Here is a 63,490-nt window from a genome sequence, read left to right on the forward strand (position 1 = left end):
TGCCGGAGCAGTATCTGGAATAGAATTGGGGCACTGGGCATTGACATTATGGCAATGGACTACTCATCCTATGCACTCGAGTAAATTATCATACTCGTGCAGTATCATACAGTGAGAATCGAAATAATTGGGAATGGGGCTAAGACGTCCAGAATTTCCCCCTCTGGGTTAGGGGGAAAAGATACAACAGACCTTACCAGGAGAGGAAACCCTAACCTCCTAGCGAGATTCCCATCCCGCTTCCCCAGGCCACGATACCGTACTTGTATCATACTGTACTGGTACTCTAACGTGAGACCAGGGCTTGGGGTGTTGATAGAATGTTGGGAAACTTCTGTGCGTTGTAAATAATACCGCCGCATCGACATCGCCGGGGCGAAGTTGTTGCGGTACTGTACTGTACTCGAATCGAGCACAGTGCTCCATGGGCAAAAGCGCCGGAGACCACGCATAGTACGAGTACTTTACGATACCGTATCCCCATCACTGGGGTAACATTAAATTGTTACCGTAAGGGCTGGAATAATTGGGCCTCAGGCTAGGACGTTAGAGCAAACAGTTTTTTTCGCCTGATCCAGAGGAGGGAGGGAGCCCCGGCGCATGTCTTAGCGTGAGGTCCAATTTTCTCGAGTAAATTTAGATTATTGCGGCACAGGATTGAAACTTAGCAACCAACCACTCCGCTGGCGAAGAAGGATGAATTCTAGCCTAGCCTTTACTATCACATAAGAAAGCGAATTGAAAGAGCTCTTAATACTGTATCTGGTCTAGTACGGTACCGTAGCACGTTTGCAGCAATAGGGAGCATGAGCCCGGGCAAGCGCAGCCCGCACCTCCACAAACCGCGAGAAAAAAAATTGCTAGGGACCGTCTCAATTTAGCGTACAAGTAAAAACGCTTGAAACCTACCATCACCGGCGGCCCTGTTAATCTCCGGTTTCTGAGCCAAAGACTCCCGGGGAGGATCAGCGCTTCCCTGAAACGGTATAAGATTGACCCACGGACATATTGCATCTCGTAAACTTGCTATTCGCAAATCCGCTAACTTGTCAAACTAGTCCTATTCTGGCCCAATGGAGATAGCAAATTATAAGGGTTTTTTTTTTTTTTTTTTTTTCCTTTTAATAGAAAACTTTTGCTTTAGGCTAGACTATCCCATACCGTATCGGCTGTCTGTCACTGCGTCCGAGAGATCGGTGGAATGAAATCTCAGCTTGAAACGCTTGGTGACTTAACACGAATTAGGAATGATGCTCTCCAGATCTCGTTATTCCCCAAAGCAAGACCCTTTGGACGTACGAGTAGAACACGACGGACCACCAGTAAATTAGACTAAGTTATAGTACCAGCTGTATCCCGCCGGACTGCAGACACTAGAATTGGTCACTGCGTTGGTTATACAAATGGTTTCAGAGAGGGTACCGTAGTCTATCCTCTGTTGCATGAAAACTAAAGAAAGCACCACCTTCAGGCTCATATTCTCCAATCTCACATAAATTATGATCTCCCCCGTCGTACCGGTATCCGTGAACCGATGATCCGGAGCCCTCTCTCTCTCCTCTGGTCTGGGCAACGGGAGTGTGATATCGAAGGCACAATGTTGTTGACAAAAGTGGAGAAGAAATGTGTCAAGTTTCGGTTGCTAGCGAGATGACATTTATTTTTCGTGTGAACCCAACCTATGTTTCCCAAGACCTTCACAGGCAAGTTCAGCTCTGGGACTTCGCTTCCAAAGAGAGAGAAAAAAAAGGGTCAACAAGGCAAAAGAGCTCCCGCACCGAAAAATCCCAAGTATCATACTCGTACAATATTGTGATCGAAACCATGTGCTTATGACGTTCGAGTTAACTCCTCCTGTATGATACTTTTTTTTTTTTACCCCTCCCCGACAGGCTTAACGAGACACCATTTACTCCGCCCTTCACCCCTTTTCTGGAGAAGGAGATTTCGTACCGCTGCCGGCACGGTACCAACTCAATTATTTGAGATCCTGCTTGCACAATACCCATACCATAGATATCCATAGACCAAACCCTCCCAGACACCCTTTCCATTCCATTCCAAACTTTTCACCAACTACTCACCCCCATCACAGCACCACCCTCACAATCACGGGACAATGCTCAAGTCAACGCTCCTCCTCCTCCTCCCCCTAATCCTCGCCCACTCTACCACCACCACCGCCCACCAAAGCCAGACGGCGGACCCGCCAAAGTCATGGGCAGAACAGCACCTGGAGCAGGAACACCACATCAACAACTTCGACCCAGGCGCCTTCTTCACCCTCCACGACTTCGACTCCTCCGGCACCTGGACGCGCGCAGAGGTCCTGCGCTTCTACGGCTTGAGTCAGCCGGACAGCACGTTCAGCGAGGATACGAGGTCGCACGTCTGGCGCACCATCCTCGACTCCATGGACTTCAACCACGACGGCGAGGTCTCCAGGGAGGAATTTCAGTCGTTTTGTGATGGTGGGAACACGTTGCCAGATTTCGGGGTTTGTATGCTTCTTTCGGGATCGTGGATGGAGGGAAACAGGGGGCTAATTGTGCTTGGAATGGATGGATAGTTGGGACCTGGTCATCACGGTGATGATGAGTATGAGTATGAGATTCATCACTTTGAACAATATCATAATGAGGATACTACTGAGGATGAGTTGACACATCCTGAGGATATTGAGCATGTATCATCTCCGTTCAGGTCTTTGGATTGATTGATTGATTCTGAGCTGATTCGCGTTCTAGTTCCGGAAGCACGATCAGGAGCGTGAGGCGGAGGAGAGACAGGTTGCTCTCGAGATGAAGCCCATCGTTGAGCAGAACATTCCGAGAAAGTTTTTGGTGGACGGAGCCTAGTATGGTAGGTGTGTTGGACGGGCATGATGGGGGCTGTGTGTATGTATAAAGGATGCATTTGAAAACGGGAGTCTGAGGTTATGTTTGCTTAGTTAGTTGATCAGCTAGTTACCTCTAGCCTGGTGGTAATATATAATACCTATGCTGTACAAAAAAAACACCCCTGCATACACCATCTACAATCCCTCCCCACCGATGCGAATATCGAAAACGCAATGCATGACCCCAGGAGCAAACGTCTTGACCCTTTCAACATGCTCACAAACAACCCCCCTCCTACCCCCCCTTTCCTTCTCGAGCCCTTCAAAAGCCCTGACCACTTCCCCCGTCATCACATCAATCTCCCCAATCCCCACATTCTCATGAACATGCACCCACCCACCCCGCTCCGCCAACACCCGAAGAGCTCCCCCCCAGGAACCCCGACTGGTGGGTAGCAAGCCAAGATTCACCCTCTCGATACCCTCCCCAACACCCTCCCCCATCTTTGCGACCCTGGCCGGCGCATTCTCGTTATCCTCCAGAAACACCAGCACCCCCTCCCGCTCCACCGCAATCTGCGCATCCTGCTGCGGTGAAACGACCTTAGCCAAAATGCCATTCTCCCCAGCACCCCTCAACAGCCCCTCCACGCTCCAGTGATTAATCTCCCAGGCGAGGACTCGATATCCGAGCTTTGCGTAGGGAAAGGCAAAGTATCCGATGCCGGCGTACATATCCACCACCCACTTCGTGCCCGTGCCCGTGCCCGCCCCCGCCCCGGTCGTGGGAGGAGGGAAACACAGAATACGAGCTTTCTCTTTAACGTTCCCCCGCGAGAACATGGTGTACCCCGGCGCCCAGATCTGGACGATACCAGACTGTCGCGTACTCGTCCACAGTGCCTTGTCCAAGTCGCTGCGCGTGGGCTGTTGCAGCGGTGGCAGGAGGCGCGGAAAAGTGCCAAAGAGGGGGGTTAGCTTCGGGGCTCGTATTGCGTTATTCTGCGTGGGGATGGGGCGGAGGAGCGCGAGGTGGGTTGCGTTTTTGCAGACGGCGGTGGTGAGGGTGGAGTGGAATTTTTGCCCGAGTTCGTGGGGCAGGGAGCGAAGATAGGTTTGCCAAGCGGGAGTGGAGAAGGCGGTTGATGGCAGGAGGAGGAGAGGAGGGGTATAAGTGTAGCGTTTTGGGATTGTGGAGAGGAGGGCTGACAGGATTGTGGGGTCTCCTGGAGGGTTGGTTGTGAGGAACGCGGTTATTGCGGCTTGGAGGGGGTTTTCGGGTGGGTCTGTCTTTCTGTCGCTGTGTGTGTCTGCGCAGGTGGCGGTGACGGTAGTGATTGCGATTCCGTGCCCGTCTTGAATCCCCAATCTTTGGAATATCCGTTCCTTCTCATCATCGAAATTGGCATCCCCATCCCCATCATCCTCATCATCTCCATAGTTGCCATTGCCCGACGTTGAAGCGGTGGTGGAGGTGGATGTGGGGCTACCACCAACCAACGACGTCGGAATACAACAACTCCCACTCCCACTAACCCTCCTAATTTTCCCCGCCAAAAACCCCCCATCCTCCAGCAACACCTTGACCTCTCGAGCCCGTGCCGCCGGTACTACCAAAGCAATGGACGTCATCCACAAACTTGTTCAGCGTTTAAACGTGGCCGGTAATGCTGCCACTGTCTCCGAAGGTGCCAATGATAAGAGCAGAGATGGAGTAGAAACGACGATAGATCTGTCCGTTACCCCCCCCCCCTTCCTGATCAGCCCCACTAACAAACCTGCCAAACAGAACCCACCACCTACCAAAGACAACCTCATACCTGACAACTCACCCCCGAACCCTTCTCCCCCCCTTCTCAGAAGCCACCTGTGCCAAAGCCGCACATGCAAAAACCCTCCTAACGCAAATATCCACACGCCTCTCGGACACACAAACAGAGTTGAGCGCACTCCCACCGCTGCCAACGCTGGAGTCCCACCTCGCCGACGCGACCGCCCGCGCGACAGCCATACACGCGCAATTGCTGGATCTGGAGAAGATGGTGGCCGAGGAAGTGCGCCGTGCGCGAGAGGAGGAGGTGGCGAGGCTAGAGGCGCGGGTAGACAGCGAGTTCGAGAGGTATGCGCGCGAGAGGAGGATTGAGGCTGATCGCTACAAGGAGGGGCTCGAAAGGCGGTTGAGGGAGTTTGGTGTTGAGAGGTTGGGGGTCGTGCAGGGGGAGGAGATGGAGGTGCGGGCCGGGAGGAAGAAGGAGAAGAGGAGTGAGGTGGGGTTGGAGGCGGTTATGATTGATGAAGGGGGGAGTGCGGAGGAGTTGGAAGATTTCTTTGGGGATGGAGCTGGAGAGGGGAGTTCTACGGAGGGGGTAAGGGAGGCGAAGGGACCGACATTGACACGGGTGGAGAAGACAGAGAAGACGAACGTCAAGAAGAACGTAGTATTCATACAAGACGAAGACATAGCAGACGAGGGCGACCTGGACAGATTCTATCGATAACCGTCTCTTTCTTCGCTCTGGAGCTAAACCTATTAATGTATATATATACCGGTATCATAATAAAAATCTAATTACCACCTAGAAAATTCCCATCCTCATCAACACCATCAACATCACTACGATCACACATCCTCACTCGTCCATCCAAATCAAAGAGTCGATCTCATGGGATTTCAATGAGTCTGATATAAATATAACAAAAAAAAAAAAAAAAAAAACCTACCCTAGCCCCTACCCCACCTACATCCCTCATATCTCATCCGTCCGTCCATCCACCCCATATCAACCAACCAACCAACCAACCCATCCACCCATCCAATTTTTGAGAGATCTCCGATGATATCAAAACATATCACCAGTAAACTTCGCTATGATACCTATCATACTTCAAATCACCACGAACGGGGGGAAAAGCAAAAACAAGACATCAAAAGCAAGCAGGTAAGCGAGCAGGCGACGCTCCCTCCTACTAAAGAGCGTGGATATATAAATAGACATGAAAGAAGGTATACCAATCCGCAGCAACTACGCCATGAGGGCAGAAACGAGGTGGCTTTTTTTTTTTTGGTGGCCAAGTAGAATAGTAGAATGAAGTGAAGCGGAGTTTTTCGACTCCCACTTAACAAGAAACGAGATGAATGAGGAAAACGAATAATAATTGTGAAAGCCGTAATACACCCGTTCCCAACATATGAAAAATTGGAAATTGAAAATTGAAAATGGAAAAGAAAAAGAGAATGCGCAAGCTATCTGTGTGTGCGCGGATGGGTAATTAGAGCGTTAAAATTCAATGTATTGGGTTTGTGAAGCAAAAAAGGCAAAACACAGTTTACGTGCTGTTTCTTCTGTCACCCTTTTTCCGCACCTCTAGCCCTACCTCTGCGCAGACTTGATATGTACGGCGTCTTCGGACGAGTTGTCTTCAGACATTTGATGGTGATGGTCGTGGTCGCCGTCATGATGCAAAGTCACTGTATACCGTCAGCTAATGGCCCCACAACTTAGAAGGCAATGGTGAAAAATACCAGAATTGAACTCTTCGAACGGGTCAGGATCTTTGTCCCCCGGAGTGTCTAGATTACTGTTCAATGGAACACCCTGGACTCTAGCTGCCCCGATATCGACACTCTCACTCTCCTTAACGCTTCGGAAGTTGACCGCATCAATACCCTTACCTGCATTAGGAACCATTGGAGGCCTCATATGGCGTAATAATGCCCACTGTGTTGAGCGAAAGAATGGATGTGTCTTGACATCAGAAGCACCAGCACGAGACCCAAGCCGACGGTTCTCATCCTTTACCAGGAGTTTACGAATCAGCGATTTGCAGACACTACAAGTGAGTCAGCACACACCCATCCAAACAGATATCCAAGCAAACCTACTTCGAAATTGATGGTGACCCCGGGTGCTCAGGGAACCCAACATCATCTCTCAGAATATTCGCAAACGTGCTATTCCGGCTCTTTCCCTTGAAAGGCGTGGTTCCGTACAACATCTCATACACTAGAATACCCAGAGTCCACCAATCCACAGCACTTGTATGCCCACAACCCTTTATCACTTCCGGTGCAATATACTCCTCTGTTCCGACAAACGAGTTTGTTCGAAAGTTAGCGATACAAGATTTAGTATCGATTGTGGGCAACGAGTTTTGCGAAGCTCCTCCCCTGGACACAATCATCGTGGGGACACCACCGGGATCCGACTGCTTTGAGAGGTCAAAGTCCGACAACATGATATGACCAGATTGATGTAGCAGAATGTCTTCGCAACCATCAGCAACAAACAAACCAGAACTAGGAAATGTAAAACCCACTCTCTGGCTTCAAATCTCTATAGATAAAACCCATCAAATGGAGGTACTCCAACGCCGCCGTAACCTCGGCAGCGTAAAACCTTGCATCATCCTCCAATACGCACTTCCCTGGTCGTGTTTGCAAAGCTACAAAATTTCAGATAACTACTCATGCTACCAAGTACCAAGGATATATCATACCTCTAAAGAATTCGCCGCCACTGCAATACTCCATGCAAAGGTAAAGATGATCCTCTGATTGAAACGAATGATACAGCGTAACAATAAAAGGATGATTGCTAGTGGCAAGAATCTCTTGCTCAGCCAAAGCCCTCTTGATCTTGTTACGCTTGATCATTTCCTTCTTGCTCAGTACTACTTAGAGTCAGCCAATAATCTGCGTAGTAAAATCCAGCAGATCTACTGACCTTTCATGGCATACAGCCTACTACTCTTTTTCTCCCGTACCAAGTACACCTTTCCAACATCCCCCTTACCCAGTAGCTTGATCTTGTCAAAGCTCTGGGGACCAACCTCCACATTCCTAACCTTGATCGAATTCGAACTATAAGTCCGCCGGAAAGCTCCGGTGCGAAGTCTCTCAGGAATGGCCTCATTATTACTAGGCACAGGCAATAAATTCGCCGTAGAAGTGCTTCTCAGTTCCCCAGTCGACCCATTACTCTGCGTTGAGGGAGCAAGTGAGTTAGATGACATGTACTTTTCACTATCCGCCGCGGTAACGGGTCTACCGTCCTGACCACCCGACGAAAATAGCCCCTGAGCATTGGGTGCCGAAGCAACCCTTCTCAATTTTCTTGCCAACTCCTCCTTGTTCGCTTGGGCCGCCTTATCATTGGCACCAGTGGCTCCCGTAATGGGGGACGGGGAAAGGGAAATCCCATCGGGGGTCACTGGCGGGGAGGGAGGAGCACTCCCATCATTATGATGTCTCAGTGCAGGAGGCCCCTGGTGAGCGAAATAAGGATTTGCATTAGCCGTGGGGGAAACGTCAGCGGTATCGAGCTGGCTTGCAGAGGAGGTCGATCGACCTCTTAGGAAGCGCGATTTGGGCCGTAAGCTACTCCCTAGGTGCGACGATGAGGTTTGTAGCTCGCCAGTGGTCGATACGTTCGTGCTGCTGCTATTTATTCGAAAGAAATTTTTCAGTTTTGTAGGGAAATGGGACGTGGACGAGGAGCGAGTATTATTTGGCGATGACGGGCTCTTCTTCTCGTTCTGATGCGAGGCCGAGCCCGACGATGAGCCGAAGAATTGGGTCATCAGTGCGGGGGGCCGAAAGGTGTACCGGGCCGAGTCGATGGTCGCCAGCGTAGGAAGAATTGGTGTAGTTGAAATCCGCGGGGAGAATTGTGAGCTTGCTACTCCAGCTTGCAAGGGGTAATTATCCTAGTGGAGGAATGTGGTTGTGATTGTGCTATTCGAAGGGAGGCTGAAGGGATTTTGAGGTGTTGTGTGTCGTGACAACGCTGTGTTGAGAATGAGAGGGGGCACACAAAGGTAGGTAGGTAGGTAGAGAGGGACGACGTGGAGGTATGATGAGAATAGTGAGAGGCAGAGGACGCAGGGGGTAGGTAGGGGGGAGGTGGTTTCTTCTTCCCTGTCTCTTTTTGTGTGATCACCGTGTGTGGCTCCAAAGCCAGCTGCAATACCAGGTAAAAGAGGGAAGACACACAAAACGAAAGGCTACAGCACTGCAATGGATGCAGCGTCGATATGCCCCGGCAACAAGCGGGCGAAGCGTGCGGGCGGATTATCAAGCAAGCAACAAAAAAGTCCGATAGTGAGGCGGAGCACCGAAGAGAGGGATGAGGAGAACGCCCATGCACAGCACGAGAAAGTCTGGAACGAACGAGAGAGAGAGAACAAGCAGGAACAACGGAAAGGCAGAAGACACTGATCGACGGGACGCAAGATAAAAATATATATTTTTCCGTTGTAAGCAAAGAAGGAAAGATCTACCGGAGTTGTTACTGTATTGCAGTCCGAAAAAAAAAAGGATCAGAAATCAAGAATCAGTAAAAAGGATTGGGCCGCTCGGTTTGGCCACTTGGTTGGCTGGATTGAGGGGAATCGATCTCTAGTCAAGGAGGACGCGAGCAACAGCGGCAAACTGATTGGCGATCGATAGGAATGGGAATGGGAAGGGGTAGCGGCAGGATGGGTGCCAAGTGCGAGAGGAAGAAATGGTTTTTGCCCTGATGTGAGCGGCACTCCTGACCTATGATAACTTAAGGAGAACTCACAGGGACGATAAAACTACCCAGACAAAACATCAAGCCTCTGAAGAATAAGAATAAAGACGCGACATCGCCGTCGAGCATTGAAAGAAAGAAAATTAAAATAAAATAAAAAATATAGACCCTGTTTGGCAAGCTACTTGCTTGACATTGCACCTTTTTAGGTTGGAGCTCGTGCCACGGGAGTCTTTGCTGGATTTTTGTTCTCAGCAGAATTCCCAGTAGGGCGGGTGCTACCGGTATGTGGATACGATACATGTTCTTTGGTCAAAGGGACTCGAACCTTAGCAAGAACTGAATCCGCACTCCGACTCAGGAGTAAATCAATCTCCTCCCATATGATAATATTATGATACCATACCTGCAGACTTCCCTCCCCCCCGGCGAATATTATACAGCAGAGCCCTCATCTGGCAGGTCCCTTCCCCTCAGGAGCACTCTCTCCAAAACCCAACCCAAGCCAGCGACAGCCCCACGACGCAATCGGGCATCGCTGCAGAGTAACCATGATAGCGCAACATTAGTAACAGCGCCGTCAACCCCACAAATGACCCCCACCAATCGACGACCATGAGAGCACTTGACAGGACCAAGAGCAACCAACTCCCCCCAGAGAGATTACCCGGCCCGAGCTCCGATTGTTTCTCTTTTCCTTTTGGAGTGGGTCGCTGGCCCACCAGCCAGTTTCGCCATCGGGGCTCGAAAGCGAGAAGAGCCTTTCGGACATAAAAAACCCTGGCACTCGTGCGGCCTCACGTGGCAGACTATTAATCCTACCGTATTTCTAAGGCCCAGTACAGTAAATTTATGGGGATACTCGGGGGGAATGGAAAATCCGCGAACAGCATGGATTTGGCTTTATAAAACTAACTAAATACAGGTAAGAATAATTTTACATGCTAGCTGAAAGAGGAAATAAAGCTAAAACTTGGTGTGACCCCCATTTGCCACAATAACAGCCCCAATCCTCTCCGGCATGCTCTCCACCAATCTACCCAGCTCATCACCTGAGGCAATATCATCCCAAACCTCTTTGATAACGTCCTTTGTAGCTTCAACAGTCCTCGGTACCCCCTCTTTATTGGCTTGAAATAGACGATCTTTCATTCTTCGCCAAAGCTCCTCTATCGGATTTAGATCAGGAGAGTTCGCGGGCTATATAATCTTATATGGCCAGAATCCATAGAGGGTGCGAACAGTAGTCGTGTATTGGGCACGGTGGGCAGAGGCACCATCCTCCATAAAGGCTGCTGGTGCGAAAAGGCCTATTGAGGAAACCAAATTCCGATACCAGAAATCAAACAGGATAGGGAGAATATAATGAGAGTAAGAGGCAGCCGTGATTTTCCCCTATTCATCTTTATCCCAAAATACTAACGGACCTAGTCTAGGTCCTATAAAACATCCCCAAATCATCAAACCTTTCAGTTTCTTGAACTTTGGAACAAGACATGCATCATCATAGTCTTCACCAGCCTTCCGGGTCACCCAAATTCGTCCTCTAGCCCCTCCAACCGCAAAAGATGCCTCATCAGTCCATATTACTGGCATCCAAGCTCCCACAGTCCAGCTGGCATGCTGCAAACACCATTGCAAACGTGTAGCTTTAGCCTTCTCATTGAGAAATAGCTTTCTCTGGGCTACCCTACGATAGTATCCCTCTTGCGCAAAGGCTTTACACAATACCAGTTCGGACACATGTATACCGCACATTAGGGCAATTTCCCAAAATGGCTTGCGACGGTTTTCAGCTGACTGGGTAGCAAGCTCAACCAGCCATTTTCGATCCTCAGCTGACAAGAGTTCCGGGCATCCCCTTTTGGACCTTTCTGGAGTAATTGGCTGATGAGCGATTTTGTAGGCAGTAGAAGGTGTACAGGTAACAGTTTGTGCAACCTTTCAATATGGCCATCCGGCATCATATATTAGTGTATGGATGCGAACCCGATCTCGATGGGAGAGTGGTACTCCGGCCTGGTGTGGGATTCCGCTTTGCTCTTTGTTAGAGCTGTTGTCCAAAGATTGATCTGCCTCAATATGATTTTGAACACAATTGCCAGTGTCCAAATCATGATTTGAGGCAGTCAATCGCGGTAAAGCCTGAGGTTCCAATTGGCGCAATGGTGGCATAGTTGAGGATCAGGCTCTCTCGGTCTCTCGTTTTGGTTTTGGCTGCCGGGCCTGCGATATGACAATGTTGCAGAAAGACTCTGAATGTGAGGTGAATATGGCTTTAGGGTGGATGGTGGCAATTGATTTTGCCACTACATTCTTGAAGAGGCGAGAATTCATGTATATAGATAGGGTATACACTCTAACCAATCAAAAAATAAGAAGCGTTTGCGGAATTTCTTTCAAAATCAACTTCAACCCCTCCCCCTTGTCATATAACTATGCCTTACGTAGTAAGATTCTCTGCCCCCTGCTGTTCGCGGTCTAACCCTGGCACCCGAGTACGATAAAAGGTGCGGTGCGATGCTAAGCCCTGCATTGCAAGATCGTACCTGCACTGGTATATGGTAGTACCGGTATGGTAGCGATCGCCTTATTTTGAAGGGGGTGTAATGACTAACCCATGGAAAAATACTGCGGTTCACCGGGTAGCACTCGGTTTTGGTGCCTTTTCCCGGCTGGCGCAGGGTGGCTATCTGTGAGGGGATAAGATACTTGTACGAGCACTGTATCCTACTGCACTGTACAAGTGATGGTAGTGCCGTATGTACTGTACTCGAGTATGATACTGTATATAGTCAGAAAGTTCGAAATGGGGGTTGGAGATAAATTTATCAGTGAGGAGTTCTTTGTTTCTTGGGGCTGGGCTACCGTTTACAGTACAGCACGGTAATTAGTAGGATAGGGTGACTCTGTTTTCTAGCTGACTGCCCTAAGGGAGGACCCGTCTGCACGGTCGCATGATAGAACGCTCTACTTCACACTCATGCTGATATTCACACTTTACAACAAAACATGATCAAACAATTATAAAGAGGGGCGTTGCCGCCCACTATCACAAATCTGCTCTATCACACCCGAAATGCAAACCCAAAACACAACAAGAAAAAAAAAACATAGCCCCCCCAAAAAGTACCGTAGTGATATATTCGCCGAACAGACCGTATTTAGATTGAGAAAATGAAGTAGAGAAGTAGCACATGAAGTAAGCGTGAACGGTCCGACAGGAAGTAATAAGCTAACTGGTACAAAATAAAAGTAGAGATAGCGCAGTGCCACTCACTGTAGGAATAATGGAAAACGGTAAGATGACAACCCCTATAATACAAGTGCCCGGAAAGCCCTTTAAACATGATGGAAATGGTAGAGTAGAAGAGAAAGAAAGAAAAAAAATTAAAAGCAAAACGCCTTAGTCTTATTCAAACGCCTTTTGCCAGCCTTGCCGTTCCGTTTGTGTGTTCGATAACTCGTTATATGCAGCTGAGTGGGTGTGAGGGTACGAACTACGTGGTAGCGACGATAGGAATTGCAGAGGCTTCCGTAGGAGGAATAGAAGTGGCTGGATTATCCGAAGGTGGCGATGTCACGGCCCTTGGCTCTTGATCTTCGTTAGCAAGATGCTCAATTATTCCCACAAGGGGTTTGGCGTCCGCTGCTAATAGTTCCTCTGCAGTTTCTTCCTGGATAGCGCTGCTACTCGGTCCCACCTCGGCCACCCCTGCGGCTTCTCCCTTTGTTTTGTCCTCGCCATTGCCGTCTTCTCTCTCCTCGTCGTGAATACTCTTTGTACTCGGTTTCCGGCTTTCTTCGTCGGAACCGTTGGCTACTGCACGGATCGGCGAGTCCGTCTTCACGGCTTCTACGGTGGCGCCCCCATTGTCTCCTGAGCCCACTTCTCCCAACTCTTTCTCTACAGCCCTTTCTCTCCTCAGCTCGACTTCTTTCCTCTTCACGTGGTGCTTCATCCCATCGCTTTCTCTGATCAATCCATCTATACTAATCCCTTGGTGTGTCATCTCCCCATTCAAGTAACTGTAGACTGCTGCCGCACTTTTGCAGGAGATGAGAGCCTTCTCGTTCAAGCGGAGCAGGGCCAAAGCCACCTGAAACAGGAACGGACTTCCAACAAGACATAGTATAACATCCCAGATACGGAAGAGTGCTTCTGCTGCAAGACAATCGGTGAATATACTCAGGAACCATTGGAAAGTTAGGGCTTCCAATTCAACCCCAAGTTTCTGAAGGTGCATGTGCAATGACGGGAGCACTTCTTGAACGTATTGCTTGAGAACCTGAAAATAGGTTAAAACGTTTGTGACCATAAACAAACTAGAGTATCACGAACCTGTTGATCGGCCCTAGAAGCTAATAAGTTTGATTCGAAATATGTCTTCGGTAATATTTTCTCAACGATACTGCAAAGCACCCAGAAAGCATCCTCCTCGCTTGGCATAATCAAAAGCAAACTTGCAGCAATCATGTTCATTCCCTGACAATACCCAACAGCTGAGTTTCGGCGGCTGTATGCAACAAGAACTTGCTTCAGTTTGCTAACACCGGGTCCCTGGCGATAGAAAACGTTATCCGTCAAAGTGCGATTGATATCCATTTCAATTTGACTGATAACTAGTGGGTCGTCCAAACCATTCTCAAGAATGTCTTCATAATATCCAGGAACCCGCATCGCGGTAGCACCACTGCACTCGGTCCAAACTTTCCAACGGTATGCCACCGGAATGCCACCTAGAACAAGACCCTTAAACTCTTTCCATCGTTGCTTGCCTCCTCTGCCTTCGTTCCCCAATGTTGCAATGCCGATGAGCTCCCCATCCCCCATCAAGACCTCTGGCATACCCTTTTCTTCCTCCTCGCCCCGACGCCTTTCCTGCCGGATTTTCTTCAGGAATTCATTCCACTTAGCCCCCCTATCTCTCTGCAATGAATCGTGAAGGTCGCTAAGTTGCCCAAGAAGCAATTGAACAGTGCTTGCTTCCGCAATAGAGGACATTTCAGAGTGTAGTGGAGATCGGAGGGCCAACGGCGCTTCAGAAAACGTTGTAGTTGTCGGAGAAGCCATTGCGGATGTGGATTTTGCAATCCTGTCAATTAGCGACTTGGTCGGTTGACCATGCTGAGAATTCTCTGGAGCGCTCGCTGGCGCTTCCTTGCTAGTCTTAGGTTGATGTAAACTTATCGAAGGCGTTTCTGGGGGGGGCTCCTGCCATCGTGTTGGCGTCCTGGCATCTCCAGCATCCAAGAGTCCGTAATTAGCTCCACTAGATGCGTTTGGTGGATCCCCTCCACCCGGTGTCGATCTAGGCTTCACATCCTCGTACCGTGGCTGCTTGGCGTCGTCGCCCCCAACGGACGATTTGCTTTTGGCCGACAGGGCCTTGTTTTTTTTATCATAGATAAACCCAAATCGATCCGTCAAGTAATCTGTGGGGTAATAGTCATTCCAACTTTGCAGTAGGGTTGGTGGCTGAATCGCATGCGGCACGATTCTATCCATTTCGACAGGGCCGGAGCTTGGATCCGCATTAGACGCATTTTGTGAACTATTACCGAGGGGCACCATACGTTCTGCATGATCTATGATATCCTGAAAGAATTTGCTTGGCCCCGGAGGTGCCCCATTAGATACAGTAGAAGCAGTTCGCCTCCTAGGACTAGTCTGGGTTCTTGCTGCATTTTTCGCCATTATCCTCTGCAAATTCTCACGATCAATTGACCCCGAACTTGCCCGCCTGTCTGCCGGTAGCCCAGATCCCTCAGTTCCGCCAGCGCTTCTTGGTTGCACGGGACTCTTTGGATTAAAGTTTTCCTGCTCATGCAGCGGTGGGGCGTGAGAAGCCAACCTCATTGCCCAAGCAGCAACCTTTGATGTCCCGCTCTGAGCAAGAGCATCGGGGTGGGATCCCGGCTGAATCATCGAAACAGCAGCTCCAACTGCCTTAAAATGCGGGGGTGTCGGGTGTGACTGATCCGAGGCAAAATGTGGGAAAGTGTAAAGAGAGGAAGGAGAGGCTGTGCGGCGAACAGTAGAGGTTATCTGGAGGCTTGCCGAGCGGGCAGAATTTGGGGGGGCCAGTGATGAACGGGAGGAGGCTCGTGACAGAATTCTTGGTTTCCCCTCTGGGGGGGGAGAAAATGTTTCGTCTGTGATTCCTCTCCTTTTACTATGGGGGGGGTTCTGCAATACCAGTCGCTCGTTCCCGGTGTTATTCTCACCCCCCTCCCCTATCTTTTGTCCCCAAAAGAAATTCTTCCATCTACGGACAGTAGACCCCCTTCTCGACGATGCATTGGATATAATGGACATACTATCCATATCCCGTTCAAACAGGATTGATCTAGAATCCGATCGCGCCCTAATGGTTGCCTTTGGCGTGACCATGTCATCCCTTGTGCTATGTCGGTCGTCATCCCCAAGATCAGTAGTGGCTTCCATCATGCTCAAACTGTCATCCACAACACTGAAAACATCCTCTTCACTCATAGCCTGTTGCATCATATCATCAATACTCTCAGTATAGCTCGTATCCCCGGCTGCGGAACGCATAGTCTCCCTCGAAGGTTTCCGTTGCAGGATGGCTGCCGCCAACCGTTTCTCAATATCCGCATTTGATACCTCAACCTCCACCAACATCTTCTTTAGAGCTCTCTCCCTCTCCTCCGCCCGCCGCCGTATGGATACCAGCTCTTTGTCGCGATGGGCGAGATCCGAAGCTAACTGGCGAATCAAGGAAATAACGCCTTGACGCTCCACCAGCTTTTCAATGGCGCTGTCCGGGGCCAGGTGTAGACTACCGGGAACATGGGCAGAGGCAACATGATCATCGAACAGGGCAGATCTCGGATCCGAGTTCTGTTCCCCTGGCCGAGCAATTGGAGAAGCAAGCGATTTGTGTAGTGGTGATGTGGCGGAGGGCGTCATGGACTGTTGAGCGGATGTCCGGTCGGATGGTGGACGAAATATATATCTCTGAGAAACAGGACTTGTAGACTTGGTAGTAGTATTAGCTACCGAGGCTGTTAGGGATGATTCGGGGCCGTCGTCATCAGAACCGGTATTCGACAGTGGATGGCTTTCGTCGACGGTCTCAAGGAGGTCAACAGTCGATGACGCCTGGGAGGGAATTGACCGGTGCAGGTCTGTGGGAGTACTCTCTGACGACTCGTCCGCGGGTGGGGTTTCCGATACCGAACCCGAAGGCGATCCATCCCCACATGGCCCAGGGTTGAGTTCCATACCGTAGTAACAAGTAGATCAAAGATAAACGCCCGCGCAAGAAAAGGAGCGCACGAAACGGTGCCTCTGCTGCGGGGTTTTTGTTCAGTAGAAAAAGAAGGTCGTCCAAAAGATGGAGTTTTGTCTAAAAGGAGCAAAGAAGCCGATAAAGGGGGGCTGTTGGGAGCTCTGTCTGTTGGGAGCTCTGTTCAAGAAGATGTCTATGGTTTGGTCCGGCTTGGGTTGCTATCGGACCCTGGCAATTTAGTCGGTGGTTCTAACCCAGACTGACACTGCGGGGGTGGGTCAGTAAATGCATATCGCAGCGAATGAGAGGAGTAGACGAACCGTAGCTAAAGAAAGGAGATGAAGGGCTGGAGTGAACACAGGAGGGTGATGGGTGTACTTGTACAGTACTCGAGTATGTGTGGTGTGCTATTAGTCCGGGTTCGGGTGAGAGCTCTTCGACACCTGTTTGCCCAATAAATTTAATGGTGATGGCGAAATTCGATGAAATATACCGGTACTTTCACGGTAAGGGACGGTCTGATAACAGCTTTTTTCGTATCCCATCACCCCCTTTCTGTTCCTTCCCGGTGTGTTGTCTCACATGTCTCTGTTTACTGTCCCTGTCGGTCTCTTCTCTATGATTTTCTGGAGTTGCCAATGCTGGGCCGGCTATTCCCTCTCTACGGACCATTTCTCTCCCAAGATTGCCGACAGAAAAGCCCATACAAACCAAAGGCATGAAATCTGACGCATCGGTGACGGAGAGCTGTTCATCCTGGCATTGGATCATAATTTACAGCAGGCCAGCAACTCTGTCCCACAAAAGTTGCCCTTGCCCTTGATCGTGGATTCCCCACACTTCACGTGATCTAGCAACACCGTAATCTTGCCCTTCCCACCACATCCAAAAATCCCTATCGCCTTGCCATGCTTACTATCCAGAAGAATACGATGCCACACAGCAACAGGAAGGATCGCATCTCAAGGAAGATATATTAAATTTCATGCTGAACTGTATCACTATTTGTCCGGGGCACCCATCTCATCCCACCGCAACATTCCCTCCTTATTTCCAAATATTCTGCCACCATGGGCATTTGATGGCCCTGACTCCAAGTGCCTTGGTATCCCTATATCAAGCCATGTTCAGGCCGTTGGCACTGATGCGAGGGGTCCCCGTTTCATTGATACCCTGATTCACCCCGCCCCATCGCAGGACTAGGCAGTGGAAAGCTATCGACACTAGAGCAGGCCACAATAGCTACCGGTAGAGACAGAGGGCCAACTGAGATTTTGAGCTCAGCTGAGAGGGCTTGGATACCCCTGTATGACATTCGAGGGATGCTGGCACTTTTGTGTAGATCCGGATGGGTAGTCCTCTCCTCGCAACAGGCGGAAGGCGAGTCATGGTGCTCACGAGACTAGTTGTCAGCGACTCAGGAACACGTATCGTCTATTGATAAACCCGGGAGATGGGAGTCGGAAGGCTGCGCTCTCTTTTATCAACAGATGGTTGAGAAGTCAGGATAGGTTGGAACTCGGTCACGTGGGATATCCGATGATTGACAGCTGTCTCCTCGAGCACCACGACTTTTTAGCAAACTCTAACCTGCCGAACCGAGGGGCCACCAGTAAACAAGCGAATGCCTACTGGTATGATTATACCGATGTATTCGGTACCTTTACTTAATACAACACACCTGGCAATGACAAGTACCAGTTACAAGAGCTTGAGCTAAACCCATTGTACAAAATCGCAAAAGCTTTTGGGCCGTGGCCATTCAACGAGAAGCGCTCCACCACACCCGTGTTCGAAAGGTGCACGCCGGAAGGTGCTGTGAGGGAAGCGTCCGATAGTGTTACCGAATGGATAATGAGTATGATAGAAAAAAACAAGCGAAAGACAGTATAAAAGGGCAGGTATAATATCCAAAATCGTGTTATTCATCTTACCACCTACATCTGTAAATCTTCCGCTACATATAACCCGTGAGCGGATAGATCACCAAAACAAACCCCCAAGCTAGAAAAAAACAGATGCCGAGTGATTAACTATGATAACTTCCATCCCACCTCAATGCCCACTAACTTACCCCTCAAACATCTCATCACCATATAGCTGATGCCATCTCTACTGTAGCCACACGACCTCGCAATCCCCAAAGCATACATACGTACACCCCCACGTACACCTACTCCACACAAACAAACACAACCCTCCTCCCCTCCACCCTCCTTGTCATCCCCCATCCCCCCAACGAACCCCAAAAGATATCCCAAAGGCTCACCCGGCGATCACAAAACACAATCAAAATGAAGTGCTGCCTCTTCCTCTTCCCGCACAAACGCCGCATCAGCTCCGATTCCCCGGCCTACTCCGTGACCAACTACGCAAGTGACAATACCGAGGAGTACAGACGTCTTCAATTGGTCGCTGAAGTCCAACCTGCTTACGGGGTTGCTCAAGGAGGAGGGGAACGAGAGGGAAGTGATGGGGGTGATCTTAGTCCCCGGATGGGAGGGTTGAGTCTGAGTGGTGAGCAGCAGGGAGAAGAGGGTGAGACAGTCGTTAGGAAACCGGTTCCTGCGTTGGGTAGAGCTTCCCGAGAGTAGTTGGAGATTCATGAGGCTGTTTGGGTGAACGGGGATGAAAGTTGAGTCGGTGAAGTTTGCTATGCTTTGCTGGTGAGCGCTTGTGATGGGGCATCAGGAAGGAGACCGGAATGATGGGACGTTAAGAAAACAAACAGACCACTGTGAGACCAAATTTGGGAGGGGTACATGGCTTTCAGCTATCATTAACAGCAGAAATCAATGAAATATTTCTGCGCCTAAAGCTTGAAACCGAGTGATGAACTGTGAGTGATGAACCAAGCTAAAGCTCTGGGGAAATATATAATCTCGGACACCCGAAAGCCGTGGAATGAATCGATGAATCTAGTATCATATGATAACCCGATATCTATCATAGACCCGTAGGCTATACCAAGAACAATATTCAATGTTTTCAACCAGAGCCAGACCCAAGTGGTCAAGCCACTACCACACGCAGCTCATCAAAATATCGGGAGAAAAAACATCACCAACTTGAGTTCTACAAAAAGCCAGCCTCAAAGCCTAGGTGAATATCCTAATCAGCAATCAAGGCGCCGACCTAGAATAGCGGTATGATATGATACCAACCACCTTTTCTTCCTCCCTCGTCTCCTTCATTAGTAACAGCTTGCCAAGCATCCCATCTCCGGACCCGAACCCAACCGCCCGCGTTACCGAGGTTCGGCGATACAAGGATAAATAAATTATATTGAATCGAGGTTCGGCAATAGGCCCTTCCCACGTTCGCTGAACCTTATTTAAGCTTCACCGCAGACCAGCCAGGCTTAACCCAACTTAACCAACTCTACTCGTACAGCTACAACACCATACCACGTCTATCTAACGAACGAGGATACCCCCTCGAAAAACTGCCGATCCAGCAGCAAGTAAAAACAGTAGGTAATGTCATCATCGGCACAGTCTCGATTATTGCAGGTTGCGGGGCATGTTGGCGGCGGTGGCGGGGAGGGAGGATTACCTCCTGTGCCGATGGTCGCAGGGGATTCGGTTGGGCCGTGGGAATACCTCCCTGCTATCTATCTCTAACGAGAATTGAGAATGCAAGAAGCTGACGAGGGATTGCAGAAGGCTAACCGGCAAAGTCGCCATAGTTACCGGTTGTAATTCCGCCGTGGGTCCCCTTCTCCCCATAACTCTTCAATCACCACGACTAAACCCTCAAAAAAGATCGGCATTGGCCGCGCCACGGCCCTGCAATACGCACGCAACAACCTCAAAGCCCTCTTCATCTGCGACTTCTCGAATACCAACCTCCCAGCCCTAGAATCCGAACTGCGCGCCCTCGCGCCAAACACCAAAATCCACGCGCGCACCTTCGACGCCGCGGACGAAGCCTCGGTCGCCGCGGTGGTCCAGGAAGCATTAGACAAGTACGCCCGCCTGGACATATTCTTCGCGAACGCGGGTGTGCTCGGCGGTATGAAGCTCGTTGGCGACATCACGGCGGAGGAATTTATGGAGACCTTGAGGGTTAATACGCTGAGTGTATTCCTAGCAGTGAAGTATGCCGGGAAGGCAATGCAGGTTGTTGGCAAGGAAAAGAAGGTTCCTGGAGGATCGATTATTGCCACTGCTTCAACTGCCGGGGTTAGGTCTGGCGCCGGGACTAGTATTTATCCCTTCATTCTGCCGCACAGCGGGGGCTAATGGGAGATACGGCAGCCGACTACTCTGCTTCCAAAGCCGCAGTAATAAACGTGATGCAGACTTCAGCATTCCAACTGGCGGGCACGAACGTCCGCTGTAACGCTATATGTCCCGGTCTCACCGAGACCGGAATGACGAGTGGAGTCTGGGACGCGGCCAGGAAGCGCGGAACCGAGGGGAAGATCGGGCAGATAAATCCACTCAAACGGGGCGCTGTCAGTGATGAGATTGCGAGGGTTGCGTTGTTTTTGGGGAGCGACGAGTATGCACTGATTATAACTCCCTTCTGGGGTGAGGGAGAGAGGAAGGCTAATGGAGGTGGATGGATAACAGGAGCTCATACGTAAACGCCCAATTCTGGCTCGTAGACGGAGGACTGAGCGGTAGTCATCCCACTGCTCCGGGAAAGTTCTTTTAAATACCGGTAAAAGCTCGTCACCATCCGTCCACCACATTACACCTTAGCCTTAGCAGACAGCCGGGCAGCGCATTCATTCAGAATAATAACACCGGTATTATAATATCATAAACACAAACAAACAAATTCACCCGCCCCTCCCGCAATCACACTGGCTCACTCGAAAACGACCGCCCCCCAAAGCCAAGCTATAGCAACCATAACTTGGGCTTCGGTAAACCACACTAAAGTACCCCATACTCGAGTACTTGTATGGGAACACCCGAACCCCAAAATTAAATTTGTCAAGAAAAAGAAAATCAAATCAACCCAACCCAACCACACCCAAAAATCTTGAAACAGACCCCGAAGCCATCCAGCATCGTGAGAAGTCTTGCAAGCTGATTGGTGGAGACCTGTTCCCGGTACCTGGTGCCTAACATACGGTATTCTCTGTGCCGGGACTCTACTCGTAAGTATCAGATTTTTAGCGACGCCGGAATACTCCTTTGACAATAGTTTTTCTTTTCTTTTTCTTTTTCATTACTTTTTCCTAGGGGGTGCATTTCATCCCGTTTTTTTTTTGGAGGGGTGTGGTGATGGTACTGTACCTGTCTGTACTCGTACTCGTACTCGTAATTATTTACTTTATTAATTTGAATACCGTAGTAACTTAAGTTGGAGCGAGTTCTTCCCGCCTATTGCTTTCGAATTGGGATTGGAAATCGCGATTAACTTGTTGTTATTGAATGTTTACGAATACAGTACAGTACCCGAGTACTTGTGGGATATGCGAGGATTACTACCCGCACCATATATCGCTCGGCAGGGGAACAGTGGGTGTGATATGGTGGATTTGGACGAGCGATAGGTACGAGTATTCGGGGCAGGGGCGAAGTACGAGTAGAGTACTGAGTACAGGTATTGGGACAAGCTGTTGTCTGAGCGTAATTACGGTACTTTATTTGGGTACTCGAGTACCTCCATGAGCTTTTTAACTCAGATCCTACACACTGTAGGGATGTCGAGTGAGGAATTGGTGCCCCTTCTGGTAGGTTTGCGTGATTCCGCCACTGATTATTGAGGCCACTGATTCACTCCCACACAAAACCCCCTGCTCGTCCCGATATTCGAGTACGGTAATCGTACTTTACCCTTACCCCGAGCACCGGAACTCTACAATGCCGTACCGGTACTCTACGGGAGTTGGGTTATATTGTGAGCATTTGACGGACAGTTGTGCCGGCACGAGCACTGCCGTAGTTGTAAGCTTGATACGATAAAAGAGAACACAGTACGAGTACTCGGATGATAGCGATGGGGCAGACTTCCCTCCTCGTATCACTGTTTCCTTTGTTTTTCGCGGCACACAGCACTTTGTTGTACTTTGTACCTCCTGAGGTGACATGACTTCTCCATCCGCAATGTATCTATACTGTACCAATGCGGTACGGTACCCGAGTAGTATTCCCCTGACTGGTGAGCCGGCCTACCAATGCAGTCAACTATGGGCTCGAGTTAACTTAGCGGTGATTCACCAACACAGCTCGAGTGGGGAGGATTGCTTTTTGTGTGCCCCGGCGTACATACAAGAGTACCAGTACCGTACTCGAGTACCGGTAATAGGGTCCTGAGGTTTCGGTGCGGTAATGTGCAAGTTGACTTGATCTTCGCTGATGCGAGTTCAGTTGATACCGGTACTCGTACCGTGCCTGCACCAATACCGATACCCGACTCGAACACCAGTAAGGAGATTCGAAGCTCTCGGTACGCCGCAAAATGAGAACACAACATACCGCACAAATACAAGTGTACTGCTTTGAACGTTGCCTGTATATACTATCACCATGACAGGTGTATTAGCTTGCTTTTTTATACTTTGTGGGTGCTCTGATCTTGAGTAAAAATATGACAGTGGATGCCACGAACAGTAGGGTGAAAATTTTCAAAGAAACCTTGCACAACAACCCATGATCACCAGAATCATATTATCTGTCCGGCTTCTTTCTCTCCATTATAGGAATTAATTTTCCTCTCCTTCAGTGGTTTGTTTTCTCATCTCTAACCTTTTTTTATTCTTAGCAGCTAATCACATTTTTTTAGCATTGTCAAAATACCTTTGGCAGCTATCTCAAGGATGTCGGTTAACTGCTTTGCAACTTTGACCGTAACCAGATCTTGAACAATTTGTGTGCGATAGGATTTGCATGGCATTGTTGGAATTGCGGTACTCTGATCATAAAGTATGTCTTTCTCTCCAACTCAGAACTTGAGGCTCTTGTTACTCTACTTACCATCTCTATCTGGTTCTTTTTTTTCTTTCTTTTTCTACCTAGCATTACAGACTATGCAAAGTAAAGGTTAGTTTAGACAAGCGATCGGAGATCAAATGACTGTACTGCTCTACCTGGTCTGCTGCATACCTCCTCACCAAAAGGTTCACCATGTACCGTTTTTCACAAGAAATACACCTGTACCGAAACACCTGTACCTTCCACGTACCGAGAGCTTCGAACCTCCTTAGTGCCAGTGCCGTACAGTACTAGCAGTAGCACAAGTACAAGTAAAAACTCCTAGAATCCGCCCATCACCTTCAAAACCATTTAACTGTAATCTCCGAATTCAGGGACAAGCCCCCCCTCCCCCTTCCCCTCCGAGAAGGATTAGCCTTTTCCCGACGCAGCAAAAGATCAGCCCAATGAATACCGGTAATACAAGTAGGTTATGTCGGATCTCCTTAACTGGCTATTCGCGCAATTCCGTTAACCTGTCAATACAAATTCACTAAACCCATCATGGGAATGACGAGCTGACTGAGATCTCTTCTCCCTCCCCCCCTTTTTTTCCTGGGATCTTTTTTAAGGTACGGTTCGTTCCCGCGGGGTTTCAGCTTTGGTCGCGGTATGGCCGTTTTTACCGGTATTTGTCACCGGTGCTTTGGAGAATCACTGATTGTAGGGGTGGGTCTGTCCATTCTTGACGTGCATCGCGTACCGATACTGTACAAACTTGGGCAATTGCCCGCTCGCACCGAGACGTTGGCTTCGCTACGTTGAAACGAGTTGAACACTGCAATAGGGTGGGGTGGGAGGTGGTGAGCGATGGGATGGGATGGGATGGACAGGGGGGTTTTGGAGTCCGGGCGCTGGATACTGTCAGAGTGATCTTTTACGATGAGGGTCCGAAAGCGGTGCCCTGGATGCCTCTTTGGGGCCCGTTAGGATCCTTTTTTTAATCCTCCTGAGCAAACAACAAGTTCCTCCAGGGGCTGCGTACCAAGAGCCGGCGCAAAGCTGTCGCCCAGATTCCACAGATTTGCCATCTGGATGATTACTAGATCCATTTGTTTATCTCACGAAAAAAACTCCATAGACTATTTCTTGATTACAATACCGTACCATATCATCAAATTGAGTATTTCTGTGCAGACTATCCTGATTTATTCATTTTACTCAAGCAATCGCACTGCTCTGATTGATAGTGCAACGTGCAACTTTTTGATCTTGCTCTCCAGACTTGATGCCATTCTTGTTGAGGCGGTCTAAGTGTTCCTCACCATACAAGTACTTAGGATGTGCGCATAAGTCTGTGGAAGTCGGGTATGGTTGTGACAAATATTAATAACTTTTAAGAAAACCGAAGATCTGCTGCTGGATCAGAACCAGGAGGTTAATACTTACTTGTACCTACTACAAGTAGGACAAATAGGTTGCAGTCGCTACGTGTTCTGTGGATGGCGCAATATAAGGGTTATGGGTCAAGTCTTTGCACACACTAAATTTAGAAGCGTCGCTCAATACACGAGCCAGAAACCTTGCTACCCACACCCGGAGAATGTATCCACAAAACATACATCCATAATGTGACCCGGACTGACAGCATAGCTCTTGCCACGGCCGTGTGATACCAAGTAACAAAATTATGGCAAATATGTTACCCGATTCCATCACATTACCCCGAGCACATCCCCCCCTAACCCCCTACCCCCAGACCCTACTTACTAGGAGATTATAATACCCGCTTCACATAACCCGAGACCGCTACTCAAAAATCGAAACCGTCCGATGGGGGGGGAGAGGAGCGGGCGAGATGCTCCCTGCACATATCCGGTGACTCCACCGCCCCATTCCGATCCGTGCTCACCCACAGAGTCCCGCCCGTTTGACGAGTGATATCTCGTGAATGTGGATTTCTATTCGTTCCGATGCTCTCGAGACCGGAACTGACATTCGACATTCTTGCGCCAGGGTTTTTTTGCCCTTTCGGGGCGGTCGCTTGCTGGTCATTGTGGGTTGTAGAGAGTTCAATGGAGGTGTGTGTTAAGTCTGTTGGTTAAGCTCTGCATGCAGAAAGGAAAAATGTGGGATAAAATTTCGGGTGGTGGGGTTACCCTGCTAGCCGGTCACATGATTTACAAAATTGACTCACCCCGAAAGGTGTGGCTTGGCAATACCTATTATCAATATCCTATCCGACAAGGCAGTGTCCTTCTCTCGGAATATTGGTGCCTGGAGCCTCCATAAACTATATTTCGCACAGATCCCCCTTACCAGTTCTCACAAAAAAACAAAATAAACTCCCGAGTGACGCAACATGATCACCCAATGAGCGACATGAATCTCTAAAGTACAACCCACCAACGAACTCCCGCTATCCCCTGACCATCCCGAACATTGAAAGTCTAGCCGAATGTAAACTTAAAAATGTACAAAAATCAAACCAAATGCAACAAGAGGCAAACTTCTGATTCCACAAAGGATATAGCGGCAAGAGAAAGGTAGGAGTTGGTAACAATGGGTGTAATAGTGAACGAGCGCACAGTATCAAGTGATATAGACTACCTTGCGAAGAGGTAAGAGTTGATACTCCCTTTCCCAGTCCCGGGTCCCGCGCTTTTCTTTTTACCCTTTGGCGTAGGCTTGGGCTTTGGCTTGGGCTTTGGTGCAGGCTCCTCTTCCGAAAAGGATTCATATGCAGGCTCAAGCTTTGTGACTGTAAAGAAATGTCAGTCTGTGTGGGGGAGCGGGTAATAGGACAAATGCTCACCAAGATACCCATCCTCATCCTTAACCTGTACCTTTTTATTGACCTTTCTCCTCCCACGTCTTCTACCGCCTTTGGTGACAGCGCTCACAACACTACCGGTAGGGAGTTCGACAGGCTCATCTTCTGGCGACTTTTGAACTTCTGGAACTTGTTCTTCCAACTCTTCTTCCTCCTCATCGCTCACATATTCCCTTACTCTCCTTTTAGGCTTAGCTTTGATATCTGACAACTGTTAGCACCCGGAAAACAATCAAGTGTGTAAGCACAAAACATTCCTTCATCATCACTCATCTCTATCATTTTAGTAAGTTCATCATCCCTCTCCCTTCTCTTTTTGACATCTTCAGCGGTATCTCTAAGGAGAGTAGGTTCAAAATCTTAGTCTTCCTCGCTACCAAGTTCTATTTTAACCGAGACTGAAATCACAAATGAGTATCCATCATGGTAATCGTAAGATGTGAGTATAACCAACCTTCTTCAGTTTTAGGACTATGCGTAGTTGAAGAAAGATTGGATTCCGCCTTCTTATTAGCAGCATTGCCCCATGAAGTGAACAGATTAGAAGATCCCTGTTTCATCAGTGCAGCTTATGTTGCCGATTGAGAATGCTTCATCTGAGTAGAAGTGGGCTTATTCTCTACCTTGGTCTCAGGTTCACGTTTCGCCTTAATCTTTGTATCCGTTTGACTTGGCACAACTCTTTCCTTTGTCTCAGCCTTCTCACTCGCCTTCGACACGGCCGCGGTAGCCACAGCATGCGGTATGGCTGGTGGCTTGTTCGGCCTCGGGGCTTTCTGTCACTCGGTTAGCACAAATTCAGCGCCAGTAATAAGGAGAAGGGACCCACAATCGCGGCACGATTAACTATCATGCCCTAGATGCTTCCCGCAGCATGTTCATCCTCGTAAATGAATTCCGCGTGAACCCTCTCCGAGCAAGCCGACAACACACTCAAATCCTTAATCCTGCTCGGTCTAAGACTATGAATATGAACTGTCTTGATGTTTTCGATTTCCGCTTTAACTTCTGAAACCCCCCCACATTAGCCACCCATCCACTCCCCCAAACCATCTTCGAGAAAAACAAGATGAAAAAATAGGAGAAAACAAACCTTCAAGTCTCTCCTCACCAATCAATTTGACAACCTTCTGATACTTAAACCCCTCCTTCTGTGGAATATGGGATAGTACGGTGCGGTGCTGTACACCTACTGAACAAATCTGAGCCAGTACGGATCCTGCGGGACATTGGGTTAAATATACTAGTCGAGTGGATCGAATGATTCATGGACAGCCCTTCGCGTGCGCTTCTTGGACAATACATCTGATTGTGCCAAGATAGAATTCCCGAGGACATCCCGCTCAGAGAGAAATATGAGTAACAGAATTGGGAAGTGAGTAACCTTTCAATTCAGCTGGACAAACTGATGGAACAGCATAACCTGGTGTAAAGGGTGAAGGACCCAGCCAAGAGGGTTCAGAGGCTCTGTATATGAAAACAAACTATCGGATTTCACCAGTGATAATGTGTTTATGGAAACAAGAAACTGATTCTCTGCCTCAAGATTAGATTTGTGGAGATAAGGCATGTCGCTGTTATCCTTATCGCCTTTGCCCATGCATCCTGCCTGTAGGGGTTAAGGTTATTGGAGAGCTGCAGCAGTCGCTACCTGGTAACATGTCCTGCAGTGAGATCTATATAAACCACGCAAGCACTGTCAACCTTTTTTCCCATTACTTCAACCGCTAGAGCGACCCCACCTCACCATGGCTGCACAAATCCTCGCACAAATCCACAAGGCGTTTGAAACTCGCACCTGTGAGTTTCTTACATTCTCAAAGCTTGATCCAACCGTGTCCACTGAAATTCTCTATAACCTTCTCCATCAGAAAGATCTCAGTGCTCTTGGCTTGAGGTGAGTACAAGTTCCAGGGGTAAAGGTTTCGTACAGAGCAGGTTTTATTTTGCAGGTTAACCTAAATTAACTGTTCTGATACTTTATCCCTATGCCTTGTATATGCCCAGGATGAGGAAGAATATACTAACTATTACCAGAATTCACTTTATTGCCCCCGACAGGTACCTCCGTATTGTCATGCCAAGTCGCCTGCATGAAATTGCAGTGGGCTGGATGAGAACTGAGTTTGGCTTGTGGATGTTATACAGCCTCCTTACGCCAATCGCTTTCATCTCGCTAACTGATGTTATGATTAGTATGTCTCTTTGTTCTGCTGTACAGAACCTCCCCAGTCAATACTAATAATTGAATAGCATACGATACCTTTGTTGCTGAGTTCGCAGGCTCAAACAAGACACCAGACCTTTGTTATAGCCCCCGCGTTAATGATGTACCAACTGAGTTTCCAACTATTGTCCTGGAAGCGGGGTGGAGTGAGTTACAGGTCCAGTTAGAACGTGACTGCAAATTGTGGTTCCAGGGTTCAGCTGGGGCTGTGAAGGTCATTCTATTATTTAAATTATTTGCAGCAAATATAAACAATGAAATCAAGGCCACTTTAACCGTCTGCCGAGTTGTGGATGATGAACTTGTCATAGATCCATATGCATGCTCTTTCCTTCCCTACTATATCTTTATCTTTCTTTCATCCTACTAATCAACTCTCTCATCTTGTAGGAAATATTTCCCCCCCTCCCCGAGTCTATTCAAGATCCGTTTATCACAGTAGAAGAGCTTTTTGGGGGGAGATATCCCATTGACCTAAACCTCCTGACTCTTTTTCCATTGTCTCTGGTGCGGCTCCGCCATTTAGCTGGAGCAGAGATCTACAAACAGGGATATATTCCTGTGGGCTACTAGTACACTTAAACCTCTAGTTATTGGCACTGAATTTTTGCTAACCAAGTGATAGAAAACCCCAAGGCCAAAGGATAAAAAGAAAAGCGCAGACCTGGAACTGGGCAAGGGAGCAATAAGTCTTACTTTTTCAAAAAGTAATTTAGCATATTTTTCTACTTGGTTTCCCGGGGGTGCTTACTCTTCTTCAAGGGCTTCGTCAGAGCTCTTAACACTTTCATTGGATCATGATGGGGTGAGGCTACTAAGTGAGATATAATCTTCCTCCATTTTGAAATCCAGCCTGCATTGGGTGTTTTTCTTTTCGCCAATAAGCTGTGGCCTCTGTGGATGTCAACATCTTCATATATTCCTGGAATTGTGAGGCCGGTCAACATTGGAGGACTTCCCTGTAGGAACCTGGAAGCAGTCTTTGTTAGGAATACCAAAACCCGATACCTAGGAACCACCCTAAGTAGGGTAACCCCACTTGGAATCGGAATCTCTGGTCTCCAACACCCCCCCTCCGGCTCCCTTATGGGGCCCGCACGTCATTATATATATCAATCTCAGTTGCGTCCTGTGACTATATTACTACAGAATTGAAGGTATTAGAATAACACCATATATGTCGTCGCCATCCGTCCGACTGGATCCTGTTCACCGGATATATAAGAGGGGACCTTCGGCTAGGTCTGAGAAGTGGAATGGAGTGATTCCGTCAACCACTTAGAGACTTACTTGGCTTCAAAGACATGACACCTTTGATATGAGCTGTAAGTAACGGGACGATTTCGCATAAAGAGATGATATCAAATGGTAATGGATCTCTACTAGAGACCAATACAATTACATCCACCAGAAGAGTCTAGAACTTCAAAAGACACTACCAAAGAAGCCAACGAACTTCATGGAGTGTTGCAACTGGGTTTCGAAACATGTCGTAACCATGGAGTGATTCTCAATTCTACAATGGTTACTGAAACCTACTACCTAGAGAGCAACCAAGAGTTGCCGACCGAGGGATTAATTACCAATCTGGTGGAATAGCTTCCTGTGAGTTAATAGGAAGTCTTCCAGAGAAAATCTATCGGTTGAGTATGGAGTTACAAAGGATCGGAGTTAGACAACCTATGATGGTTGTAATGACGACCACCTTTGCAGATATAGCCGCGGATAAAACTGATCATTTTATCAATGGCAAAGACAATTGGAGCCAACTCAGTTCGACTTAAGAACTAGGCCATAAGTCTAAAGATCCTGCTAATCGAGATATTACTATTGGGGACATTACGTTTCCTAAGAAGAAATATTGTAATTACCGAAGAGGTTGTGATGGTTTTCACAGCCCACAGGTGTTTGCACCTTGGAAGAAAACTTGATGTTGCGAATTACGATTGAAGAAGTACATAGTTGTATGATAAATAAATGTAGTCCGTGAATACTCAGACATGGAATATAAATATTGAAGTGTCTCTCAAGCTTTAGACATCATCAAGCAACGGAGAAGAGACCTTGACAATATAATATTGTTTTTACGATTCTACTCTACTTTACCTATTTTACTTCACTCCTAGTAGTCATAAACGAAGCGAGCTCAGTCCGAGCCTTCCTAGACAATCTCCGTCTACAGAAACAAATCTCGATTGGCCTAGACAATCTTGAAGTCTATCAAATTGTCTCCGTCTAACAGTCTTGGCAACTTCTTGTTTTAAAACTGTCTTCTAAGCTATGGTATGGTATAGATCTGAACCAAGGGGGGAGGATGAGAACTTTCTGTGCTATACTGAATTTGAAGCAGCTTGTTAGTTGTGATAATGCACATGATTGAGTTTTTTCCAAATTGATTTCTCCTCCATTCTTTATCATTTTGTTAAGCTTTGAAAGATCTTGATACCAGGTGTTACTACTGTAATAAGATCTTGTTCTAAATCATTTTCTAATGTGGTAAATCCTCAATGACTGTCCGCTCAGAAAAGCACATGGAGAAATGGCCTTAGATATTTCTCTCTATCATTTCTTCCTTAAAAGCTCCAGTACAAACCGCATAAGACCCACTATTAACCTCGGTTTTCATTTTGTAAATAACAAATTTCCCCCCTTGATATTATTATAATACATATACTCGTACCCACTTGGTTTAAAGCCATGCATATATTATGAAACATATTCCATCCACCCACCACAGCTCGAAGGTCTCTGTAACTCTGTTAGCAATGATCCGTTGGCATGCAGACATGGCTGTATTACCCTTATTTCCATTCCACCTCATATCCCTTCCATCAGACTTGCTCCCATGATTCCTTGAGTCTGCAGTTAGCTATTGCCAACTCCAGCTAGCAATACTACACATACTGTGAGATCACAACAAATAGCTAAGTCCTAGGCGGAAATCCCATGCTATAGGCCTAGGTGAACAAGTCTATTTTTGGCTAGGTCAACAAAGAGTTGGTTTTTCACCTTTTCCTTATTGATTATACCCTCATTATGGTCAAGCCCAAATTTCTTTTGTAGCTGTCTCGCTTTGGAGCGCACTCCATCATGTGTACGAGATAGTCCTTCTCTTGGAGCGTTGAGGGTGAGCAGCCTAGCAATCCCCTCATGTGGTGTCCTGTGTGACAAATAAAAGTATAAATAAGCAATCTCAATGGGGGTCCATTTTCGACTCAGCATGTTTAGATGTACGGGGAACAATAGCGGACACGAGTTCAATTTATGTTTCCAGAATGAGGAGACCAAGCCCCTCAGATACATGAACTCCTCCAGTTGTGAGCGGTGCACTACACTAGATCTGAAAAGGTTGAAGTAAGGCCATATAAAAAGTCAAAGTGTTGTATACGTCCTGATATAAAACAGCTCCTGGAACCTAGGAAATGGGCAACAATGAGGTCCAAAAGCTACACTCAGTAAGAGGTTGCCGTTCTTCTCTTCCTCCTTGAGAAATACGGTGAGAAAAACTGGAGAATCATCCAAAAAGAATTCAACAATGATCTTAGAACAAAGACTCATCGGTCACAAGATAGTCTGTGAGTCAAGTACTACTCTGAGAAGCGAAAGGTAAGTACCCACAACTTGCTTGGGATGTATACTATGGCTGACTGGGAGAGCAGGCAAATAACGAGGAGGTGAGGGCCGCGGAGGACTGCAATGACCTTGTAGATATTGTGGTGAATGGGTGAGGAGACAAACTAGGGGAACAGCTTTGGCCTTCTCTAGCGATAGCGCAGAATAAGAGCAAGGAGCTATGTCAGGAGCTTTGAACAGGGGTTTTTTTTTTTGTTATTGCAGTGGGCTAAATTTAAAAAATGATAAACTAGAAAGGATTCCAATAGCTGACACCAATTTTATCATGGCTTGATGAAGGTTGAGAGGGTGGAAGAGGCTTGGGGCTGGGTCTCTAACAAGTCAAATAACACTCAAATCAAGTGGTATGGGATTAGTGAGGGTAGGAATGGTAAGGGAAATGGAGGGGTTGTTTTGCACAAGTCGTGAGATGTATTAGCTTTACAGAGAATGTGGAAGGTGGATGCTTAATTCAAATACCGATGATATTCTCATCACATGAATTGTCTGATGATTGTGATGGGGTGTGGTTTATCAACTCTTAGTGCCTATTCAGATATTTAATGTGGACTTATGCTCTGCACACCGATAGGGATTCGGCAATGAACAAGGAGTTGGAGTACCTATGAGAGAGCAGAATCGATGTTGAAGTCAAGCGGGATTTGCGCTTTGTGAAAATAAACACCCCTTTCGATCTGCGTGTCTGATTGTACTTTGTGAAAATTAATAATATTAGTATTCCAAGTTTCTATTCCTGGAATAGCTTATGCATTCACCTTTTCCGTAGTTACACATTAGATGGGAGCTTTGTGAAAAAGAAGCGCGCCCATTTTCCAGTATGAGAGATCATTTCACGTGCACTTCAGAACTGCAGGGATCAGGAGGCGAGTCTTGGCAGGGGACATGACGCAACCTGGGCAGGTGACTGACGAACTGTCTGAACATTTGGAGTGCATGAAGCCTCAACCGTCCCACTTATCCTTGCCAGGAGTACAGTACTTCCGCCAGCTGATATTTCTTTTGAATAAAAATTGAACAAACTGCTAAAATTCCTAGGTTGAAGCTGTCTTTTTAATCTAGAATGAAACTCACATCTATCGGAGCCAGTACAAGTATCAGAAGATTGCCTGGGCAGTAAATGACGTGGCTGGAAAACTAATATTGAAGAACAAAAAATGCACAAAACTATCCCAGCCTGCGAAGTGCATACCGCAAAGAAGCAGAACAAATAGAAAGAGTGGTTGCTAATCAGATCGGATACCTATAGTTACATATCAAAAATAACTGAACGCTCCTTGGTAGTAACAGGTGTATACTTCTCCTATTGCTATCAACTAGCGTTCAGTTATTTTTGATTCCTAACTATATATTCCCATAATTCCCGTGATTTCCGTATTCTGATTCTAATAGAGTTTACAACAGTAGCATACTACCGTGGGGTCGGGTTCGGGGATCCCAAGGCACTAGCCGGTGGGGTATTGGTCTTCTGGACAGCATTATGGATACTAAAGCTCCATGGAATCATCTGCACAATGTAGGAATCTAGAACAACAAGCGCCTTAGGGAATTGTTAGTTTCTATGGGACTCTATATGCAGGGGAAAGCTGTACCTGGTGATTTATTCTAGGTCTCCTTTTAGCTGCTTCAACTACTCAGCGAGCTCCCTAGAAGACTATGTTAACCTTACTAAAGATAGTGAAATTGGAATATAGCTTACTGCTTTATGAGCCTATGAGATCCTGATACACTAACTTCCGAGGTGCAATTGGGCTGCCTAGAATTTTCTTCATCTCTATATCCATTTAGTACATTCCTCAAGTACAGATTTGGCATTACCTTACCCTGTCTATTCTGACATCTCAGCATTATCGTCCTCTTCCACTTTGCAGATAGTTCCATCTGAACTCATTCCCAGGTCCCAGGACGCACAGAGGGATTCTACATCTATGGGTTCAGATAGCAGTTCCAAGAAGTCTTGAAGTAGAGGGAGTGAGTTTGGATCGATATTGCATTACTCTGGAAGTGTATTGGTATTAGTATCGCATGACTCTGGGAGTGTATCGATATTGAAATCGCATAACTCTGGAAGTGTATCAATATCGAAATGGTATAACTTTGGGAGTGTATCAATATTGAAATCGCATAACTCTGGAAGTGTATCAATATTGAAATCGAATAACTCTAGGAGTGTATCGATATTGAAATCATATAACTCAATATCGCATAACTCTGGGAGTGTATTAATATTGAAATCGTATAACTCTGGAAGTATATCAATATTGAAATCGCATAACTCTGGGAGTTCGAGAAAGTCTGGGAGTGTACCGATGTCCTAGGCCAGCCCAGGCAGGTCATATTTGCGTCGGTGCCACGTGAGGAGCTGTTCGAGATACTGTTGGTAGTTGGTAGATCCATTGTGTTTTGATCTTCATTAGTTGGAATACCTCCTACCTTTATATCATTTGGGGTACACCTCTGACACTTTGTTATTTCTTACCTGACATAACATCTATGGGACACCATCACCATACCCAGAGGTGGGCATACACTAAGCAAACACTTATTTCATCCTTGGCACGCTTATTATGAATTGTTGGCCTTTGAGTTCACCGTACCGCCAAAATATGGTATGTGTATCGCTATTCTCTCCTCTTCTTTGCTTTTCTAGGCTTGATCTACTCACCAAGGGAAAATATATCAATCCAAATATAAACACCTTTTCCGGATTGGAGCTTTGTGAAAATTCATTCTACACTAAGTCTATAAGACTTTCTAATATTATCAAATCCTAAGTTTAAGACTCAATACCAAGATCATAGACCGTTTTCACAGTGTCTATATTCTCTATAAAGTTGGGAATTCTTTCAGGCACCACTGCTCTCTCACAAGAAATACCACTCTCTTACTTGACTATCAATCTTACTTGATTACCCCACTCATTTACTCTACATTCTTGAAGCTTACCCGCAAAGTTCCTTTGGAAGCATGACAGACAATAAAGAACTGTGGCAAGAGAGGTCACTAGAAATACGGTGCAAGCTGAGAGCTCAAGAGAGGAAGCGCGAATCAGGACTGAGAAAAAAAGCCAATAAATTTAGTTTGAAATACAATGCAGATGTTGCTTTGATTATAAGGATGAGGAATGGCAATTATTCCCTCTATCTTTCAAAGAATGATGCTTCATGGCTCCAAAGCTTAGCTGAAATTGTAAGTCAAGCCTCTAGAGCAAGAAATTTAACCTAACAGCTAATATCTCACATAGAAAAAAAACAATCCACTTCCTGAAATCACATTTCCTGGGAATCCTAGTTTGCAAAATCTAGACTTGGAAGGACCCAGCTCTCGTACAGAGACCCAGTCCTCTACAAGTGGTACTCCAGAGCCTAGTATAGCATTTCTGCCTATAATTACAGAGAGTATATTGCCTGCTGGCTGGGCCGCTAGCAAGAGTTTGAAAATTCCTGGTTAAATTGCCGTACTTATAAATTTACATTATATCTTAGCCTTGTACAGTTGTACCAAAAATAATAAAGCTCTGACCTTTACAAGTGCCTAACTTCAGTTGAACTAATCTTTACGCTAGCAGACACTTTGCGTTAATAAAGCCAGCAATGAAAACCAGTTAGAAAAAAGAGAAAGAGTAATACTCTATATAGGTTAGGGAGAAAACCCAAACCTTGGCTCCTGTGCGTTTTGCGTATTCCCCCCTCTTCAGCCTACTAATTATAGTTAGAAGAAGGAGCGCCTTGTTAGAGAAAATCACTTAGTGTAAACAGAGGCGTTATGACCGCCTTAAGGTAGAAGACTTTTACTTTATGAATAGAGTAATGGGGATATAATCTCACATGACCTCACCATACTAATACTGACGGTAGACCTACTATGGTATAAATTGTACCGCGAATCTTACCATTAATTCTTAATTCTTACACCAGTATACTTGTCTCTCAATTTCCTACCATAAGCGTGACCACTTCAAACTATGGGCCTACTTGTAAGGACTAGCACTGGACATAAAGACTCATCAATACCCTTCTCGAGGCTGAAAAGGTGGTCTCTCCAGAATCAGCGTCCACTAGAGGCATATGTGAGAGCTGGAATACCCTTGACAGAGACTTGTCATTGCTAGTTCATTTTCTGAAGAGGAAGTGGATATCTGCCAGAGTATTTCTAACAAGGGACAGACAGTATACCCCCCCTCACTGAGCATATGCATTTTCTTACTGCTATCAATTTCTGATGACAACAGATACTCTAGAGTCCCAATACCTACTCTGAAGCTGAGCAGCTTCTCGAGTCAGCCTGAGTCAAGATTCGAGAGGCTTGTCAAGAAAATCCTAAGTCTCCCGTAGATACTGTCCTGAATATAGAGATAGTGCAAGAGGCAAAGCGCTGAATCCAAGTATTACTTAATTTCATCCAGGATTATGACCCGATCACAAGTGGACCCGCTCTCCTCTAGGGGCCTCACTAGTAATCGGTAGCTTTCAGATTCGGGTCAGCTGTATCCTATTCCATCTGGCTAAAAAAAAATAAGAGATAGTCAATTGGGATTAGAGTACATAGGTTATGTAAAACTTTACTTCACAATTAAGGCTACATCTTTGTTCCTTGTTGGTGCATTGGTGGGTCAATGGTTAGGCGCCCGAGTCTTTATATAAAATTGCTGCTATGAAAAACCCTGAGCTGCTTCCTAACAGTGATAGATTTAAGATATATAGGAGCTGCTCCTCCCTCGACATGCTAACAGTCGACTTTCTTTCATTTTCTAATTTTATCTATATTGAAGCCTTATCGTTTATTGGGTTTGTCTTGTGTTTCTTGTTATGGACTCAAACCAATCACTCCTCCCCACAGTGAGTACAGATCCATGTTGTGAGTAAACCTGGTAGCTGATGATAGTATTAGAGGATTATACAATCCATTAGCTTCATGATGAGCAGATTGTTGAGAGAATTGATAAAATTTACCACTGATGGTCTGGTGGATATGGTTATACAAGACTTACTAGAGGAGGGCGAATCCACATCTGGCTAAATTTTGGCCTTGAAATGGCTTGATTTTGAGGTTCTTTAGAACGCCTGCATTCTCGATTTAATGGAGTTCAACTCTTACAAGATAGCATGGGGCATCTTTTTGTGTTGGTTAATCCTTAGGTTGAAAGAATTCGATTTTGGGATATATTTTCCTTTCAGCAATGCGCACGAGAGGCTTGTGATCCGACCACAGACTAAATTACAAGAATGTATCTAGAGGACCCTGTTGCTAGTGCTCTGCAAGTGCTTCATTGAGCTAAGGTGTACGCATGAGAGGCTGGAGGTCCAAGCATGAACAAGATCACAAACAACTACCTAGAGGACCCTGTTACTGGATGTCTGTAGGTAGCTCATTGAACTAAGGGAGTAGAACGGAAGGAGCAGTGGCTAAAGTGAATCAGGAGGATTGTCATGGGATAGCTTGTTTTCGCTATTCGTTTTGTTTGTTGAAATTGTTTTCTTATTTTCATAATATTGTATGGAGTAGGATTGGTCCTGTTGGTTCATGAATGAAGAAAATTTCTTGAGCAATAGCCTACAAGTACACATAAACTTTTTTTCCCAACTTCAAGAATTGAGGGATCTCAGATTTTTAGTATGTTTGTATAGTTTTTGGACAATGTTATTGTTGGGGTGTTCAAGTACCTGAAACGATTCCTCCTTGGATGGTTAGTTCTTGGTGATGGGGAACGATACTTCTCTCCTCCTTCATTCTTCGTCTTACGATAGTACTAGGCCTCTGCCCATGTTACTGATAGTACAAGACCTTTGTCTTCTATCGGTAACACCTATCATAAGTTTTCTCTAACTCTTCTGTGTGAAGAGTTCTCCTTGGCATAATAATATCGTTGCAATAAATATAAAGATCGTAAAAGTATTTTTAGATTCATTAAAGTAATAAGTAGGAAAAGTACTTAGAACAAAGCGTGAAGAACCTATCCTCCTTGGCCGCATCAGCTTCCTTATATAGTATTCTTCCCATCCATTATCATGTGACCCAAAGTGGTCACATGTGCGAAACCAAATCATAACAAACTAGTCATGTGACCAAAGTGGTCACATGCTCAAAACCCATGACCTCATAGCGAGATCATGTGTAAAAACTTATAAACCAATCATAACTCAATAAACAAGTCATATGCGTGAAACCCATGACCTCATATTGAGGTCATGTACGAAACATAATTCATACAAATCCCACACATAACAAATCATATGACTCGAATGAGTCCTATGTGTGAAACAATAACATACCTGTGACTTATAACCATGTGTCACGTAAAAACCTTTTCCTTGCCAAGCCACATTCGTGACAGTACTGGCCAAAAAACATCACAAGTATAGTACAGCACAAGTACTGTACATCCTATTCCAGAACTGGAGTTAAGTAGCATACAAAATGCTACCTGTTTTGAATATTGCTAATTTCAAATCGCCTCAATTCCGCAATATTGTGCTATATGCTTTCGAAATCTCACTATTGGAATATCTAGAAATACTATGGTATGAGCTATGGGAGATGTTTTCGTACAAGAGAGGGCTAAGTTAATCAACCAAGAAAATAACCTCTGTCTCAACCTGCAAAATAATCCCTGTCTTATGTGAAAACATTCTAGCCTGCCCTTACAAAAATCATGGTCAAAAGAAAAATACTCCTCAATCTAAGTTCCTTACAACCACTTACAATCTGTGCTTTACAGCTACTTAAGTACTGCTCTACTCTCCTGGGCTCAATTTGCTGGAGCATTCTTCGCCAAATGAGCCAACATTTCGGCTGGTGTGGCCTTCTTTTACGATAACTGTTGCCAGGCTACAAAGAATTCAGCGAAGTCTAGCCCCTCAGACTTAGGTGTGGGAGGCATGACATTTTGGGGAGGTAGAGGTGCAGGAGACTCATCCGTGCGCTGGGAGGGAGGCTTAAGGGACATCTGAGAATACTCGAGGAGCTCAGGTGCCTCTTCTACCCCTATAACTGTGGCTATTTCATCATCTGTGGACTTTCTACCCAAGAGCTTTCTCAAAGCTGATCGACTTATCGAGGAGGGCTCTTCTTTATCAAACTACTCTACTTGTGTGATTGTGACTGGCAGTCAGCAGGTGTTGGGTTTGCTGGTTGCTTGTGCGACATTCAACACCTTCAGATATACCTCCTCCACATTACCATCGTTGAGTTGCTTTGTGTGGGCATATGACATGTGGGCATATGACATGTGGGCATCTATGACTATTCAGATAAAACTACTCGAGGAAAGTAGTTTCCAGTGGACGTCACCTGACATCCCTTTTGTTGCTACAAACAGTTGCATCCCATACTCCAACACTTGATGCCTGTCTTTCAACTCTTCCTTGGTGGTATACTCAAGCTTGAAACCTTGTCTATCATACCCCTCATACACCTTCTGTTGGTCTTGCATCTTCTGCACCTTCTGTTGGACCTGCACCTTCTGCTCCTTCTGCTCCTTCTGTTTGCCTGGTTCCTTCCGCTCCTCCGCTGACTTGGGTGTAGACCGGCCAAAGACAGGGCTGCTACTCATGTATGGTTGAAAGTTCCAGTTATCTGGATACCCATGTCGCTTTTTTTTCTCATCGAACAATTGGATTGATATGTTTATTGTCTTCAGTAGTGCCTCTTGCTGTAACAGTTTCATGCTATTAAATTGGGTCCTGAACCAATTTATTTCAATAATAAATCTATTCGCTTCATCCTCGCTCAGGCTACTGAATATGTTCAGAGAGATTATACTCTTATTCAGCGATTCCAATTCCTGAATAGCACCTTGGTCATTGGGGTTCTCCCAGAGAGCTTTAAGAAAATCTCTGGCCTTCTTGTATACTGCTTGCTGAGGCGCCCTAGGTTGGAGTATCGTGTCTTCCCATAGGAGAGCATCACCCATGGTAGTGTCTTCTCCTTTGCCTATGGTAGTGTCTTCCCCTTTGGGATCCTTGGAACAAAAAGCATTTTCTGTGAAGTGCTCTTTCTCGAATCCCAGGGTCTTAGCTACCTCCTGTACTTCTAAATGCAAAAAAAAGGTTAGCTTGGGAGCACTCATCTTGGGACTGTAGTTTTACTAACTTCTAAATGCTTTTGTGCCCCGCTCCTTCTAGTCCTTGTCTACCTTGTCTGGGTGAACAGCTAGTACTAGCTTTTTCTAGGCTTTATGAGTATCCTGTTTTGATGCGGTTTCTGGGATGTGAAGCCTTTGGTAGGGCTTCAAAGTCTTACAATTTAGGACCCTATTGATCTCCGCATACCTCTTGCCAGCCATTATTATTTTTTTCTTGTGAAATCACCACTTAACGCAAAAATTTGATGAGCTGGTTGAGAGTTGTAGGGCTTTACGGTGATCTGACAGTTCAGCTGTAATTAGGTCTAGGGAATCAACTCAAAGAGAAAGATAACAATTATGACAACTCGTCCAGCGAGAATATCTTAGGTTGGAAGAAAGTAGGTTTCTGGGTGCAATTGTGTGATGTCTGTTGTTATCTTGAATGATTTTGTTTTGTACAAAGGTTTAGGGTCCGGCGCTTTTATATGAATTGGTAATATAGGAAGAAGGGCCTTTTAGGCTCTACGTTCCAGATATGGACTCTGCCATTATTGGCTTCTCCAGTTCTGAAGGTGGTGCTCTGCCTACTGGGTATTGGAAACCATTTATTATAACCAACCCACTTATCCATCAAATCAGGCTATTTAAAAGGTAAATCCTATGCTCTCATGAAGCATACTCTAAAGCAATGATGTTCACATTTCATACCCTCCTACTATTGCTTGCTGGAACAAGCTTCACCCAGACAGAAAATCGCATTCTGTAACACCTTACTCTCACAGTATCTAGTTACTACTGTGACTAACTGACTCTAGACCTCGTATATACAATACATTGCTGAATGCAATATCGACCACCAAAACAAGTCTTTCGTCCTTCAGTATCACCGAAACTAAGTGGGTCGACAGTGGTAAGAATAGATGTGTTCGGATGGGTATCGCCAGGATTGTTCCAACGATTCCAACTACTCCTCTGAGCTTTACATTATGTCCCAGTATTACGGGAACCGGCTTGGCTGGTAGTGGCCAGAATGGGTATGTTTGGATGGGTATCGGCGAGATTGTTCTAACTGTTTCAACTGCTCCTCCGAGCTCCAGATTATGTCCCAGTATCACGGGAACCAGCTGGGCTGGTAGTGGTCAGAATGTATGTATTTGGATGAGTAGCGGCGGGACTGCTCCAACTACTCCTCCGAGTTCCAGATCTTGTCCCAATATCACAGGAACTGGGTGGGCTGGTAGTAGCCTGAACTAATGTGTTTGGGCAAGTATTGGAGGGACTACTTCAACCGCGCCAAATGCTCCTCAGAGCCCCGAACAATCCCCAATTATGACAGCAACATGTATACTTCAGAACACCTCTTGCATTTCATGTTTACTGTCCCTGCAAAATGGGACTAGATACCCCAGTGCCAGCTCCGGTGCAAATGTAAGAAATAGTAGTATTAATTCGTTTAGCCTCGGTCTTGCGCTAGGAGCTGCTTTCGTGCTTACACAAGTAGAATAATGTGTTTGGGAATTGGTTGACATTTACACTTTTATTGCGTTACCATTGATGTATGTACTCGAGTACTGAAATATCAATGAACTATTCTAGATAAGATTACGGTGGGGTCAAAACAGGGGGGGATTAAACAGCAGACAGAGGTATTCTTTCATGCCGAAGATGGGTGGGGATCCTACTACTTCGTACTTGTACAAGTGCTGGAGATGAAGAAGAAGGAGGAATTAATTGTTTATATTGTTTTAAGTTATGTATCTGATGCTGGCTAAGGTGACATGTGGAACACACGATATGAGACCTTTAGCTAGTCAACAAAAAAGGAAATTCGTACAGGGCAGGCTTTATTTTGCGGGTTAACCTAAACTAATTGTTCAGATACTTTATCCTTGTGCCTTATACTGTACCAGGAAAGAACTTACTCGAAGATATGAGTTGTGAGCTTATCGATCTTAACTGTGGTACAGTACTATCCAGTACCGGTATGGGAGCATTCAAACTAGGCTCTCTATCCAATGGATAGGTTTAGCTAGGATAAATATATGATATTAATCTATCCAATGGCATGACGTTCCAAGGTACTGGCATGGTACTCATGCGTCTTTGCCAGGAAAAACGCCGGCTACCGAATTTTAGTGAGTGAAGTGAGAATGAACCAGACACGTGAGTACTGGTACTATGTACTGTACTCGAGTACTGTACCGGGGTTGTGGGGTATCGGGATCTTGACAGTGGTTATGATTGTTTCCCTGTGTTAGATAATTGAATAAATCTTTAGGATGCAGTCTGGCACCAAGAGTTCGACAGACTTTTTCCAATCCCAACAAGTAGTACGATCTTGGTAACAAAATTCGCTGACCCCCCCCCATTTTACACGAAAAGTGGCTGATTTCATGCAACTACAGCTCATCCAAAAGCAACAAAGCACTGATGAAATTAATACCATAATTTTGGATATTACCTAGGCTTCCTGAGAAAGATTTATCAGAATTTTCGCCCTACACAATAATGGCCGGAAGCTTAGTGTCCAGATTGAATACGATGATGCTCCAAAGAACCTCAGAGCGGTAGTTTGAGTCCATAAAGAGACTCTCAGAGTCTGGTTTTGCTCCCCTGACTAGACGTTCCATATGCCCATAACCTCTTTTTATAAGGCTAGCAAGGAGTTTTTATTCAACAAATGGTAGCACCCCCCACAAAACCAACAGGAGTTGTACTCGTCCAAGGGTAGGAACTAATTAACCAGAACAGACAAGGATGTATTTAGCTGATTAACCCAAAATAACTGTTCTATAACTTCCTTCTACACATTGTATAGTCTCATATAAGCCAAGCCAATATAAGAATTAGTGAAACCAGCTTCATTGTTCTGATTCTTGGCGTTTTATTATAGCCAGGCACAACTGTATTATTCTATTCTAAACCGATGAGACTACCAAGTCTATCAAAAAAAATAAAAATAAACTCCCAACCACAATCTGGTACCTTATTCATCATGGGCTGGTTTTCGTCACAGCCCCGTGGAGGACTTTAATCTTTATCCCCCCCTTTCTATCTTTCAGCTCATCTTGCAGGCGATCATTCCAAATTTTCAAGCGAAGTTTAGCGAGCTCAGTGCTAATATGTTAGGAATACCGAGATCCGATACCTAGGAACCACCCTAGGTAGGGTAACCTCTCCCGAAATCGAAATCTCAGGTCTTCAACACCCCCCTCCGGCCCCCTTACGGGGCCCGCGCGTCATCATACATATCGATCTAAGTTGCGTCCTGTGAGTATTATACTACAGAATTGAAGGTGTTAAATTAACACCGTATATGTCGCCGCCGTCCGTCCGACCAGATCCTGTTCGCAGGATATATAAGAGGGGACCTTCGGCTAGGTCTGGGAAGTATAACGGAGTAAATCCGTCAACTACCCAGAAAGTTACTAGGCTTCAAGAACGAGATATCTTCGGCATAGGCCGTAAGTAACAGGATGTTTTCGCGCAAAAAGATGATGATGAATAGTAAAGGATCTTAATGAAAGACCAATACATTCACATCTACCCTACGATAATCAGAAGAGTCTGGAACTCCTGAGAATACTACCATCGAACCCAATGAAGTTCGAGGAGTATTACAACTAGCTTCTCGTACATACTGCAACCGAAGGGGTGACTCCCAAACTGGTAACAGTAACCAGAATCCTATTACCCACGGCAACCAAGGGTTACCGACCGAGGAATTATCTACCAATCCTATGGAAAGGCTTCCTGCAGGCAAGTAGGAAGTCCTCCGGAAAAGACCTATCGGTTGGGTATGGAGTTATGAAGAGTTGAAGTTAGATGACCTAGAAAGTCGGTAATAACAACTATCTTCGCAGATGCAACCCGCAGACGAAACTGATCATTTCGTCGACAAGGGAGACGATTGGAGCCAACACAGTTCGACTTGAGAATTGGGCCATTTGTCTAAAAAGACTCTCACCATCGGATAATTACTATTGGAAACAGCATGACTTCCAAATAGTCATATAATAATTATCACAGAGGGTGTGATGATTTTCAGGGTCTCCAGGTGTTCGCACCTTGGAAGAAAACCCGACGTTGCGAGTTATATTGGAAAAGGGTACATGGTTGTATGTTAGTCAGATGTAGTCCACGAACACTCAGACATGGAATATAAATATCGAAGTGCCTCCCAAGCTTTAGACATCATCAAGCAACGGAGAAGAGACCTTAACAATATAATATTGTTCTTACGATTTTACTTTACTTTACCCCACTTTACTTCGCTCTTAGTAGTCATAAACGAAACGAGTGAAGTCCGAGCCTTCCTAGACAATCTCCGTCTATAAAAACGAATCTCGATCGGCCTAGACAACTCTGAAGTCTATCAGGTTGTCTCCGCCTAACATAATATGCCCTATAACCTCCTCTTCTGATCCTCCAGCTTCTTCTTGAATTTAGCCTCTTGCATGTCAAATTTCATTGCGATTCTCATTTCTGTAGAAGTGTCATAAGCAAACTTTACCCAGAACTGGTATATTTGTCAATCTAAGAGCTGTTAGAAAGAGGCTATTTATCTCTTACCGAGGCAAAAATAAGTCCTCCTGCCTACTTAAACCAATATTCCATCTTGTCGAATCCTGTATTCACCCTCTGGCAGGCAATCAGACTACTAATATAGTCAAGCAGATTTGTCATTGTAAACTCATCTTCTCTAAGAATACTACTCTATGACCATACAATAGAGGCTCTCCACACCAGTCAACGTTCCCCCCATCTCCTGCAACCCTATCTCCTGCAACCCCATCTCTTGCAACCTCATCTCCTACATCCCCAGAGCCTTGTTCTACCGTGTAGTGGCATTTGATCCTGTGTTCAACCGAAGGGATTATCGTAGTTGTACACGGGATAGTCCTGGGGATGTGTTTACTAAAAATCATAGGCATCACTGACAATCGCTGTCTCCCCATGCATTTTGCAAGTCAGTCTTCAATACCAGTACTCTATCTAATTAGAGAGACAGGGTGGCTTTAACCAAACTTACATTAATGTTCCTTTCTTATTGGGTCTTCACTTCTCAGAAGGTGGTAGGGATAGTGGAGGTAGTTCTCAACCGAGTGCTGGATGGCCACCTCTTTATCCTTGGCAGTTCATAGGGTATTCAGTTGACTTGGTGCTAAGATTCTGTATTCAGGTGTGAGCTGGGACACCTTGGTACCAAGTCATGTGAATACAAGTACTATACATTATGAATCGCCAAGTACAGTACCCCTATAGCTCGTTGAAATGTAACAGTACTCATAATTAAACAACGTTTGTGAATATGACTGCTATTGCGTAACACCTAGATCCATGCAAAAAGGTCAAATTTTGTATGCCATATTATTTCTGTACCTGTCTGTATGCTCATACAAAATTCAGACTCAGATGTTCTGGTGCTAAATCTTGTGTATGAGTACATGTAGACGGAATGTTTAGTCATAGAACAAAATGTGAAGAATCTGTCCAGTACAACGAGTGATCCGGGGCAATGGGCCAAGTTTTGCTGTAGATATTGTTTTGAATTCACAACATTTTATACTGGACAGCGAGGTTTGACTGTAACCTTTAATGTATCTGAAAGCTTAACCCCTGCCCCTTGCATGGTATAGTTCTGGACATCTGAAACCGACCCTCTTGTTTACATTTTCATGAACTTGAACGAGATTGTTTTTGCAATAAAAATGGAATTCCTTGGCAATCCTTGGCAGCCCTTGGCTAACATTGACTGGTACTATGAGGGTGAAAGATAGAAATAGGAAAGATTTTCAGTCTTTAATTCAAGAAAACTAAAAGAATAGATAGCATATAACATATCATATGGGGAAACTGCTCATGACAGGGATTCCGCTCTGCACTTGGTACCAAGGATAACGTGACCTTATTGTATGTAGATAGAGGATTTTGAGCAGGGAAGTGAGCAGAGAGCAACAACCAGAGTCTACAATGCCTCACCTAAGACGAACAGACCTGGGAGAACGAGAAAAGTTTATTATTTTAGTAATTAACCATTATTGAAGCTCATCAAAGCCATTACTTCTAGAATCAGCAGAAGCCTACGGTATTCTATGGACAACTCTGAGAGACCAAGTCAATGGGACTCAAGATCGCCATGAAAGCTACTGGGAACAGTAACTTCTATTGGTACAGGAAGAAAAAACAATAATTAATTAGTGTACTCGAATAGATGACTGGAGATTTCCCTTAAAGCTACCTCTTGTTCATGAAATAGCCGAGTACCTAGTAAAAAGAAGAAATTGCGGTCGGCGTCTGGGAAAGCACTAGCTTAGTAGGTTCCTAAACTATAACCCTGAACTCTCCTCCAAGTTTACTGCAAGACTAGAGAGGCAGCGAGCTTTCGCTGAAAATCTAGAAGTAATTAAGAACTATTTTTCTCAGGTACAGTGATCTACAATCTCATGATATAAGTACTAAAAGAATTGCTAGCTACAATGAGTTATTAAGTCCCATGACATATTACCTGAAAATACGTATAATATAGATGAAAAGGGATTTATGATGGGGATAGCTGTACGATATAGGGTAATTTGTCGGAAGGGTAGGAGAAATCCAAGGTTGACCCATAGTGGAAGGTGTGAATGGATCACAGTTATCGAAAGTATGTCTGCAGCAGGAGTTGCACTACCCCCTATGGTAATCAAACCGGGAGCGGGCCACTATAAGAAGTGGTATGCAGGTATTACTAGAAAAGAGATTGCTACTTTTGGATATTCACCAAAAGGATAGACGGATAGTTCTTTGGGAATGGGATAGCTTCAACAAAACTTCGAGGTTTATACAGTACCAGGGTATGTTGCTTATATTACTTTTTTTATAAACCAAGAGCTGAGTTTTATTGACTAAATATAATTGAATCTAGGGCTGAAGAGAATTGGTGGTTGCTGATTATGGATGGTCATGTATCTCATGTTACATGAGAGTTTTTTGACTATTGTCTTTACCAGAAGATAGTTCCTTTTTGTCTACTACCACATTCTACCCACAATCTGCAGCTATTAGATATCGGGCTATTTAGCCCCTTGCAGCGTCATTATAGCAAGAAGCTTGATGAAGTAATGGAAGGAACCTTTGATACTGGTATTAATAAGGGTACCTTTCTCAAGTACGCACTTTCTCACTATGTGATATTATTTTTATACTATTCTAACTACTATTCAACTATTGACAGATATTTATTTAAAGCAAGAAAGCGGACTTATACTAAAAGTAATGTTCTATCTACTTGGAAGGCAGCTGGAATTCATCCCTTCAATCCACACCTGGTTTTGCCACCAAAATCATTCCCACAACCAAAGCGCTATTTTGTTGTTCCTTGCCCAACAACACCTCGCACTATTCGAATGGCAAGATCTACCACTAAGAAAGTACTAGGTCTAGTTAAGGGCACCTCAGAAAGTGCTGAGAAGCTACGCTCTCTGATCCAGAAAATGGATAATGGGCTCCAGCGTTCCCTAACTGAAAAAGGACTTAGTGATCATTTTCATGAAAAGTTCCGGAAATCCGTGGCTCAAAAATCACAAAGCAACTATAGGGACAGAAAAAGACTTTCCAAGGCTCGAGTTATCACTACACAAGAGATAGTAGATCTTAGAGAAGTAAGGGAGGCTGCTGATAAGGAGAAGGCTGTTAAGGCAGCTGCTAGAAAGACTAAGGCTTTGGTTAAGGAGAAAAAGCTCCGGTCAGATACCAAAAATATACCTACTACTATTCCAAAACGGTCCAAAAAAAAGTCCAAATCAACGATAAGGTAACTGTCCATACTATTAAGGATGACCCCTAGGTTGATGAGGCTACAGAGGCTATTGGATTTATGGAAATGGAGGAGGAGGGAGAACGGGATGGTGATGATAGTTTTGGGAACCGGACACCATTGCCAGCATGGAAGCAGGTGAATAAAGCTTGAGAAAGGGCACAGAATGTCAAATACTCTGACTCTCTCTAGATAGCTTTTTTTTAATTTTTTTAATTTTTTTCTTACTTGTTTCTTTACAATTTTCCATTGTTGAAGGTAGTCTTCAACTCTGCACCGCCCCCGGGCGGAATCCCTGTCATGAGCAGTTTCCCCATATGATCCATTATGGGAATGGAGAATTTCAGGAGAAGAGCTGCTATTGCAGGACTAAGCTGTAAGGTTGATGAAAATTGTATTGCCCACCTCCATAAAACTCTCACCTACGCACCCCCTTGTACTCACCCATTCCTGCTCCACATATAAATCAAATATAAAAAAAAAAAAACCCCTACTGAAAATCTGCTTCACGAAAGTATACTCTCCGGTGTGACTTGTATTCTTTGACATAGTTGTCATAGTCCGGAGTACCGTAGGTGACTTCACCATGAAAGGCTTGAATTCGCTGTAGGTATTAGTAATATCAGCGATGAATTGTAGTCTCTTTGACAGATGCTAGGACATCAGGAATCCGAGCCCATAGTCCAGTAAGTATGTAGTCGCAATGCTCATGGGCATTTCTTTGGCACTGGGCCCAAAAGTATTTGATCCAGTTAATCTCGCAGTAAAATTTTGAAAAGAACATGACTAAATGACCACATCGTTCTATCTCTTCTACAAGCATTGACTTTTGAAGCTGGAAGTCTGGTTGTGATGCCATGAGTGACCACATGCAGCAATCTAGATACATCAATTTATTAGTTTTGTAATTGTTTTTTAAATAGAAGCAGGTAGTCATTGCGGCTTGATCTGTGTATTACTTGGTATCATGTAGAGTATCTATGAGTAATAATAGAAACACTTACTAGTCCCTTCACATTGAGCACCTAGGTTGGCACAATCCACACATCCTTTTATACTGTAGTAGAGGCAACGTAGACAGTATACCTTCTTTGTATACACAGAACAAGTACGACACTGTTGGCACTCATCATACCTCCTTCTCCTTGTACAGTAGCTACTGTAGACTCTCTCTTTCTGACACTCCATATATTGAGTACCAGAAATGCACTCTGTGCAGCTTTTAACTGCCAGTCAACTAACACAAAGCTTCTTCACATGTTCTAAAAGTAGCCTATCCCCTCCCTCTGGCCATAGACTTCACTCCTCAAGCACTCTTCTTATTTCCTTTTGCCTTGTATCCTCTATCCCCTCCTTATTGATATAAAACTCCCACATACTTTGACCATATTGATCTGACTCCCCAAAATACCCATTCCATAGCCAATTTTGCTTTTCTCTTAGTCCCAGATTCATATTCTGGACAAGTAAGGCATCTTGTATAAAGGCTCTATGATTGGAGGAATTGTCAATGAGGAATAAGAATTAGTATCCAGAGTATGCTGCCAGTTCAATTGGGATAGCTAATTCAGTTACCTGCTTAACTAGATGTCCGCCTTCCCAGTAGCCATTTTCTCTCCCATATTCAAATCGGATAGTGGCTTGTGCCGGTAGACTAAGGACTTGTCGGTCGTGATAGAAAATGCGCTCCAATGATAGCCTCTGCCAAGGTAGCAAAATCTCTGATAGTATGATCCCCTGTCCATGACCTTTTGGTCACATTATCTATGAGCCTTGCCTAACCCATGCTTGCCTCCATGAATCATTGGATCAAAACGTAGATTCATTATGCATAATTGGGATAATTGGTCTCATCAAGCCTCCAACCTCACATCCTGGAGGATAAGCTTTCTCCTTTATACTCCCATCGTCCTCAAACTCCACCACAAAGGGCTATAAGCTGTCCAATACGTTCATAAACTTTTCCCAGTAAGCTACTACATCCTCCCTCTCATGACAGTCAATTTAGACACCTTTACGAACATCAGTATAGTTGTAGCTATTTCGTCTTAACCATCTCCGAGTCATTCACGCGGTTACACTTTTCTATTTTCTCATTCAGCTGGTACCCCTCTGCTGACTAGGCCTGTAACTGGTACGGGTACTCGGTTATTGGTTTTGTTTTACGTTTTGTTTTAAGTATCGATTTGATACTTAGTTTGTTTTAAGTATTGTTTGATACTTGGTTTTGTTTTATGTTTTGTTTTAAGTATCGCTTTGATACTTGGTTTGTTTTAAGTATTGTTTGATACTTGGTTTTGTTTTATGTTTTGTTTTAAGTATCGCTTTGATACTTAATTAGTTTCACCAAAGTGTATCGATTGATACCTTTGATTAGTTTCGTTCATGCTAGACATGAACAAATTTGTGTATTTAAAGACTGCCTGTTTCTACAATAGAAGAGGCAGACTTCGACAGACAGTATTTCAATATACTTGGTTGAACAGTTACTTCTTTGTTCCTCAGTACACCTCTGAAGCCTCCTTTAGTTCTCAGCTCTCGCCTCCTCTCTGGAAGAGCAGGCCACCTGCCAACTATTGTATCCATTACCGATAATGTGATTAGCACCTTGTGAACACGTGACAAGGCCCATGTTCTGCATTTCCCCTTCCTTCTCCCCTAATCACATTGTTGATACTAATTGAACCCATTAGGTGAATTAAATTACTAGTTTGGAGATCGCTGTACTGATCTTGGTATGTTTCTTATATGTATTTGTTGATAATTTGGGCAATTTTACTTGCGGTAATAGTCAAATTCATTTCACATATCATATTAGCTCTCCACTTTCATGTACTAGTATGTAACAATCCCTCCTTAGATAGTTAGTTCTTGGCGACGGGGAACGATACTTCTCTTCTTCTGTTTCTTTCCTTAGTCTTACGATAGTACTAGGCCTCTGCCTACGTTACCGATAGTACAAGACCTCTGTCTTCTATCAGGAATGCCTATTGTAAGCTTTCTCTAACTCTTCTTCATGAAGAGCCCTCCTGCGTGTAACAATAACATTACAATAAAGATAAAGATTGTAAAGGTGTTTTATATTCATTAAAGTAATAAGTAGGAAAAGTACTTAGAACAAAGTGTGAAGAACCTATCCTCCTCAGCCGCATTGGCCTCCTTATATAGTATTCTTCCCACCTGTAGTCATGTGATCCAAAGTGGTCACATGTGCAAAACCAAATCATAACAAACTAATCATGTAACTAAAGTGGTCACATGCTCAAAACCCATGACCTTATAGCAAGGTCATGTGCAAAACTTATAAACCAATCATAACACAATAAACAAGTCATATGACTCGACTGAGTCACATGCATAAAACCCATGACCTTATAACAAGGTCATGTGCGAAACATAAATCATATGCGCAAGGCATACTCGCAAGTCACACTCGCAAGGCATACTCATCAGGCGCGCGTCCTATGACTCATATTTGAGCCATGTGTAAAAGCATCACAAATTCTACACATAACAAATCATATAACTCGAATGAGTCATATGTGTGAAACAATAACATACCTGTGACCCATAACCATGTATCACATGAAAACCTTTTCCTCGTCAAGCCACATTCGTAACATAGTAGAACCACTTTCGTGACTATCAGATTACCTTCTCCGGCTCCGACAAGGTAGCTACGCAAAGCTGACTCTACTCCCTTATCTTCTAATAGAAATTCTATCTTTTGCATATTTCTTCCTACATTACTCGGGGTAATATATTCCTTTTCCAAAAACTCCAACCCCCATTAGACAATTTTGCATGCTATATATATCCCTCTCCCCACTACTTCAGAAGTTTGCACTGCTAATTGGTGGCAGCAGGATTTTGGGTACTTCTTCTGCTGATCTAAAAACATCTGTACAAGACTATACCACTTGTCCAAGTGGCCTGTTATCCCATCCTTTCCATGTAGGGCCACCTGGTCTTTTTTCCTCTGAAGCGAATGGTGAATTGTTTATAGGACTCTTTTCCGATTCTCAATTCGTTATTTCTTCTCTGTTGATTTGGAAATTATAGCTAACTGGCAAGCCAGGTTAGTAAGGCTTAACTTCCTGGATAACTGGTTCCAATCCCCTTTGAAATACTCTTCCTCTGCTAAATTCAGTAGGTCTTCTTCGGCTAAAGAATTCTTTCCTTTCTCTACTTCCTTCTTTAGACTAATTCCAAATTCTTTTTGCTTTTCCCACATATCTGTAATCTGGTATGATTTCTGCCCTTCAAGTGCTAGTTGCTTTGCTTTTACCCCCTGCTTCTACATTGCTGTCTGGCCAACTAGGCCTCCGCGCACCATCTTTGGCAGTGATGATCCAGCCCCCTCCTGGAATTACAATGCCTGAATGTCTTTCTCGCGTAAGTCCTCCTCCTCTAAACTGTTACTCTCTTCTATGTAGCTTTCACTCACTAACATGTCTTTATCACCTTCCTCTTCACTATCCTCCTCTTCATCAAAATTGGAATTTGTTTCTAATTCTGATTCAGACTCAGAATCGACTCGTATTCTGGTATGTAGATGTAGAACAGTGGCGATTTTATACTGCTTCTCTTTGATAAATATCTCCCTTCGACATTTTGCTCTTTCTGCTGTCAATTGTCGTAGTGCAAATGGTAAACCCACTTCTTTGATAGAGGTATTGTAACTATTCTCGTTCTAAAATAATTTTCTTCTCTTCTTTGTTTAAACCACTACCACTTTATGCATTTTTCTTCCTCAGCATTTACATAACATCTTAGCATTAATCATCAAATATCACTCAATCTTCTTTTTTGGGCACATTTTTGGCTGTTCATTTTTTTTTTCTGCTCATACAAAAATTTAGCTTCTTTTTATCTACCGCCTGCCCTCACCATGTTTTTAATTAACAAAATAAATCCATGCTTTTATTCTCACACTGTTTCTCTTTGTTTCTATGCTCTAATTTTTTCATAACATTAATCTTATATTACTGTCATTCATGCATTGTTCTCTTCTTTTGTTATTACCTTGAGGGTTAGTTTCATGCGTCCAGAACTGTACCGTACAATCTGGTGAAACTCTTTTTCACGCAAAGAGGTTAAAAGCAAGGATTTACTACAGGGTCCCATCTTCGAGACTCTTGTCATTTATTCAAGGAAAACAACTAACCGAGAAGGGTTACTTTCTCAAGAATCCTGATTCACATGTTATTGTAGTGTCTTAGTGTGAAAACGACCCCCCATATACGGTATTAACTATTCTCACAAAATCCTATAAGAGACTCCAGCCCCGGAGGAACTTGTTGTTCACTCAGTAGGATAATAAAAAAAAAAAGGATCCTAATGCGCATTAAAGAGGCATTCAGAGTACCGCTTTCAGTCCCTCATCGTAAAAGATCATGCCTATAAAGTATCAAGCTGTGTTAATAATTATCCATGTCACAATTCTATAAAGCATGAGAGTGGTCGAAAGGTAAATGAGTCACATTTGATGTGTAAAATAGAGGGGGGTGTCAAACATTTTTGACGATAGCCTCATACAGGAGAAAATACCAATAAAGTAGATAGATAGTACACAAGGTATTAATAAATAATATCTTTTAAGGAAGTTATTTCTTGAGAGGTTAGGTGTTAGTGCAGTATGCAGAGTTGGATTGTAATATTTGGTTATTTATACTATCCTGCTGTACTGTAATCTATCCTTCTGTATAGTACACCTTTACTCTGACCCTATCGAGCTACCTTAGCATCTAGCGCAAGGTATTATTCACCCTGCGATGCCCATTTACTGTACGTTACTCTTACCCTGTGGAGCTTCTGTGACACCTCCCACACATGTGCCCCCCTGCCATACAGTGCCTGCTTACCCTATGGAGCTTCTTTAGTGTCTCCCGTAAGGAATTATCCAACCTACGGTGCCCTTTTATCATGTGAGACTCTTTTACCTCAAGCTACCCGCTTACCCTACCGAGCTTTCTTGGTACCCCCCATGGAGTCTTTTTGCCTTATAGTACCTAGTTGCCTTACGTTCCCCTCTTACCCTATGGAGCTGACTTATTATTCCCCGTAAGGAATTATTCACCCCATGGTACCCTTTTGGTCCACATTACCCTTTTGTCCTATGGAGCTTCCTTGGTATCCCCTGAGAAGGAATTATTCGCCCAGCCATATCCCATACCTTACAGCAATATCTAGATATCGCTAAAAATGCTAGCGAATTTTTCCAATTTTTTGCACAGTGACAACGTTGTGATTTTGCAAAGCGAAAACACCTACTTTTAGTGTAAAATGGGAGATGTCAGTGAATTTTAAACATAGCCTCATACTTACACTTGACCTCAGATATAAGGCATAAGGGAAATGTTTTTACGCATATCAAAGTGATTTACCAGTGAAAAATATTAGAAAATTGGTAAGGTTTAGTACGAGTATGTGCGAAAACATTTTAAACCTTTCCTTTTTTTCCTGCCTCCGACTACAATACCCTCTGGTACTTGGAGTACTAGGGTGTACCGTACTAGTATAGTATGGTATTGATGTACTAGTACACTTTACTTGAAATAAGTCCCAAAAGGGTGAAACAACTACTTTGTCGCACATGGCCAAAATTCCTCCCCTACTCACAAACACATAACATTTGTGACTAAAGGTTACTTTCTCCTCCAACGAGGCAAGGTGTTGAGTCAAATTTTCTTTTGACCTCTGAAGGTGGAAATGATGAGGCCAATAACAGTTATCAAGGTGTCCAAATAAAATAGGGCATCCTGATTGACGTCAGTAATTTTGCATCTGGTGCTGCCTATCATACTTAACCTCAAGATCAGTCTGTATGTAAAAAGTAAAGAAGGAGACATTATGTAGATCTGGCTACGTAAATCCGCACCTGTGGTGATCAATTTTATAACTCAGTCAACTGAAGAGACCATATCATAGATTGCCGAGAATCAGGAGGTAAGTCAACTAATAACTCTGGTTGGATCAATCTTATTATCTATCCAGGTTATGGCCTTCTTGAATGCATATCTTGTCCGAGTAACGATATCTGATATTAGTAAAATAAGTACCAGCCTAGTAGGATATAGGTTGGTTAGAGAACAAAAAGCCAATGCCCACATAACAGGAAACAAAGAAGCCAATCTTGATCACCTTTGCCCAATATATCTCAGAGACCTTGTACTTCAGGCTATTTCATTGAGCGAAAAGTTTAATCTCAGTGCTGGTGGAGAAATTATAGCACACTGGAAGTGAAATAATTTTACTTTCTATCAGCAAATATCTTTGCAATAACTACCTGGGGAGAACAAAGAGGAGAAAGTGCGGCAACTTTATCAGACAGCCAGAATTACAGATACAGGAATACAATCAATAGTATGTCAGTGACGACTATTGCTTTTCCTATTAGCCTCAGCTACTGAAAATATCAGGCAAGATAGATTACTAGAGATCATGGAGAGGTTGATAAGGAAAAGCTGAGTTATAGGCTTAAGGCTGGCCGCAGATGGTCAAGACTTGTTGATGAGTTTAGTATCGGTATCCTGGTACTGCCCAGCATGGACTTTCCGCTTTATATGTATGAATTCATGCTCCTCATCAATTGAAAACCAACTAATAGGATTAGTTACGAGCAAAGACTGAGAAACAAAGATATTGAAGTACTTATCAAATACCCGTAAAACCATCGCAAGAAGATTATAAAACTAGCTGCAGAGTTCTGATATTAATATTTAATGTCTTTCTGGTAGAAATAGAGGTAAAGACCAGCCAAAAATGCCCACTAGTAGGCAGAGTAAGGGAAATATGCAAGACAACCCTCTCATCGAGGAGGGAAGTGAAACACCAGATAGCTATATTGGGGGGAATAATGGAAATCAACTAAAATCCCTGCCCGCCAGAGATCGTAGCATTGGCCAGCCAAATATTCCGGATGGTGGGAAAGGTGATGGAAATATGCAAGACAACCTTTCCAGCAGGGAGGGAAGTAAAATACTAGACGGCTGTGCTAGAGGGGATAATGTGGATCAACTGAAACACCTGACCAGTGGGGAGGGCAACGGAAATATGCAAGACAACCCTCCTAGCATAGATGGAGGTGAAATACTAGATGGCTGTATATAGGAGGATGACGTAAATCAACTGAAACGCCCAACCAGTAGGGATATCAAAAGCCAGCTAGACATACGTGGTAGTGGGAAGGACAATGAAGAGCAATCACCTAAAATACTATCTCCCATAGGTAGCAACAAGCAGCCACTGGAGAGTAGTATAAGCAGAGGTGGGGAGAGACCTCTTCCTGAAATCAGTGGTGAGAGCAGTCTCAGGGGGTTTCCAATAAATGTATTTATCTGGGATAGTGGCAGTGACCAGGGCTTATTAGGGGTACTTACTCTTGAAGACGGAGTGGAGGAGTGGCCAATTGATCCTTTCTGGGGTAATGGGAGTCCAATTGGTCCTTTTACAACTGTTGGCTTTGAGCATTATCACAAACTCAGGGGCATAGGTGTTGGTGTGGAGATGCCATCTCTAGTATCTTTAAAGCTTTTAGCTTAGCTCTATTTCTTGCCTTCAGCCACTTCGGGGCCAGGTGAAGATTTTTGGAGTAGTTGGGTAGGTATTGTGTGTCTATCTAACAGCTGATCCATGCTAATATAATAATAGAGAGAAAAAACATGCCACTCAATATTTGGGTCACACAATCCATTTCGGAAGCATCAATTTAGCCATCATATGATGTAATGACTAGTTCCAGGAAACTGCCTAGAGGGGAACATTGTCAGCTACCTGCTATTCCTCCACTACAGGAATAGTAGTAATCAAGATGAGAAGTATATCTCCAGTCATTCATACCTAACCAGTGACCCTAGACAACTCAAGAAATTTCTCCAATGCCATCCTAATTTCTATGAGAAGACAATTGTATTTCTGTTATTGGTTGGCGGAAATCACTGAGTTTTAGCAGTCATGAACTGGCAAGAACAAAGCATGAAGATCTATGACTCCTTAGGTAATGCAGGGAGGGGCTAAAAAGTAGGTACACCTAAAGTTCTGCGGCTGTCATTAAACCTGCTGAAAGGAACTTGAAAAAATTAGTACGACCTCCGAGAGCATGGCCAAAGAATGGAGATATGAATATGTAGTATGTATAACATCCATCCTTTTTTTTTCCTACCAAGCCCTGATATAATTAGAAATGTGCCATGCAAATAAATATTGTGGATTGTGGAGTTCACACAATCTGAAATGTGTTTTGTGTTTTCATGGAGGAAAATCCTTCGGATCAAGTCAGTACTGAGTAGCTGAGACAAGAATTTGAACAACTCTTGTAGTAAACTACCAAGGAGTCCGATTCTGCACTTCTAGTAAAATAAATAAGGTGGATAGAAGGAGCTGATTAGATTGGAGAATAAAGATGATACAAAGATTATGTAGACAGGGATATTAGAGATTTAGCAGTGTTCTTTGAAAAGATTCTAAGCCAATATACCACAATCGAGAGATATACGAAATGGCGCCAGGACCATTGTACTAACTATGTTGGAAATTCTGCTCGACATGCTATCACTATCACCTGTTTGTTTGCCTACTATCAGCTGTTAGTATCCTATGACCTTCTGTATTCATCGTTTATTGTCTTGATATCCACCCGTACATCATCTCTATTGTCTACCATCGTCCAAGTGTGTGCTATTGTCTGTCCGTATCACTCCCTCACCCACTACCACTATTGTCGCTCCTTGACGTCTGGAGGAAGGCGGGAAAGTCCCTAGTGCAGAAGCAGGAGAGTCCCTTGTAGGGAGGTAGGAGCGGGAGAGTCCCTTGTGAGGAATCTGGAAAGCAGATACTAGAAAGGGTTGGGAGAGTCCATTGTGAGGAATCTGGAAAGCAGATACTGGAAAGGGTTGGGAGAGTTCTTTTGTAAGGGAGTATGGACATATGCAGAGGCTAGAAAGGCGGGAGAGAGTTCTTTAAGTTTATCTTTGTTTTGTTAGTGCAGGAGTTTGAATAAGGAAGCAGAAGACATGTGTGGAAAGGAAATGTATAGTAATATGTGGAAAGATAGAATGCTGATTTCTGTGTAGTGCACTCATTGTTTTTTTTGTTTTTTTTGGATGTAAATATTGCCTGTCATTTCCGTTAGTCAATTAGTTAGCTAAGTATCCTGTGTCAAGTTAAATTAGAAGAGAGAAATTTGTCATCTCGCCATAATGACCTCTTTTTGTTGCTTTGTCATCGGTAATTTTTTGTTTTAGTTCCATCATAGCCAGTCACTCAATTGTTTCATATTATCAAATTAGTCCAATCTGTTCAAATAAACTATAGCTCTCCTGATAACCCTTCAACCAGTTCAAATATTGAGTCCTAAAGGGTTGGAAAGTAGGATCCCAGGAATTGTTTCACATGTAAGTAAATATCTGATTGGATTACCTCACTAGATCAGTGGTTGGAAGGCCATGAATATCGCTCTTTTCAGTAAATAACCCAGACAAAGCACAAATATTGTAGTTTTGTAGCTTTTATAGCATAAATAAATATTTATACACTAGCAATCATTTTTGGCGCCAGGCTCGTACAGTACTAGTACAATATCTGGATATATGTTTTCATACTATATCATACTGTAAAAAAAAATCCAAGTACCTGGCAGCCGATAGTGGATTTAACGAGTTTTCATGATAGTAATAGTGTATTAGTACTGTACTGTGAACACCACTAAGATTGGAGTGCAAACTTGTCTCTAGATAGGATTTAGATTCTCCAGTCAAATTTGAGCCAAGGGGGTAAAAAGTAAAAGAAAAGCTCATAACAAGGATAACAATACAGAAAGTTGAAGGTTATAGAAAAACAGAAAAACAGAATTTTCTAACACTAGCTTTGGCCTGTCTTCCCTGTGATCCATTCCTCATTTTGTTGAGCAGGATCAGCTCACGCAGTAATTCTCAGTTTCTAGAGATCATGTTCAATTGCATTAGCAAATAATCATTTCTGACGATTAACCAGTAGCTTGAGCAGTTGCGGAAAAAATCTATGGGAATTGAACGAGTGTGTGTATTTATTTTTCGCCAAGGTGTTCCCTGTTATAAATTATTTAATGCACGGTATAGATGTCAGGAATAATTGTAAAGGGGGAGACTAAGCCCAAATGAAATATTAAATAAAGAACGATGACAAGGTGATAGAGCTAAACCTGGAAAATTGAAGGAAACTAACTTAGAAATTGCAATTGCGGGGTACCACTCGCTGTGATCAAAAAAGTGTTCGCGCTTGATCCTTGATGTTGTTTCACCCTCTATGCACATATACTCAAAAAATATACCCTTACCCTACATTGCGAAAGATGAAACATCTTCGCTTGGTGAATCCTGAATTCCTAATCAGTCTTCAGTATACTCCTGGTTGGTCCACCTTTGTTGCCATAACCTAAGATAGTGGACCTTGGCGAAATGATTCTTAAGATAGTCAACATTTTCTAAAAATATTGAACATTCCTAGTAGGAGCAAGCGACACTTGCAGACGATTTGAGTTTGACTATATGAGTACTTATATGTCAGATTGTGGTCTGGAGGATCATATAGATGTGAAGCTCACAGATAGTGTGAACTTTGTAGTCTTTGAGGCAAAAAGGGTGTATTCGCCCAGCAGATCTGAAGGCGTGCATATTAGATGCTGTTGGGAGAGGTGTCATGACACCGTCACTCGGTGTATAGCTCAGATATCTACCTTTGGGTTTGGCCATCTGATGGTCTAAAACAGAGTCTTCCATATGTCAAAAAGGTACCGTAACCCGATCATGGCACAACTCTACCATATCCACTATAACTTGGAGAATATTAAACTCTGTGTGGCCTTAAAAGTATCCTGCAATTCGGGTGCATGAGACTAGTTTAAAATCGTGGATAGCGGTTGAAATCTTTTAGTGAGGAGCCTCTCTATTATTACGTTGATTTGAGATTTCCAAGTAATTGTATTGCCAGTGATATTTGTCTTACACTTGTATAAGTCTAGTAGCCCTGACTTACTGTCTCAAATTGTTGATCATATCTGATAGCTTCCGGTGGCGTTTCTCCAATCAAGTTTCTTTAGCGTTTTTAATTGTTCTGTAAAGTACTAGGATTTCCTCTTGACCTCCTCCTGCTTAGTGTCCAGAATGGATAACTGGAGGTGATCGCTCTCCACCACCTTGTTTTCCTCAGAACTCAGCTTTACCAGCACTCTGGGATCTCTCACCCTCCCCATGCAGATCATGGCCTCCATTGGTTCAGTGCAAGATTGCTTCTCAAGAAATTGAGATTAGGTATCCATGGTAACTAGGGGCTGCATGTAGTGTTTGATCACACTTGGACTAGAATAGCTTAGTATTTTTTGTCTAATTACTATTGTGACACTTTCAGTAACTGCTTGCTTGCTAAGCAAACTATTAACAATGCTGCGCTGGAAATAGTAGGGAGTAATCTTTTTCATAAATCCCGCGACCATACCAAGGCAACTAAGTTGGAAAAAGAGGTTACTGCAACTGAAGGAAAGCGTCAGAGATCCATCTGAATTTCCTTGTTCAACCCTCAGAAAAACTGAAGTGTCACGAATAGACTTCTTCCAAGGGATGGTCAGAACACTGCTGTTTTTATCTCAGACTTTGAGCTGGAAAATATCTACAGGCATTATACCCTCGTTCTCAAAGATATCATTCGCAAAAGCAAGGGCTAGAGAAAGGATTATCAGACAACATAAGGCAATATCAGGTTCTGGATGTAACAAATATTCCACACTATTTCTTGTTAGCCTCTGGTACCCACCAGTATACTTCCGGATAATACTCACAGTTTACTGGTATTTCTGCCTCCTTTTAGTAGTAAAGTTCTAATAACAAGAACTAGGGAATCTCCAAAATCATCTGTAGTTATCTTAACTACAAGCAATCGGATGTCCTATATACTTTCAGTTGTAAGGTTCCTAGTACTTTGAATGGTAGCTTACCTTATGTGTAATGCATTCATTAGTGTTAGTATATCCAAATGACTCAACCAATGCACCGGGCCTGGAGGAGGTATATGACATTAACTGCATTAGCAGAGCGGTTTGAATTCGATATATTTCATGTGAAAGGCCCCCCACAACAAAGCACTAACTATACTGCAATAGTGTATACAAGTCAGAGGAGGTACAGATTTCTTTTTCCCCTGATGGGTGCACTATAATAACCTCCTCTACCTCCAATACCATGATGAACTAGAGCTGTAGTCAGTACCCCTCTCCTAGTGTAGATTTGTATGTGAAGACTTACACTCTGGACTATTTTATTTGTATATTTCTTCTCTTACTTAGTGAGATGCTCAGATTTCTCTAATCGAATTTCCAATACTAACAATTGAAGCCTCTTATAGTACGTAAAGATGGTGGACCTGGAAGGGAGGTGTTCTTTCTTCTCCATTATTTCTCTTGCCTTCCAGGAAAGAAATACATAGATGTTGTTTGGATTGAATTCCTCTAGGACCTGATCTGGATGGACATCCTTCTCCCACACAACCATATGAAAACTAGTATCATTTTGTTAGAATTTAAATAAATAGAGAATATAGTGAGGTAGCCTACTAGGTCTAACTTTTTTTAATGTAAGCATTCGCTTTCACTAAAGGCCTGACCTGCACTGTTTTTGGTTTGTCTGCCCAATTCGGACCAAGCAACTTGTCATAGATATCCGAAGGAATTTCTGATGTAGTGGAAACTTAGGATGGGGAGCTGATAAGGAGGGGCTACTAGCTTATATATTTGTCATTCAACTTGTTGACTTGGGATTGGTACCACCTAAAGCTATGTTAATAACTGAGTCATGACCACAGGACCTTCTATTACTGACCTATGTCTAGAGCGAAAATCGCCTCAGGCTGGTAGACCCCTCCCTGTCACGAACATGGCTTAGCGAGGAAAGGGTTTTTCACGTGACATATGGTTATGAGTCACAGGTATGTTATTGTTTCACGTATATGACCTATTCGGGTTATATGATTAGTTATGTGTGGGATTTGTGATGCTTTCGTACATGGCTCAAGTATGAGTCATGGGACATGCACCTGGCGAGTATGACTTACGAGTGTGCCTTACGGGCAAGCCTTGTGCATATGATTTATGTTTCGCACATGACCTCATTATAATGTCATGGGTTTCGTGCATATAACTTGTTTATTGCGTTATGATTGGTTTATGAGTTTCGCATATGATCTCGCTATGAGGTCATGGGTTTTGAGCATGTGATCACTTTGGTCATATGACTAGTTTGTTATGATTTAGTTTCGCACATGTGACCACTTTAGGTCACATGACTAAAGGCGGGAAGAACACTATATAAGGAGGGCGATGCGGCTGAGGAAGATAGGTTCTTCACGCTTTGTTCTAAGTACGTTTCCTCGTCCTTGCCGTCGCTTCGCCTCGAGCGTTTCTTTCGCCATCATGATGGGCCTTGATGCCTTTGATTCTGGGGGAGATATCTGAGTTCGCTCAGTAGTTCCTGGGGTCTTTGATGTTGAGGTCTGTTAGGCGTTGCGTGGCGGATAACTTGTTTGCGTCTTGTTTCGTTGGACTGGTTATCTCACGATACTAGCACTTCGAGCACTCATCACGGTCGCATACGAGCCCCTTTCGGTAAAATGTCTACGGCTTCCTGTCTATCGTCTACTCGCAGGTTTCGCATTCGATTGCGGGGATTGAACATGGTGTTTGGGGGGATCACCCGTGTCGTTCTTTGGGCCAGCTCAAGTCTTTTGTTGGGTTTTAACGGAGTCCTTAGTTCATGCGATACAAAACGCCCTTGGGTTAGACTGATGACCTTCCCAAGTATCAACTCGTCGTACCGGCCGCATCATTTCCTCAAGGGAGGGGGCCTTACCGGCCCCTCCCTGCCTCGTTACTTTATGTTTCTACGGTCGGAATCCTACGATGTTGTTTATTACCGTTCCCTTGGAAGTTTTGTCCTTGCGGCATATATGGTGGTTCAGTCAGGTGTCACCTCCTAGCTACGGTGGGGATGGCTTTGACCCTGAAAAACCTTACCCCCGGGAGTGGTTTTTCTTTGCTGCCTGGGGTGGTGTGGGACGATTGGCTGCCAGGCACTCGCGTTGTCTGTGCGTCTGGGTGGTTCAGTTGTGGTCTGTAGTTGGCGGCTTCACCCATTGCAAGTGGGACCTATCTTCCGCTTGTCTGCTTCTGTTCTTTCGCCCTCCCTGTTCTTGTCGCGTCAGTTGGGGATGCCTCTTGCCCGTTGTTCGGTCCGTGCCTATTGCCGGACCTGTGGGGCTGGCTTCGGCTGGCTCTGCTTACTCTTTCCCGGCTCAGTTGAACTTCGGTTTGGCTGGGTTGGATGGTGTGGCAGGTGCTGATGCCTTGGGGTGTGGGTGCCGCCTCCTTTGTAGCTCCTGGCTGTGGCTGGCCCCTCGGATATTCTGGGCACGTTCGAACTCTCTGAAGCATTTAG

At 44.6% G+C, this 63,490-nt stretch overlaps 5 protein-coding genes; 2 read left to right on the forward strand and 3 right to left on the reverse strand.

Moving 5' to 3' along the window:
- Positions 1-1,986: 1,986 nt before the first annotated feature.
- On the forward strand, positions 1,987-3,016 carry GSTUM_00010909001 (uncharacterized protein). XM_002841579.2 has 3 exons: positions 1,987-2,497; positions 2,570-2,686; positions 2,748-3,016. The coding sequence occupies exons 1-3, from the start codon at positions 2,120-2,122 to the stop codon at positions 2,856-2,858; spliced, it is 606 nt and encodes a 201-aa protein (XP_002841625.1). The 5' UTR covers positions 1,987-2,119; the 3' UTR covers positions 2,859-3,016.
- Positions 3,017-3,034: 18 nt separating this feature from the next.
- On the reverse strand, positions 3,035-4,471 carry GSTUM_00010910001 (uncharacterized protein; the record flags this gene model as incomplete). The annotated part of the gene is made up of 1 exon (XM_002841580.1): positions 3,035-4,471. One exon carries the CDS (start codon positions 4,469-4,471, stop codon positions 3,035-3,037), a length of 1,437 nt encoding a protein of 478 aa, XP_002841626.1.
- Positions 4,472-5,503: 1,032 nt separating this feature from the next.
- On the reverse strand, positions 5,504-8,648 carry GSTUM_00010911001 (uncharacterized protein). XM_002841581.2 has 6 exons: positions 7,564-8,648; positions 7,337-7,510; positions 7,157-7,282; positions 6,723-7,104; positions 6,363-6,670; positions 5,504-6,308 (listed from the first exon to the last, which is right to left on the reverse strand). The coding sequence occupies exons 1-6, from the start codon at positions 8,417-8,419 to the stop codon at positions 6,211-6,213; spliced, it is 1,944 nt and encodes a 647-aa protein (XP_002841627.1). The 5' UTR covers positions 8,420-8,648; the 3' UTR covers positions 5,504-6,210.
- Positions 8,649-12,851: 4,203 nt separating this feature from the next.
- Positions 12,852-16,712, reverse strand: GSTUM_00010912001 (uncharacterized protein; the record flags this gene model as incomplete). XM_002841582.2 has 3 exons in its annotated part: positions 15,448-16,712; positions 13,694-15,291; positions 12,852-13,640 (listed from the first exon to the last, which is right to left on the reverse strand). The coding sequence occupies exons 1-3, from the start codon at positions 16,598-16,600 to the stop codon at positions 12,852-12,854; spliced, it is 3,540 nt and encodes a 1,179-aa protein (XP_002841628.1). The 5' UTR covers positions 16,601-16,712.
- Positions 16,713-19,952: 3,240 nt separating this feature from the next.
- GSTUM_00010913001 (uncharacterized protein) lies at positions 19,953-21,925 on the forward strand. XM_002841583.2 has 5 exons: positions 19,953-20,199; positions 20,270-20,315; positions 20,372-20,813; positions 20,867-21,113; positions 21,185-21,925. The coding sequence occupies exons 1-5, from the start codon at positions 20,087-20,089 to the stop codon at positions 21,267-21,269; spliced, it is 933 nt and encodes a 310-aa protein (XP_002841629.1). The 5' UTR covers positions 19,953-20,086; the 3' UTR covers positions 21,270-21,925.
- The last annotated feature ends 41,565 nt before the right edge of the window (positions 21,926-63,490 follow it).

Source organism: Tuber melanosporum (assembly GCF_000151645.1).
Source record: "Tuber melanosporum whole genome shotgun sequence assembly, scaffold_77, strain Mel28".
Lineage (NCBI taxonomy): Eukaryota > Fungi > Ascomycota > Pezizomycetes > Pezizales > Tuberaceae > Tuber > Tuber melanosporum.

Bases quoted from the DNA above. Each gene is read 5' to 3' on its own strand.
- GSTUM_00010909001 (XM_002841579.2), top strand. From the start codon at position 2,120: ATGCTCAAGTCAACGCTCCTCCTCCTCCTCCCCCTAATCCTCGCCCAC. The intron at 2,498-2,569 runs GTTTGTATGCTT...ATGGATGGATAG, and splicing joins ACACGTTGCCAGATTTCGGG to TTGGGACCTGGTCATCACGG. The intron at 2,687-2,747 runs GTATCATCTCCG...TTCGCGTTCTAG, and splicing joins ATCCTGAGGATATTGAGCAT to TTCCGGAAGCACGATCAGGA.
- GSTUM_00010911001 (XM_002841581.2), bottom strand. From the start codon at position 8,419: ATGACCCAATTCTTCGGCTCATCGTCGGGCTCGGCCTCGCATCAGAAC. The intron at 7,105-7,156 runs GTGGGTTTTACA...ATGGTTGCGAAG, and splicing joins TAGAGATTTGAAGCCAGAGA to ACATTCTGCTACATCAATCT. The intron at 6,309-6,362 runs GTATTTTTCACC...GACGGTATACAG, and splicing joins GTTCGAAGAGTTCAATTCTG to TGACTTTGCATCATGACGGC.
- GSTUM_00010913001 (XM_002841583.2), top strand. From the start codon at position 20,087: ATGTCATCATCGGCACAGTCTCGATTATTGCAGGTTGCGGGGCATGTT. The intron at 20,200-20,269 runs GTGGGAATACCT...GAGGGATTGCAG, and splicing joins GCAGGGGATTCGGTTGGGCC to AAGGCTAACCGGCAAAGTCG. The intron at 20,814-20,866 runs GTATTTATCCCT...GAGATACGGCAG, and splicing joins TAGGTCTGGCGCCGGGACTA to CCGACTACTCTGCTTCCAAA.